The sequence below is a fragment of the Myodes glareolus genome, chromosome 5 (assembly GCF_982192425.1).
Source record: "Myodes glareolus chromosome 5, mMyoGla1.1, whole genome shotgun sequence".
Taxonomy (NCBI): Eukaryota; Metazoa; Chordata; class Mammalia; order Rodentia; family Cricetidae; genus Myodes; species Myodes glareolus.
Window position 1 is genome coordinate 102,324,043 of NC_142030.1, and position 72,089 is coordinate 102,396,131.

General features: G+C 39.4%; 1 pseudogene; it reads left to right on the plus strand.

The window, feature by feature from the left end:
• Positions 1-7,065: 7,065 nt before the first annotated feature.
• Positions 7,066-52,183, plus strand: LOC125406736 (C-1-tetrahydrofolate synthase, cytoplasmic pseudogene; annotated as a pseudogene).
• The last annotated feature ends 19,906 nt before the right edge of the window (positions 52,184-72,089 follow it).

Genomic DNA, 72,089 nt, shown 5'->3' on the forward strand with positions numbered 1-72,089 from the left:
AGCCTTCTGCCCCTTCATCTCTCACTTTCTCATCTTTTTCTCTGTCTCCCTGACTCTCCACATTTGTCCTGATCTTCTCCTCCTTCCCGTCTCCACCTCTTATTTTTCTGTCTCTAAGTTTTCCATAATTCCTAAATGACTAATGCACGCACATTAATATAATCTGAGAAAATTAAAAATAGTGGAAAGAATTACCACAAGATAACATCAGAATTTATGACCATAAAGCATTTAATTTTGGTCAAAACAGATTAACTGCTTACATTTTATTCATGATTTAGTTGGGAACATGCAGTTTTGTTTGTGTGGTTGGTTGATTTTGGTTATGCTAGTGAATTATTATTTTAATAGCAAAAGATAACAGCAGATTCCTGTTATCTGATAAATTATACATCTATCTAATACTATTACATTAATTTTATCTTCCTGTTGAAATGAATTAGAGAAACCACCATACTTAATTCCAAAGGGACTGTATAAGTTTGCATTCCTATCAGCAATGGAGGAGTGTTTGCCTTCCTCCATATCCTCTCCAACATAAGCTGTCATCAGTGATTTTTATTTTAACCATTCTGACAGGTTTAGGATGATATCTCAGAGTTGTTTTTGATTTGCATCTACCTGATAGCTAAGGATATTGAGCAATTGCTTAAGTGTCATTTGACCATCTGAGATTCCTCTGTTGACAAGTCTCTGTTTCGAGCCGTACCCCATTTTTAATTGGATTATTTGGTAATTTAATGTTAAGTTTTTTGAGTTCTTTGTATATTTTGGAGATCAGCCCTCTGTCAGATGTAGGTTGGTGATGATATTTTCCCACTCTGTAGGCTACCCTTTTGTCTTTTTGATTGTGTCCTGTGCATTGCAGAAGCTTCTCAGTTTCAGGAGGTCCCATTTATTAATTGTTGATCTCAGTGTCTGTGCTACTGATGTTATATTCAGGAAGTAGTCTCCTTTGTCAATGCATTCAAGGTTACTTCCCACTTTCTCTTCTATGAGGTTCACTGTGGCTGAATTAATGTTGAGATCTTTGATCCACTTGGACTTGAATTTTGTGCATGGGGATAGAATGCATCTATTTTCTTTCTTCTACATATTGATATCCAGTTATGCCAGCACCATTTATTAAAGGTGCTTTCTTTTTTCCATTGTATAATTTTAGCTTCTTTGTCAAAAATCAGATGTTCATGGGTGTATGGATTAATATCAGGGTCTTCAATTCGGTTCCATTGGTACACCTGTCTGTTTTTGTGCTAATATGAAGCTGTTTTCATTACTATAGCTCTAGAGTAGAGCTTGAAGTCAGGGATGGTGATGCCTCCAGAAGTTCCTTTATTATACAGGATTGTTATAGATATCCATACGAAATTGAGTATTATTCTTTCAAAGTCTGTGAAGAATTGATGACTACCTTAACTGTCATCATAGAACCTTCATCCAATAAATGATGGAAGAAGATGCAGAAATTCACAACTAAGCACTGATTCTGAAATCTTATTTTACTATTTCCCACTTTGGTATTTTGAATGAAGATGTTCCCCATAGGCTCTCATGTTTGAATACTTGGTACTCATTATTGAAATTGTTTAGGAAGGATTGATAGGTGTGATCTCATTGGAAGGGGTGTGGTCACTGGAGGCAGTCTGAGATTTCAAAAGACTGCACCCATCCCCAGTGGGCTCTCTATCTGCTGCTTGAGGATTAAGATGAGAGGTCTTATCTGCTGTTCCTGTCTTTTTTCTCTCTGCCCTCATAGACTAGTCCTTAGGAACTGGAAGCCCTACTAAACTCTTTCTTATATAAGCTGCCTTAGTCATGGTGTTTGTGACAGCAATAGAAACCTAATTAACAACTCATTAGTACAATAAAAAGTCCCTCATGTGTTGCCATGATATTGTTTACTGACATTTCAACACCTTTAGTAAACTCAGATGTTTTATTTTTAAATCTTCACAGCTCAGTGGTGTGCGACTCGAGTACAGCCTGATCTTTAGGGAATTATAAACAGAGGGGGCTCTGAATATGCTCAGACCCAGGATACTGAGAGTCACCAAACAGCTGAGTGGATGAGAGAAAGTAACTTAGCAGTGAAAGAAAGCAAAGCATTATCTTAGGGCCCTACTCTCTTTCAAAAAGTTGATATTACTCAGATCACAGCTGTGTCTTATTTTGTCTAAAAATGGTCATCCCCAGTAGAGAAAATAAGCATGTTTCAACCTTGTATGGAGGAACAGCTGTTTATGCCTGCCATTTCTTTCTCTGCTGGGGGAGATTCAAGGTGCATGATCCATTAAGCTGGCACTAACGCTCAGCTGTGAACACACCAAAGCAAGCCATGCCCAGGGCCTGGGGCCTCTCGGATTGTTTACAAGGAGTAATAAGTTCTCCTTCCCATGGAGGTTGAAGATCTCCAGCTTCCACCCTGGAGGTACTTGAGCTGACATTGTGATGGTTCTTGAGAGAAAGAGAAGCAGATTTGCCAGCCGAGCAATGCTGGTTCTCTCTCCCCATCCCTGCCAAAGTTAATACACATGCAGGAACCTCCCAAAGCATTGCCCCACACTTCACAAGGGAAAGAAGAGCTTTGCTGACAGTTGATGGAAACTTGAAATGGCCTGCCAGGTACTGTCACCTTTGAACAACCTTTCCAGGCTTCCCAGGTTACATCTCTCCACTGGAAGCCATTCCCACCCATTTCTACCCTCTGTACCAAACAAGCACTAAAATGTGTGCTGGTCTTTTTCCCCTACACCAAAGAAAAATTAAATTCCTGAGTGAACATACCTGAAACAAAGTTGTTAACACATAAGGTGGCTACTCAAGTGAGGACTAACACCAAGGGTAGAGTTGAGTCTTCATGAGAAGTTACTTTTTTGTTTCTGATGGGCCAGAGTGTCTCAGTATGTCCAGATGCCTCACTATAGCAAAGTGTTCTCAAAAGAATCCTAACTTGGGCTGACGAAATAGCTCATGGGTATAGGACTTTGCCAACAATCCTGTCAACTTGAGTTTGATCTCCAGGATCCTGTAAAAGGAGAGAAATGACTCTGAATGCCGCATGCAAATGAGATCACATACAATACAGAAATTAATTAATGTGATTAATTAGAAATGGGTTTGGGTGATAGTAAAGTACTTGCCAAGCAAGTATGAAGCCAAGATTTCCATCCCGAAAACCTACATACAAGGTAGTGGTGACAGATGTTTCTGATCTAAGTCAACTTAGCTGAATTTATGAGTACCAGCCCTGGTAGTAGTGTGTTATTCATTTGTATACACATACACACACACAAACGAACACGGACACACAAATGGAAATACAATAATAACAAGGTGGCCAGTGTGTAGATGTCTCTATGAAAGCCCTTCCACAGAGGCTGATATTTATTTTCAGATACAGTCTCCCTCTCTTAGCATCTCTAGCAGAAATTACAACACAGGCTCTCAATATTCATTGCCTGGATGAATGGTCCCCAGGCGGCAATGTATCAGATTCCAAGATTAGGAAATTTGACAGAAATATGGACTAAATACTGCCAATTTTATTTGTTCCTTACATGCTGTTAGATGCCATTAGTTCTGGGCTGCCAGAACGGGGCCTGGGTGCTTTATGCACTATCCTACTGCTTGACTGCCCTTAGGATCTGACTTTCAGCTTCACACTGACAAGATAGTAGAGTCCTCTCCAGGTACAATTTTCACGTTCTAGTCAAGAAAAAGGGGGAAAAACAGAGGGAAGGAGAATGAAACGTGAGATGGGAGAGTTTGCCCTTTCCTATATGGAATGACCAGTTTCTGCAGGGGCCTTCCACACTCCCAGCACGTGCACACACATCTCACCTTGATTGATGCCAACACACAGTTTGCCCTACTGATGAAAGAGGAAAAAAATCAAGATGTTACACAACACACACACACACACACACACACACACACCTCTGCCAATGGAACTGTATAAAAAAGAAAAGCATGAGGGATGTAGTATGGGAAATTACCAGCAGCTGCTCTAGAAAGAGGTGGGGGGGGCATGTCTGTGTGTACAAATGTGTGAGTATGTGTGTGTGTCTGCGTATATGTGTGTATGTGAATGAGTATGAGTGTGTGAATGCAATGTGCAAGTGCGAGTGTGAAAGTAAGTGACAAATTGATGGCGGAGTAGCTACTTTTAGCATTTCTGTGACAAGATACTTGAGGAACTTAAGAAAGGGTGGGTTTACTTGGGCTCACAATTCATGGTTGAGTCCGTCATGGTGGGGAAGGCGTGGTCGTAGGGGTGTGATGCAGCTCGTCACACGCATCACAGTCAGGAGGTATAAGGCAGAGAGACTAATGCTGGTGCTCAGCCTTCTTTCTCATTTTTATTCAATCTCAAACTCCAGCCCAGGGATAGTGGTGCCACATTCGGGGTAAGACTTCCTCTCTCCATTAAATATTTCTGGATATACCCTCATAGACACATTCAGAGGTGGGTTTCCATAGTGATTATAAACTCATCGAGTAAGCAATAAAGATTAAGCAACACAGCTACTCAGGTACTGTGCTCTGATAAGAGAGAATGGGATGGCTTCCATGACTTGTGCTTCACTGCACCTAGGTGCCACATCTCTCCTATCTAATTAGACTATCGGCCATAAGTACTCAGGGCAAATGTTACCATGTCCAACAGCTGCTTTTTTCTGTTCCATATGACTGTGCTGAGGCTCAGAAAGAACACCTTAAAATCTAAACTCAAAACTAAAAGATCTTGGGAGAACCCAGAAATAGTGTTCTTCTGCCCTTCTTTCTCCCCTTGTTGTTACTCCCCAAAGTAAACCACAGAAGTTTTGTCAGTATCAACCCTGTGTTCTTTTTATTCAACACTTTGACAGGTCTTGTTCTAAATATGACGATTTGAATAGTCCACATGGGATCTTCACTTGAATAACTGGTCCCCAGTTGATGAAACTATTTGGGAAGGATTAGGAGGAATGGCTTTGTAGGAGGAAGTGTGTCACTGGGGGCAGGCCTTGTGGTTTCAAAAGATCAATGTCATCGCCTGTGTGCCTCTGGCTCCTATTTGTGTATCAGGATGTAAGTTCTCATCTGTTCCTGTCACCCTTCCTTTGCTCCACCATCCTGGACTCTAAGCCCTCTGAAAGTATACGCCAGTTAAATGCTGGCTTTTATCAGGTTCACTGGTTGTGGTGTTTTGTCACAACAACAGGAAAGTAACTTATACAGAACTTAAAGAACTCCAAATAAACCTATGTGGTGAGACTGTTACAGCTTTAAGGTTTACGTGATTTCCTTCTGTATCGTTGCAGCCATACTCCCATGACACCCTCCCTAAATGTGGCTATGTCACCCTGACGCCTAATTTTGCACTTACACTTTCTTTTTTTGTCGATCAATGTCACTAAAGCAGAAGTGATAGTAGGTTAAATGTAATACTAGACTTTAAAAAGTTCATGCGTTTTCATTGTATCTGTGATACCTGAAGTATGAAAATGAATAACAACAATAAAAGGCTAACTTGAGATATTAAGGAAAGAACTTCTTTTCCAATTTTAATGAAACTGGCCACATTTTAATAATTACAGAAATCATGAAGCTGGAGACCCATTATAAGAGTTAATAATACTTTCAATAACTTTTGTCTCCTATTGAAAATTTTCAGGATCCTTTTTGTATATGAGACTTATTTTATGACAAGCAAGATATTATGAAAAATAATTTTAAAGACTATCTGAAAAATTAATGAGTTTAATTATTTCTGTATTTTTATCTTAAAAGCACTAAGGTTCTTTAAATACTCTGTATTTTTTCAAGTAAAAGGCTGCTCTCCTGTCTCACACAAAAAATAATTTTTCCCATGGACCACTTTGATTCAGAAATAATTTATGATAGTTTAGAATGAGCACACTGTGAAGGAGAGAAATATAATACATTCCTTAAAGTTACTTTATTAGGTTCTTACCCATAAATAATTGCTGAGAATCAAGACACATTACCTAAAATATGATTATGTGAGACCAGGATATCCAACCTCAAAAGTACATTTTTTTGGCCAGGCGGTGGAAGGGCGCCACCTGTACTTTAATTCCAGTATTCAGGAGGTGGAGGCAGGCTGACCTCTATGAGTTTGAGGTCAGCCAGGTCTACAAGAGGTAGTTCCAGGTCAGGTTCCAAAGCTACAGAGAAACCTTGTCTCTAAAAAACAAACCTTATTCTCATATTTGAGCTAATTATTCTGAGAAACTGCAGACATGGAGGTGGCTATTAAAAGAAATGTACATCTAGCAAGGGAACCTGGAGAGTAAAAGCATCTATGTCAGAAAAGGAACTGCTCAAAGCTGTTCAATTTTTTTTTAAATTAAAATACAATTGCATAATTTTTCCTTTACTTTTTCCTTCCTCCAACCTTACTCTTGCACCTTCCTGCTCTAGTCTCTATTTCTTTCATCATTATAATATGTATTTCTATTAAATTACATTATAATAATATAATTTCTATTACATTATATGAATTATATAATATGTAATATAATATATTTACATATTGAATTATTATGTAACATATTACACTATATAATGTCTATTGTCTAATAATGAACGTATATATACATATGTTTCTACATACAAGCATGCACCAACACACAGGAATTACAGGCATGTGCATTTTTGCATGTGCACATGTAAGTACTAACTGGATTTCTCAACCTCAGAATACCATTTTCTGTGCCTAGACTGGATGCAGATTCAACCATGCCATGCACATCTCTATCCAGCATTATCTGTACCACATTGGTGACTGTGAAGGCAGCAATGCATTTCACTTCAGTCATCTGCATTCCCAGGCTCCAGGCCACCTGCCTCAGATTAAGAAAATCTGTAGAAGAAACAAAATTATGAAAACGACTTCATGAAAATCATTTCAGAAATATGATACAGGACCAACTATCCCAGACTGCTGAGGGAAATGAACTTACTGCATGTGGGATATTTGGAATGCAGACTTTTTCTCCTTATTCGCATGGGTGCATCCCAGCAGCAGATTGGGTTGCATGTCAGCGTGCCACAACAATTATGGAATCTAGCAATACCAAAGTACTTACTGGTGCCTTGGTAGCAATGCTGCCAGAAAGGTCATCTGAGTGGCCCAGTGCAAGAAATAGGAAAGCAGCTGTGCAAATGCTCAATCCAAAGGGTGATCCCCAGAGCACAGGGGCAGCATCCTTTGGAGGTTTTCGAAACTTTGGGAGGGCCTGGAGAGATGTCTCAGTCAACAGAGGGCTTAGCTTTCAAGTATGAAGACCTGAGCTTGACCTCCAGAAGCCACTTAAAAGGAGACTTGGTGACCTAAGCTTGTAGTCTCAAAACCTGCAAGACAGGAGTTAGAGACAGGGTTCCTGGAAGCTCACTGACCAGACAACCTAGTCAACTTGATGGAATTCCAGGTCAATGAGAAACCCTGTCTCAATCCAAAAGTAGAAGGTCACTGATGAACAACATCTAACGTTAGTTTCCTACATTCATGTACAAATGCACATGTTTATACGGTGTAGGAGGGTCCTTCTTTCTATGTGTTGCTTTTATTGGTTGAATAAAGAAAACTGCCTTGGCCATTGATAGGGCAGCCCTTAGATGGGCGGAGAATACAGAACTGAATGCTGGGAGGTAGAAAATAGGGTCAGAGAGCCGCCTGACATGAAGCTGCCAGGTCAGACATGCTGAATCTTTCCCAGTAAGCCATGAACTTGTGGTGATACACAGATTATTAGAAATGAGTTGAAACAAGATGTGAGTGTTAGCCAATAAGAGGCTACAAATAACGGGCCAGGCAATGTTTAAATGAATACAGTATCTGTCTCATTATTTTGGGTAAAGCTAGCCAGTAGGTGGCAGGAAGCAGCCTGCTGTTTCTTTTACAACATATATACAACTGCGCACACAAACATGTTAGGAAATGAAAAATACAATGCAATACGTGAAACATATACAATGTATTATGTTCCTCATAAATATATAGAGAGAAATATATACACATTTGCAAACGTATACTAAGATAAAAAACACTTGAGAAATCATTGAAATACAGGGAAACCCAAGAGTTCATATAATGATACTAAAAGTTTTCTTTAAAATTTATTCTTTCAAATTAGTATGTTAATGATGCAAAACTCTGTTCCTTAAATGTAAATTACATATATATCTGTGTGTATGCTGGCAACACTCAGGTTCTACACTCTTAAAATTTACATATGCTTGACAGCAGATTTTTGTTTTAGTTAATGGTGTATATGTGAGTGAGAGAGAATGAATGAATGAATGAACGAATGAATGAATGAATTTGCATCTGAAAGTAAGTACCTATGAATGACAGAAAGGGGTATCAAATTTCCTGTAACTGGAGTTACAGGCAGTTGTAAGCCACCTGATGTGGGTGCTGGGAACCAGATTTGGACCCTCTGCAAGAGAAGTAGATGCTCTTAACTGCCAAGCCATCTCCTCCGCCCCTAAAAATAAAGGTTTTTAAGTTGGATAAAATTATGGTAAAGTGGACTAATTTCATTCTGTTATTTGTCATAATATTTTAGAATTTGACACCTTTAGTCTTTCTTATTTTAATTTTATAAATCAGATTAAAAGAAATAAGTTTCCATGTGATATTTTTGTGATATGGGAGCTGAGGAATTAACCAAAATGAAAGTTACTTTTTCATCACAAATATTTTTAGCTTTCTTTTTTCCCCTTTTGTTTGTCTATTTTTTGTTTTGTTTCTACATCCCAATCGAACTTGCCCCTCCCTCCCCTCCTTCCAGTTCCTCCTCCCACAAAGCCCCATTCATTCTTCCCTGTTTCTCTTCAGATACAGACAAGCCCCCAATGGATACAGCCAGACATGGCATATCAAGTTGTAGTGAGACTAGGCACCTCCTCTTCTGTTAAGGCTGGACAAGACTATCTAATAGGAATAGGTGCCAAAAGCAGGCAACAGAGTCAGAGACAGCTCCTGCTCTCACTGCTAGGAGTCTCATGTAAAGACCAAGTTATACAACAATAACATATATGCAGATGGCCAAGATCAGTCTCATGCCAGCTCCCTAGTTGTCAGTTCAGTCTCTATGAGCCCCTATGACCCCAGGTTGGTTGGTTCTGTGGATTTTCTTAAGGTGCCCTTGACCCCTCTGGCTCCTATAATCCTTCATTTCCCTCTTCTGCAGGATTCCCTGAGCTCTGCCTAATGTTTGGCTGTGGGTCTCTGCATCTGTGTCTATCAATGGCTGGGTGAAGCCTCTCTGATGACAGTTGAGCTAGGCACCAATCTATGAGGAAAGCAGTATATCATTGGTAATAATTTCACCGACCTTCCTTTGACCTTCCTGTTTGGTCCAATGCTCCTAAGTCTCTGGGTATTGGCCCTGAGGAGTGAGCTCCCTCTTGGAGTATGGATTTCCAGCTGTGCCTGTCATTTGTTGCTTACTTTCACAACTTCTGTGCCATCTTTATCCCAACACATCTTGAAGGCAGGACAAATTGTAGGTCAAAGTGTTTGTGACTGGGTTGGTGTCCCAGTTCCTCCCCTGGAAGGAAATTTTGTCTGGTTACAGGAGATGGCCAACTCACAGTCTGTGTCTCCTATTGCTAGGAGTCCTGGCTAGGGTCAATCTCATAGTCCTTAGAGTTTCCACTGCTCTAGGTCACTGGCTCATCCTTAAATGCCCCTTGTTCCCAGGTGTCTCAACCAGTATTCTCTCCATCTATCCTTCCTGGCCTGATTCATCCTATCATCATCCTCATTCTTCCTTCCAGCCTCTCCCTGCTTCCACTGGTATTTCCCCTTCACAGCATGATCCATGCAACCCCCACCCTTGAGCCCTCCCTGTGTTTTAGCTTCTCTGGGTCTGTGGGATTTAGCACTTTACTTTGATTCTCTGGATTTCTTCAGTGTTATATACCCTTCTTCATTTCTGATTTTGTTAATTTGGATATTCTGTTTCTGCCTTTTAGTTAGTTTGGATAAGGCCTTAACTATCTTGTTGATTTCCTCAAAGAACCAACTCTTAATTTCATTGATTTTTTTTATATTGCTCTTTGTTTCTATTTTATTGATTTCAGCCCTGAGTTGATTACTATTTTCTGCTGTCTATCCTGACTGGGTGTGCCTGTTATTTTTTTGCTCTAGAGCTTGCAGGTGTTCTGTTAAGCCTCTGGTATGGAAATTCTCTAATTTCTTTATGCAGGCACTTAGTGTTATAAATTTCCCTCTTAGCACTGCTTTCATTATATCCCATAAGTTTGAGTATGTTGTGCATTCATTTTCATTGAAGTCTAGTAACTCTTTAATTTCTTTCTTTTTTTCCTTGAACCAGTGGTAATTCAGTATAGAGTTGTCCAGTTTCCATGAGTTATAAGTTTCCATGAGTTCTGTTGTTCCTGTTATGATTGAAATCCAACTTTAATCCATGTCTGATAGGATACCGGGAGTTATTTCAATTTTTCTTGTATCTGCTGAGACTTGCTTTGTCATAGTGCATATGTTCAGTTTTGGAGAAGGTTCCATGAAGTGCTGAGAAGAAGGTGTACTCTTTTGTGCTTTGGTGAAATGTCCTGTACATGTCTGTTAGGTCCATTTGGTTTATAGGTTTATAACATCTGTTAGTTTTTTTATTTCTCTGTTTAATTTTTCTCCGGATGACCTGTACATTGGCAAGAGTGGGGTGCTGAAGTCTCCCACTATTAATATATGGGGTTTGATGTGTAATTTAAGCTTTCATAATATTTAGTCTACAAGTGTTGGTGTCCTTCCATTTGGGACATAAATGTTCAGAATTGAGACATCATCCTAGTGAATTTCTCCATCTCTTTTGATTAACTTTGGGTTGAAGTTTATTTTGTTAGCTATAAGAACAGCTACACCTGCTTGCCTGTTAGTTCCTTTGCTTGGAAAATCTTTTTCCAACCCTTTAAAATCTGAGGTAATGTCTGTACTTGATGTTGAGATTTGTTTCTTGTATGCAGCAGAATGATGGATCCTGTTTTCAGATTAATTTTGTTAGTCTGTGTCTCTTTTGGCAAATTGAATCTATTGATATTGAGAGATAGTAATAACCACTGACTATTTCCAGCTTCTGACTACTACAAATAAAGTTGCTATGAACACAGCTGAACAACTGTCCTTGTGGTATGAATGAGAATCCTTGGTATCTTGGTTTGATACCCAAGAGTGGTATCACTGGGTCTTGAGGTAAGTTGCTTCCCAATTTTCTAAGAAGCACCATCTTGATTGGCAAAGTGGCTATACAAGTTTGTACTCCCACCAGCAATGGAGGAGTGTTCCTCTTATACAACATCCTCTCTAGCATAAGCTGTCGTCAGCATTTTTGAGCTTAACCATTCTGGCAGGTATAAGATGAAATTTCAGAGTCATTTTGATTTGCGTTTTCCCAATGGCCAAGGATGATGAACATTTTTTTTTTACATGTTTCTCTGCCATTTGAGATTCTTCTGTTGAGAACTCTCTGTTTATGTCTATACCTCATTTTTGAATAGGATTATTTGATTTTTTTGAAGTCTAGTTTCTTGAGTTCTTTATATGTTTTAGAAAACAGCCCTCTATTGAATGTGGGATTGGTTAAGATCTTTTCCCATTCTGTAGACTGCCATTTTGTCCAATTGACTGTGTCCTTTGCCTTATAGAAACTTTACAGTTTCATGGGGTCCCATTTATTAATTCTTAATCTTAGTGTTTGTGCTACTGGTGTTCTATTCCAGAAATTGTCTCCTGTGCCAATGCATTCAATGCTGTTCCCCACTGTAATAGCCAGAAGCTAGAAACAACCTAGGTGGTCCTGAACTGAAGAACAGATAAAGAAAATGTAATACATTTACACAATAGAGTATTATTCAGCTGTTAAAAAACAACATTAGGAATTTGAAGGCAAAGGAATGGAACTAGAAAAAAGTCATCCTAAGTGCAGTAACCCACTCCCAGAAATACAAACATAGTATGTACTCACTCATAAGTGGCTATTAACTGTAAAGTAAAACATAACTATGCTACAATCCACAAACCCAAAGAAGGCAGGTAAAAATGTGGACCCAAGGCTGGACGCATAGATCTCCCAAGGAAGGGGAAATAGAGATCTCCTTGTTGGGCTGGGGCCAGTGAAGAAGGAAACATGAGGAACTGGGTTGGGAATGGAAGAAGGATTGTACTGACAGATGACGGGAAAGAGGGGCTGATCTAATTTGTTTGGTGCTTACAAGCTTCTTGTACCTTTATAGGCATGCCATGCCTTAGGTTATGGAAATTTCTTCTATGATTTTGTTAAATACATTTTTAGGGTTTTTGAGATGAGATCCTTCCCCTTCTCTTCCTGTTATCCTTAGATTTTTTCATGGTGTCCCAGATTTCCTGAATGTTTTATGTCAGTAGTTTTCAACATTTTCTTTGATGGATGAATGTATTAGCTCTATCATATCTTCAACACCCAAGATTCTCTCTTCCATCTCTTACATTCTGTTGGTGATGCACTTATCTGTAGGTCCGATTTCTATATCCAAATTTTCCATTTCATTAATTACCTCAGTTTGTGTTTTCTTTGTTTCTATTATTTTTCATGCCATAAATAATTTCCTTCACTTGTTTGTTTTTTCTTGGCTGTCCTGGCATTCTTTAAGGGGTTTGTTGATGTAATGTTCCTGTAATGCTTTTTGGATGTCTTTTCTCAATTTCTTTAAAGGAGCTTTTAATTTCCTCTTTAAGGACATCTATCATCTTCATAAAGTCATTTTCAGGTCATTGTCTTGCACTTGGACTTTGCTGGACTATTCAGGGGTTGCTGTAGTAGGATAGCTGGACTCTAGTGTTGTCATATTTTTTTGAATGTTGATGATCAGATTTTTACATTGTAGACTAAGGACCTGACTTTAGAATGGTTAGGTATAGTACCTGATTTCTGAGTTTGCCTCTGTTGGGTGGGTGTTGTGTTCCTTGGTTTATGTTTCCTCTTTGGTTTCTAGTCTTTGTGGCCTGGATTTCTGGTGGCAGGCATGATCTCTGGTATTGTTTGGAGTCTCCGCACAAGTTGGAAGTTGGCCTTCTAGTGGTTAGTTTGGCTTTTGTTGCAATAAGGGGTCGCTGTTCTTCTGATTGGTGTGGCCTGCACTTGTTCTTCTGACTGGAGTGGTTTGCACCTGAGCAACTAGAGTCTGTCAAGCTAGTGTGGCTTGTTCCTGTTATGACTGGAGTGGCTTAGGGCTAAGTAGTCCAACTTTACTGGGTATGGGGTATGGTCCAACACCAGGACCAGTGAGCTGGGATGTCATTGGCCTTAAGAAGGGCCCCAGGGAACAGACTCCAGGGAAGAGACAGCATCACTAGCAGGCAGGTCACTCATTGTTTCGACTGGTGTGGTCTGGACCCGAGTGGCAGAAGTTCATTATGCTTGGGGCATAGGCCTAGCAACAATGTGGGCTGAGTAAATGGTCCAGGGAACAGAATCTAGGGAGAGGGCAGCTCCTTTGGCAGGTGGGACTCTCACTCGTTCTAGCTGGTGTGGCTTGCACCCGAATGGTGGAAATCCTCTGGCATTGCAGAAAGGGTTCAGCAACATGGCCAGTGATGAGCTGGGTTGTTGTGGGCTTGGGAAACATTGCCAGGGAAAACAATGGGAGGGCTGAAATTTTTCTTGCAGGTGGGTCACTCACCACCTGTTCTGGCTCATATTTTAGATTTCTAACTCTGTGTGTGTGTGTGTGTGTGTGTGTGTGTGTGTGTGTGTGTGTAGAAGAGATCAAGAGAAAAGAAAATGGTTTCTAAGAAGTAGCGGTTGTTTTGTCAAGCCTGCCCTACATCGCCTTGCATCCTTAAAGCTAACTAAGCTGATCCTCACTGAGGTAATTACAGGTACTCACAGACAAAACCCATGTTCTTGACTACTCATGGTGATTCACTCTTACATCTCTAAGTCTCTATACTAAAACAAGTTTTCTTTAATTTCCCCAAGAGCATAAATATGTCTTTAGAATATAGAATAGATACTGTGATGTGGTCCTTAAGAAATCATAATGGAGCCCAACTCATCCTGACCAAAGAGAACAGGGCACCAGGAAAAGCATCACAAACATCACTTGATATTAAATTTGATTTTCAAGATATTGATGGGCAAACCACTTGGCCAAATACTCAATAGCCATACACGATAAAAGTCATAGTTTTTCTATAGTGCCTACATCAGTTACTTCCCCAGGTTACTACAAAATGAAAAACCCCAAGACAATGTAAAGGAGAAAAAAATCATCAAAAATTTATCAAAGGGATAAAGTGGAAAATGATATAGCTATACATTTTAGATCCTACTTTGCTGACTTGAAATTAGAGACAGGCTTTAAATTATCTATAAGGTTATTCTGGGAATTCTGACAATGCCTACACTGCCAGTCTTCTCCGAGCCCTTGTGGCTCATTTGGGAAGTGTGAGGAAGACTTACTGTCACAGTGTTGAGAAGACAAAATCTCGACCAAATATAGTCCAACTCTTAATGTACTATGAAAAAAATTGCTGTTCCAGGCACGTGTACCAACACTATCTCTACATAATTTTAACAGGTCATTGCTTTTTTCAAAAATTGATTATAAAAGATTAAATAGTTTTCAAAAATAATATTAGAGCTGGGGAGAAGGCTCAGCAAAGTTTCCATCCCAGGTCTCACGTGAGGCATCTCATAACCACCCATAACTCCTGCTGCAGAAGCACTTATGATCCTCTTACAAGACTCCCCAACCACTATACTCACACATACCCCCCACACATATATAACTGAAAATAAAATGAATCCTAAAAATTTTAACATAATTGACTTTTGTCTCTTGTGCTTTGAGATCATAATGTCCTCCTTTAATAAAAACAAGCCTACCTCTTAAAAATATGTGTATGTATATGTGTGCAAGCATGTGCATATATGAATATCTGCAGCATGTGTGCATGTGTGTAGATATCCACAGAGTCCATAAGAGAGTGTTAAATTACTTAGAAATCAAGTTACATTCTGTTGTGAGCCACCCAGCTTGTGTGCTGGGAATGAAACATGGGTCCCTTGCAAGAGCAGCAAGCTCTTAACTACTGAGACATCTTGCCAGGCCCAGGGGGACAACTTAACAGTTCCATTTACCACTAATAGCCTATAAAACTGTGCCATCCATGGAAAAAAATAAAACCATGAACTGCCTACACTAAGGCATTCTGTAATATAGCTTAAGAAATGCCTCTGGACTCTCTTGGAATAAGTGTTAAGGGGAATGGATATTGAGTTTCACATATCTCTAGCATCTCTTCCCCTCTCACCATTGCTTCTATGCCTTCTCCAATTCTGAGAGCATTCTATAATACCAGGTATGTGAAATGTTAATCACTAGTCATTACAAGTCAATTAATCATAATACCATGTGAACTATTGAGGTTTTTCCAACAGGCTACACATTCAATCCAGAATCTATTTAATTTACTTATACAAAAAATTCAACTTAGACAGATTCTGCTCCTCCTGCTCTAACTGTTCTTACTCAGCTGACATACTCATTCCCCAGATTTACACTGATGTGATTTTGAAAATGCATGTATTCTTTTGGAGTATGAGTACTGATTTCTTTGTCAGATTTTAAACTGTTGCTCTAGATATATTCTGCTATAGGAGTCCAGTTATGTAAGGGTCCTTAAGGACATCTTTAGAAAAATGGGTATCTCCTGAAGACAATTGCTAAAGAAAGTTTCCATCTTTTACTTCAAGCTAAGATGTGTTGTTCTCTCAGATACAGAAAGGAAGGGCTGACTGCACTGGCCAAATCTTCCCACAGTGACTTACTTCAAGTCTCAGCTTTGTTAAGTTCTAGTTTCAAAATTCTCATTCTCCCCAAAGTCTACTCTACTTTTCTCTTGTTTTCTCTTGAGAAATATGTGTGAAAGTTACGGATGAACTCACATTGCAAGTCTGTTGCCTATGCAATTAAATGTTGTGTCTTAAAAAAAAAAAAAAAACAAAATAAAACAAAAACTAGAAAAAATTCTGGTCCTATAGCTATACCAAACCAGAGATTCTTCAGGGACACTAAAAAGGCTCTTGCATCTTCTGTATATTTACATAAAAAATTAAAACCCTAAATTTGCCATTCCCTTTCTATGATTGTGCTAGCACCATTGATCATAGTCATCTTACCTCAGAGAGTCCATGGGCATCATTGTTAAACTAATGACTAAATGTTACAGTCAATTGTTTTCCAAGATACTTACATCAGAGGCACTTTATTACGAGGGCTGGGAAGATAACTCAGTTAATAACACACTTGCTGTGCAAGCATACAGACAACTCCCAAAGCATACATTTCAAATCCCTACAGCCTACATAAAAAGCTAGGCACTATGCCACACACCTGTATTCCTCACATGAAGGTACAGATACAGAAGGATCCGTGAGTCTCACTGGCCAACCAGGGTAGCTGAATCTATGATCTTCAGGTTCAATAACAAGTCCCTGTCGCAAAACAGAAGATGGTGAGCAGTATAAACCTCTGCTTCCACACTCATGTATACATAAATGTATGGTCACTCATACACTCATCTGCTTACACACATACACATGCATGCGCACACACACACACACACACACGATCAAATAATTCATTACTAACAACCATAGATTTAATTTGGATTAATTTGTAAGTTTTGATGTTATAGCCTGCCATGGATTCCTAGGCTCTGTCACTCATCCACACTGTAGAATAGCCTAGTGAAGACCTTGGTTACCATAAATGGGAAAGGAAAACAATGGAGTGCTGTTGTGTGGAATGCAAAAGTGAATGTGAGTGTACCAAATCCTATATATAGAATGTGTTTCCACAGAACAGATGCGCCTAGAAACCTAATAGAGAATATGGAAGTTTCTCTTTTCTCTCTAATAACTGTCAACCCAGGTATAGAAATATTGCTTCCTGTTCCTAGAACACTAAGTACTATTGGTTTGTAGGTCTTGGTTAACTTAGGAAGACTCCTTGGGAAGACCCAGGGAAATCATTAAATTGGAAGTTAGATTGATTGTCAAGTGCATATCATCAGGGTATGATATTGACTCTGTGGGCAAAGAGAATGATGATAATTGATCGAGATTCTGTTTCGCAGGGGCTGGGCATCCTGCTCGTAATACAGGGATCAGCTAGCATGCAAAAAGCCCTGTGTCTCATTCCCAACATCACACACACCTGATGTAGTGATTCGTGTAATCTCAGCACTCAGGAGTTAAAAACAGGTGTATGAGAAAGTCAAGGTCATCCTCAGCTACATAAAGAGTTAGAGGCCAGCCTGTACTACATGAGTCCCAGTTTCAAAATCCAGATGATCTTTTAGAAAATTTGATGAGTTTCCTAGGAGTCTCTTAGTGCTTCCTTAGCTCATAGTAGATGCTAATAGAACCTAAGAGCAAAGACAAGAAAAGGCAGAGTTACTGAGAAGTCATGCCCTATAGCAATGGTAATCTAGGTCACTCCATTAGATAAAAAGAACCTCAAGCACATGAAGTACTAATGTAGTTATAGTAGTCATGAAATAGGGAGTGAAAGAAGGCACAGATGTGACCAATTACAGAAACAGCAAATGTCAAGACAATTGCATACATTTCTGAATATTGAATAGTTTCTTATTCTCCCTTTCCTCATTGTCATTAATATTTTATATAAAGAAAATGAGTTGTCATTAGTTTACAATTTAGTTTTAAGTGTTGAACTGTTCAAACAGAACTCTAACTTCCAGAAATGAGTAAAAGCTATAGGAATGTGAACCTTCTCATTTTAAAAGAGGTAGTGTATCTTTCTTCAATTTCTTTTCTTCCTTTCTTCATTTCTTTCTCTTTCTTTCTTTCTTTCTTTCTTTCTTTCCTTCTTTCTTTCTTTCTTTCTTTCTTTCTTTCTTTCATTCTTACCTTGGGAAAAAATTTTACTGTGTAGCCCAGGCTGCCCTGGAACTGACAGTTTTGCTATGGACTCCTAAGTACTGAGATTCAATAATATATTCCTTTGTAAAGAACCATGGTGCATCTTTGGGTCAGAAGAGGGCTCAGTCAGTAAAGCACTTGCTGCACAAGAACTAGGGTATGAATTTGTTACCCAGAACTTGTACAACATGACAAAGTACAGGGCCGTATTTCTGTAATCCCAGCACTGGGGGTGGCCACAGGAGAATTCCTAGGGCTTGCTGACTGGTTAATCTAGCTGAATTAGTAGCAGTTTCAGTGAGAGACTCTGTTTCAAAAAGTAAAGTAGGGATCAATTGAGGAAGACACCGACTTCCACATGTGTGCACACATTTATGTACACCTCACTCATGCATGCAAGCACACATAATTAAATTCTATATATTGAAACTAGGCTAGAGATTTAAAGGTAAATTTCATAAGTAAGAATGGTCAATTGGTTATGTCCTTTTAAACAGCTTCACTGTTCTCTGTTTTAAGACAAATCACTTAGCCCAGGTTGTGTGTGTATGTGTAAGTGTGTTGCCTTTGTCAGATATGTGTGCTCTTTGTTTCATAGTCATTAAATCAGATATTCTTAGAATCACGAGTGTTGATCATTTAGTTTCAAACCCAAACTACCTGCATTTAAACCACTGTGGCTACTCCACTTACCAGTGGTGTAACTCTGGAAAAGCAAATGCCTCTCTATGCCTGTCTGTAAAGTGAGTAGAACAGATTCACAAGGATGTCAGGAGTATTAGATCATGCCATTGATAAGAATCACTGATAATTGGACCTGGGCACACAGTAATCACTCCATATATTTCATCATCATTTGCTGTGCCAGTCTATGAATCTGGAAACCACAAAGTTTAGCAGTGTAATAGTAAAGTGAGGGTTTGTGCATCTCTCATTAGAGCTTCAGTGGTTCCATCTACTCTCTTAGCTGTGTCCTGGAAAATCAACTTTCCCTGTTGAACGTCATTCACATGTGCCTGTGTTAATATGTGCTATGCTGTGGGTCGTAATTAGTGTGGTCAGCTGACCTGTGATCTGTGAGAAGAAAGGGACTTTTATTCTCAGGGCATGAACCCTCTGTTTTCATTGATTTTGCATATGGACCATTAGTGATACAACAAGAATCGCATATGAGAACCATGAAATAATTTCAGGTTAGAGTGTCACATTGGATTAGTGACAAGAACCTCAAAGCATGACCTTAGTCTGCTGCTGTCAAATTGCTTGTTGGAAACTAAAACCAATCTAACAGGATCAGAGCACCAGGCCAAAAGTTCAGTCCAGAAAGAGGTTTGTCTTGTGTCCAGCTGGTTGGTCCTCTGTAATACTGTAGAATGGAGTATTTCCCCAGGGTGAGCCCAATGACATCTCTGTCCTCTATGTAATCTCTCTCTACTTATCTCCCAAAGCTCAAAAATGAATACGAGCAGTAGTATTGCTGCAAAGGCCTTATTTCTTGTGCTTACTGTATTTATAATACACCTCTGGGTAATCTATCTGAGAAATTTTTACTGCAAATTTTATAATATTTTAAGAACAAGTCCAAACAAAAGCAACATGCTATTTACAATAATTATATTTGAAACTTGAAAGCAAATAGTTGCTGCCAGTCAGAGTTGGCCAAATGAGCTTCTTGTAGACTGACAATGGGTGTGCAGTTAAGTACCAATTTCTGTTTCTCTTGCTGCAATTAAAGGCCCTCACCAAAAACAACTTAGCAAGGCAAGGGCTCATTTATATTATGGGTCTAGGTCACAATCCATCATTGAGAGAAAGTTAAAGCAGGAACTGAAAGCAGATAGTCTTATATCAACAATGAAGAACAGGAAAAAAGGGATAGATTCTTGCTTGCTCACTTTCATCTAGTTTCCTTGTATAGTTCAGGAACTACTGCCCAAGGGATGGTATCACCCATAAAGGTCCAGGTCTTCTCACACCAAAAAGCAATTACGGCAGCCCTCTAGACCTGCCCACGGGCCAGCCTCCTCTGCACAGTTCCTCCACTATAGCTAATTTAGTCACCTGTCCAACTGCACAGGCAAGTGATAGTGGAAGGTAGAGAAGGAGATTTATTCAATCTGGCTACCTTGGGAAAAGCAACGAGGAGATTCAGAGACCCGCTACTACTCACGCATGGCCATCTTCAGGGTCCTGACAGGAAGTTTAAGCGTTTGGGTTTAAATAGAGATCAAAGAATGCATATCATTAAACAGTTTTGGTTAAGAGGTACCTACACTCATCATCGTCTCAGCCCCAGGCTCTACTGCAAAGTAGTATTGGCCATGGCTGTCTGTCTCTCGGGCTGGGGTTCATTTCACCATATGGTAAGAAAGCAGCAAAATCCACAAAGACTAGTGCTAGTCTTTAGCCAACCTGGCAGGGATGGAGATGTTTGAAAGAAGCATTCGTGTCTCATCTGCTAGCTATCAGACCACTAAAACAATGGGCTCCCAAGGAAAAGACAATGATGGATCAATAATGTGTAGGACCATACCTTGACCGGGATGCTTAGCCACACATAACCCTGGATTTCTACTTAAACATCGACCTTACTACAGGACCATAACAATAAACTTGGGAGTGTCTCTTATCAATGTGGCCACACTGAGTAAATGTTTTATCCCTTTGTCTTTCACTATAAATTTGACTATTTTAATTGATTTATCAAGGACAGGTGGCTGAACCTGGCTTCTTAGGCTGTGACTCCAAACCCAGTAACAGTCTCTTTCTGAAATATTTAACTATGAGTAGGCACTTCCAATGTAAAGTCATTGTTGGGGAAGGTGCAGAAAGTCACAGGCCAGCACTGCTGAGTTAGGAAAAGGGAAGATACTACTTTCTACATTATGCTTTGTTTTCAAAGTCAAGGCTCCCTTATCTGGAAGGACATGGGTTTGTACAGTGGTTTTGGATGCTGAGCAATGAGCTTAGGTGAATAAAATACACAACTTTCATCCAAAAGCACAAACATTCCCTCACCAATTTCCAGATATGGTGGCAAAAAGGCTGGTGACTGGTAAGGAAGGTCTTGTTTATGCCCACCTCTGCTTGACCTATTTCAAAGGTTTTCAACTTGATATGCGTATGTGTGAGGGTACATGAGTGCAGTATATGTCGAGGTCAGAAGACAGTGTTGAATACCCTGGAACTGGAGTCACAAGAAGCTGTGAGCCATGTTATGTGGGTGCTGGAAACCAAACTCTGGGTTTCTCTGCAAGAGCTGTGCTCTTAACACCTGAACCATCTATACAGCCTCACCACCTGCCATGATTTATGCAAATGCTGTCCCATGACGAAACAGAGGAAGCCAGGGCAGAATTCCTAAGTAGCTTTAGACACTGTCATGAAAAACAATGAACCTCTGTGGGAAATCCTGCATGGTAACATCCCTCCGGGGGGCTCATCTTAGGAGCATTACTATGCAATATGGATTAAATCTTCTGTACGGAGCAGCTGTCTGGTGCTTCAGAGTCATTTGGTTCTCTGCATCATCGACCTGGTATTGCATGATGCACCTGTGGGAGCTATGGGTCTCGAGTAAGCTCGATGCTCATGGAGGTTGGTGTGTTCTGTGGGTGATGGGTGAATTCTAGCACCAGGGAGTCCCTGGACCATGACAGAACAACATTGATTTGTATTGACCAGAGAGCATCAGGGAGTATGAAGACACAATGAAAGGGTGTTATTGTACAAAGTATTTTTAAAACCCACACCATCTAAATATCACTGCAGGGATATTTAGTGCAGGGCAAGGGAAACAGCCATCTTTAATTAAGTGTTCTTGAAGTCAAGTCAAAAACATGCAAGAAGAGTACAATGCCAGTCAATGGCACACAAAATCTTCCAGGCCAGCCAAAGCTATATAGTAGCACTCTAAAAAAATAATAATAAAATATAGGAAGGACCATAAGGTTGACTGTGCAAACAGGTGCAACAAAGACTCAAAGAAAGAAATTGAAGGCAAAGTGGGAGCTGAGTGATGGTTTTCTTAATAAAGTGCTTGTTGCATAAGCATGAACCCTAGGTAGACATCCATGTAGGCAAACCAGGTGCAGTAGCAAATAGCTGTAATTCTAGCATCAGGGAGGGAGAAGAAGGGCTGATTCTGAGTTTTACTGGCTGGTCACCCACCTTAGTAAGCTCAAATTGTACAGTGAGAGACCCTGCCTTTGAAAAAATGCAAAGTATTTGGTTCCTGAGGAAAGACAACTGAAGCTGATTTCTGACTTTCTCATGCATGTGCAAAGGAACACATACGCACGAACAGGTGGATGCAAGCACATAAGTGTGGGAGCATGTGCCCACTCACACACAAGAAAGAGGTCTAATGAAGCCATCAGGGCTGAAGACTTACAAGCCAAAAGTCAAGATGACAGAGAAAGAATTTGAGGGGCTCTATTCCTCTAATCAATCTGATTCTTTTCCCCTTGTATCATCATTGTACAAATTTATGTAGATAGTGTATTGAAAGAGGCTTAGGACAGAAGGAAAGAAATGAAATTCATCACACACACACACACACACACACACACACATACACACACACACACACACGTTTTCACTGTTTTATTTCTCCAATCCCAGAATTAGTTCTTGTCATTAGAAAGTGAAATTACTAGAAAAGAGGAAAATAGAAAACTGTGGTGATTATGTAGCAAGTTTAGTGAAAAGTTGTTCAGAGTCTCTGCTCCTGTCCTCAGGATGAAGCTCCAACTGTCAAGAAACATGCATTACTGTCAGAAAGTGAAGTATTGGGTAACCTTCTAAGTCCATATGCCGTCAGTGTCTGTGACTGTGGAGAGCTGCCGACAGTCATCTTCAAAACGCTTTTAATCCCCCCAGCTACTTCCTGCTCTTGAAGATCTTAACCTTTTATTATATTATTATTTTTGAAAGTAGCTTACAACGTATTTCTTAACTGAATTCTGAATATTTATTTTTATCCCCGCAGATAAGTGCAGCTCTCAATCCTCAATGAAGAAACATATATTTACAACAGATAGAGACTCCTACAAAAGACCATAACTGAGCATAACGCAGAGAACAAGTGATCGCGTGGTTCCCAGCCCCAACTGATCCATCTGCAGCACAGCTTTTTCAACAAAGGCTCAGAGATCATTGGAGAAGAGAGGTTGGAAAGGTTGTAAGAGCCAGAGAATAGAATACCACCTGTAAGATTATTTCCTTGGAAGTGTCAGGGAAGCTGCATCTGAAAGACCCTAATTTCTAGGGTCCATGAAAGGATCCCCCAGACTCAATAAGCCATGCCAATGGATGCAAACAGCAAGAAGATTCTTTATTGTCAAAGGTGCCAATGGGAGACTCAGTACTCCAGTGAGACTGAACCCCCCTTGTATTTTTCCAGCAAGTATTTATAGGGTCTCAGGGGTTACATAACGGGGAAGCATAGCAACAACAACATCATTGGTCAACTCAAATTAAATTAACATATGGGGTAGATCAACATCAGGACAAAGACAAGTCTAAATTAAGCTAGTTTCAGCCAGTTTCTGCTCCCTTGGGTTTCGATACACAAAGAACTGGGTGTTTTTCCCAAGACTGCTTCTGCTGCCCACAGATATCCTGTTTTTATCCTCTAGGTAGGTGCAGCCAGTCTTAAGACTACTTCTGCCGCCCACAGATATCCTGTTTTGTCCTGACCTAGTTGATCAAAACATCTTAACATGGAGACTAGGTTTGGGGTCTTTCAATTTTAAGATGGAGACTAGGGTTAGAGTCTTTCAGCATCCTTGGCTCCACCAGCATGGATGTGTAAACAAGACCTGAACAAGGACAACACCAATAGGCATGATAACATGGAAGGAAAAGATCCACTAGAAAAATAACTGAAGGCACATACGGACTGTTGAGAAAACAGTTTTATATATTGGTTATCCAACACTGAATAGTAATCAGCCCTAAATTTCAGTTTTAATGGGCTCTCTCTCTCTCTCTCTCTCTCTCTCTCTTTTTCATACACACACACACACACACACACACACACACACACACATATATATATATATATGCATATATATCACAACAATTAAACAAAAAGGCCAGACATCAGAAATTTGAGAGATGATAGGGAGGAAGAATACATAGGAAGAGTCAAAGGCATGAAAGTGAAAGAAAGAATGAAGTAGTTACATTTTAATTTTAAAAATATCTTTTAAATTAGCTTATGAATAAACAGGTTTTACTTGGGAACAGTTTTTATTCTTTGATAATTTCATAGATGACTATACTATATGTCATATTCATTTCATACTTCTCCCTTCAATGACCTCCACCTAATTTATGTCTGTTTTTTTCTGAACTCACTGGGACTAAAACTACATACACATGGGTATGGAGCCATCCACTGGAGCATGGGTTGCTTACCAGAGACCACAGACCTAAAGGAATATGACTCCCTGTCCTCGATGGCCATCAAGAGCCAATAGCTTCTCAGCTAGCTGTGGTTTCATGATCCTTGTCCCCATTTGTGCTGAATGACTTGGTCATGAGTAGATCTTCTTCTGACAGGCTTAGCTGCTGTGAGTTCATAAGTTTAGCCATCCTACATGTCCACAGAATGTCATTTGGCATCATTGCTCTTAAACCGCTGGCCCCTCTTCCAGATAGTCCTTGCACCTTGCTGAGGAAGTATGCAATGCAGATTTCTGTTTAAGACTGAGTACCTCACACCAGCTTATTCCCTGCTCCTGGAACAATAAAGAGGCTCACAACTGGTTAAAGGACAGACAACACATTTCTACACAGACTTTCCATAAACATTTCACTTTGGCGGATTCTTTCCCACCTCCCCTTTTATCTCACTCCCCCCTCTTTTTTTACTGGACCTCTCATATGATCTGTTTTCTTCCTTACTTCTTCCTCAAATCTCTTTTTTTCCCACTCTCATTTTCTCCCTGTTGGTTTCTGAGCCTTAAGTCATATCTACTCCCACCTGAATACACACATTTCTCTCTTAGAGGCTGGCTTCCACAGGGAGTAGGAAACATAGTATATTTGTCCTTCCAAGCCTGAATTACCTTGTGTCTTGTTTTGTTTTAATTTGACTATATACTTCTCACTTCCCTCCCCACTTCCTAGTAAAGAAAACAGCAGGAGACAAAAGCTTCTCCCCAATCCTAGCCTGCCCACACTCCTTTTGTGAGGGCCACAGATTTGTCTCAGTCCACACAAATGAATAATGGAAGTCATGGAAAGGGGATTTATTGCCTCCTCTAATCATTTCAAGTGAGTTCTGTTTGCCTTGCCCTGTCCACCTGCAGCTCTTCAATGCATGTTCTTGGAGTTACTGAAATGTGGTGCTCAATGCCAAATCGGTAGAGAATGCTGAGGTGGCCTAAGGGCTTGAGCAAGTATTGCAGGAAATCAAACACACTATGAAACCACATGTGGGTTGCAGTTTGGGAAATGAAAGGAAGCACATGCTAGAGTGGATTTTCCTCTTGAGGGCCATTCATTCTGTAGCCCAGAGGAAGACACTTCTAAGACAATGTGAGCTAGGGATAAGAAGAGGAGACAAAAAACAAACCAATTGGTCAATACTGTAGCTCTATAGCAGAGCTTCAAGTCAGGGATTGTGATGCCTCTGGAAGTTCCTTTATTGTAAAGGATTGTTTTGACTATCCTGGGTTGTTGTTTTTTTCATATGAAATTGACTATTGTTCTTTTAATGTTCTGTAAAGAATTGTGCTTGGATTTTGATGGGGATTGCATTAAATCTGTAGATTGCTTTTGGTAAGACTATCATTTTTACTATATTGATCCTACCTATCCAAGAGCAGGGGAGAGCTTTTCATTTTCTGATATCTTCAATTTCTTTAAAGACTTAAAATTCTTGTCATACAGGTTTTTCACTTGTTTGGTTAGAGTTACATCAAAATATTTTACAAAATGTTTGTGTTATTTTTTTTGAAGGGTGATGTCAATTTTTTGATTTTTTTGATTGGGAAGGTTGATTTGGGTGAAGGTCAGAGAGGGAGAGCAAGGAAAGAGGGAACCATTATGAGGTTAGTGAGAAACCAGGCACTAGGGAAATTATTAGAAATCCAGAAAGATGACCTCAGCTAAGACTCTAAACAATAGTGGAGAGGGTACTTAAAATGTCCTTCCCCTGTAATCAAATTGATGACTACCTTAATTGGCATCATAGAACCTTATCCAGTAACTGATGGAAGCAGATGCAGAGATCCACAGCTAAGCACTGGGTCAAACTCCTGGAGCCCAAACATAGACAGGGAGGAATGGCATTATGAGCAAAAGGGCCAAGACCATCTTGGGGTAACCCACAGAAGCAATTGACCCAACTAGTTGGAGCTCACTGTGACCCCAGACAGACAGCTAGGGAACCTACATAAGACTGAACTAGGCCCTCTGAATGTGGGTGAAAGTTTGTGTGGCTCTTGAATTGGCTCTTTGGAGCCCATTTCCTATGGAGGGATGCCTTCCTCAGCCTAGATACATGGTGGAGGGCCTTGGTCCTGTCTCAATAGGATGTGATAGACTTTGGTGGCTCCCCATTGAAGGCCTCGTCCTCTCTGACAAATGGATGAGGATAGGGTGAGGAGAAGATAGGAGGAGCAGAAGAACAGGAGATAGAGGAAACTGGGGTTGGTAAATGAAATAAGATTGTTTTAAAAATAAAAATTAAAAATAAATGGTCAATAAGGGCTGGTACCTTGAGCAGCAAGTCCATCAATACCCTTGCTGGAAGCCACTAATGCTGGAAGAGTTCACGCTGCTGATTTCTTCTCTCATCCTTACCTAAAAGGGTGTGTAAGGACCAAGAGGAAGCCGACACCTGGAATTATTGCGCTGGGCCAACTGGACTAGCAGCTCACACCCTTTCCCACTTCCTCACCCCAGTTTCTGCTATAATTTTTTTTAAAGCCCCAGACTAGAAATCTATAATAGACTGCTCTCTAAAACTCACCCTCTGTGGTTCAAGAATTTCATTCCTGGAATTTTGGAAGTAAGAACTCAAACTGCTGGCTTGTGGTGACTTTAGTGGTCATTAATTTTTTTTTCTGAGATCCTAGACCCAAAGCTGAGCCAAACTGATGTGAGAAAAAGACCTCCATCAAATTCAAAGACACACCCCCAACACACACACACACACACACACACACACACACACACACACACAATGTCTCCATTCCACTAAGAAGAGAACAGTGTTCTCCGAGGAGCAAGCCCACAAGTTCTTCTTGCTGTGTCTGTTTCTGATGCAAATAGCAAGATTATCTGTCTATGTCATACCATCTCCACCCGCTGTCGGACTCCCTGCCTGGGCAGGATCAGTAACTCTGAAGGACCCTGCATGCTGCTTCCACCATGCAAGAGCAGAAGCATGAAGACCAGCAAGGACCAGCCTGATGAGTGGTCTTTTGTTTCTGAAATTCTCTTTCTGTCATAGTCAAACTCTAGGGTAAAAATGTAAAAGAAATAAAAAAAAAACTTCTATAGAAGGAATCATGGTCTATCTGCATCTGCTGACTCCTTAATTAAATAACAAAACTTTACATATCTCTTTGTGATTCAATTAGTCAGGGCTGTGCCATTTTTTAGACACATCCCCTCAACTCAGTTTCCTAGATTTGTGTTGTCTCCAGTCTCAAAGCTGATTCTACACAAATCCCAGGCCAGCAGACTACTCACTCCAATCAGGAATCAGACATCCTGACAGAAAGCACATGTAATAGGCTACAGTCAGTCATGTAACATAGACCCTCCGAACCATTTCAGAAGAAAATGTACAAGAAGGACCCCCCCACTGTGCCACATCAGCCTAATCTCTCTTAAGCTACCCTGCACATTGTTGCCTATCTGCCTGTTCATGGCATTAATAACTCTTACAATATTTTTTTTTGCTCTCAAAGGTAATTAACATCAGAGTTTTTCTTAAACCTAAAATCAGAAACATTTCAAGTACTAATTATGCATTTCTTAGTTGAGAGAATATACAATGCTCAAATACCTGCAAAACCTCAATATTTAAAAAGTAGTGTGTATGAAAATCCAGCCCCAAGAGCCAACCCAGTCCTGGGACACTGGTGGATCAGGATTAAGCCAGCAGACAGATCCAGAGTCAGCGATCTCCACTGGAACAGGTACAGCAGAGTAAGCGCCGAGAAAGTGAGCCAAAGCCAGAGACCTCTGAGGGTCTGGACATGAATCTGAGACCTTCAAGGGACTACGCCTATGCCAGGACCCTGGTAGGCATGAGTCTAGTACCTCCCAGGACCTAGGCCTGAACCAAGACCTCTTATAGTGTACCTGGCATGAGTGTACCTGGGACCTCTGAGGAAATAGGCAGGAATCAGAGATCTCAGCAGGGCCAGACATGAGTCTGCGACCGGAGAGGGAGTAGGCCTGAGCCAGGACCTCTGTGGGTCCAGGCATTGGTCTGGGACATCAAAAGGAATAGGTAAGAACCTGGAACTTCTGTGGGTATGAGCCTGAGTCTGGGACCTCTGAGGGAGTAAGCAGGTCCTCTACAGCTCCAGGAACATCCCCCCCGGGACATCCGAGGCAGTAGACTGGAGCCAGAAACCTTGCCAGGTCCAACTTCAACCCAGGGAATTCTACAAGAGGGGATCCAAACCAAAATTTATAGAAACAGGGCAAACCAGCAAACCAGGCCAAAGTGGGCCTGAGACAGCATACTCCAAGGGAGCAGAGCAAAGCACAAGAGCACTTAGTTATCTCCAGGAACATGGAGTAACCAACAGGGTAACTAGAACTGTGACACTGACTATACCACAAGGAACAAACATCTGAGCTCTGCATTCACTGGCACCTAGAAGACTATTCAACACAATCTCATACAGCACCAAACACATCTATTAGAGGAAAAGATGAGTAGAAATGGTAAGAACACATACAACACTGCAAAGAACAACACAACACCAGTAAAACCTAGAGACCCTACAACAACAAGACCTGAAAAACAAATTATGGATGGAACAGAAGAAAATGACCTAAAAAATAACCTCAAGAGAATGTATGAAACTTTAAAAGAGGAAATGAGAAATTCGCTTAAAGAAATTGGGGAAAAGACAAACAAAAATTTGGAATATATCAGCAAATCATTAAAAAAACAAGAAAAAGAAATCAAAAATATGAAAAAAAAAAGATTGAGGAATTGAAAACTGAAATAGAGACAATAAAGAAAACACAAGCCAAGGGAATTATAGAAACAGAAATCATGAGAAAACAATTAGGAACCACAAACACAAGCATAAACAGCAGAATGCAAGAGATGGAAGAAAGATTCTCAAGCACTGAAGATACAATAGAGGAAATAGATTCATCAGTTAAAGAAAACATTAAATCTAACAAAAGCTTAACCCAAAATATCCAGGAAATATGGGACACCACGAAAGGGCAAAATCTTAGAATAATAGGTTAGAAGAAGGAGAAGAAGTTCATATCAAAGGAACAGAAAATATATTTAACAAAATCATAGAAAAAAACTTTTCTATACAGAGTAAAGAAGTAATATTAATAGCAGCAAAGAAAAAAGGCTAAGTAATATATAAAGGTAGATCTATCAGAATTACACCTGACTTCTTATTGGAAACAATGAAAGCCAGAAGGTCATGGTCAAGCATAATGCAGACATTAAGAGACCATGGATGCCAGCCCAGACTATTATACCCAATAAAACTTTCAATCAACATAGAAAGACAAATCTAGATTTCACCAATACACAAAATACTAGAAGGAAAACTCCAACCCAAGGAAGTTGGCTACACCTACAAAAATACAGACAGTTGATGATCTCATAGCAGCAAATCCCAAAGAAGGGAAAAAAGCAAAAATTGACATCACCAACAATGAAAACAAAATTAACAGGAGACAACAATTACTGGTAATTAATATCCCTTAATGTAAATGGACTCAACTCACCTATAAAAAGGCACAGGCTAACAGACTGAATATGAAAATAGAATCCATTCTTCTTCTACATACAAAAAACACATCTCAACCTCAAAGACAGGCATTGCCTTAGAGTAAAGGGTTGGGAAAAATATGGCAATCAAATGGACCTAAGAAACAATCGGATGTGGCTATCCTAATATCTAACAAAACAGACCTCAAGTTAACATCAGTCAAAAGAGACAAATCAGGACATTTCGTATCAGTCACAAAAAAAAAGTCCATCAAGAAGAAATTTCAATACTGAACACTATGCCCCAAATACAAGGGCATCCTCATATGTAAAAGAAATACTTCTAAAGCTTAAATCATACATTAAACCCCACACAAAAACAGTGGGAGACTTCAACATTCCTTTCTCACCACTGAACAGGTCAGTCAGACAAAAAATGAACAGAGAAATAAGAAAACTAACAGATGTTGTGACTCAAATGAACTTAACAAACATCTATAGAATACTCCATCCAAATAGAAAAAAAATATACTTTCTTCTCAGCACCTCATGGAACCTTCTCAAAAATTGACCACATACTCAGTAACCAAACAAACCTCAACAAATACAAAAAAAAAATGGAATAACCCAATGTACCTTATCAGATCACCATGGTTTAAAACTAGAAGTCAAAAGCAATAATAATTCCACAAAACCCAAAAACACATGGAAATTAAATAATGATCACCTGGATCATCAATAGGTAAAGGAAGAAAAAGAGAAATTAAAGACTTCCTAAAATTCAATGAAAATGAACATACAACATACCCAAATTTATGGGACAAAATGAAAGCAGTGTTAAGAGGAAAGTTCATAGCACTAAATGCCTACATAAAGAATCTGAAAAAATCCCACACTACTGAATTAAAAGAACATTTGAAAACTTAGAACAAAAAGAAGCAAACTCATCTAAGAGAACTAAAAGGCAGGAAATAAATTGAGAGCTGAAATCAACAAAATAGAAACAAAGAAAACAACACAAAGAATCAATGAGACAAAGAGTTAGTTCTTTGAGAAAATCAACAAAATAGACAAACCTTTATCCAAACGAATCAAAAGGCAGAGAGAGAATATCCAAATTAACAAAATCAGAATGAAACATGGAGGAAATACAGAGAATCATCAGGTCATATTTTGAAAACCTGTACCCCACAAAATTGGAAAACTTAAAGGACATGGACAACTTTCTGGATAAATGCCACTTACCAAAATTACATCAAGACCAGATAAGCAAATTAAACAGACCTATAACTGCTGAAGAAATAGAAACAGTCATCAAAAGTCTCTGTCAACATAATTCACTATATAAACAAGCTGAAAAATAAAAACCACATGATCATCTCATTGGATGTAAAAAAAAAGCATTTGACAAAATACAACATCCCTTCATGATAAAAATCTTGGAGAGTACAGAGAACATATGTGAACATAATAAAAGCAATATACAGCAAGCCAACAGCCAACATCAAACTAAAATGAGAGAAACTCCCAGCAATCCCACTGAAATTAGGAACAAGACAAGGTTGTCCACTCTCTATATATTTATTCAATATAATTTTTGAGGTCTTAGCTAGAGAAATAAAACACCGAAAGAAGATCAAGAGGATACAAATCAGAAAAGAAGTCAAATACTCACTGTTTGTTTATAATATAATAGTTTACATAATCAATCTCAAAAATTCTACCAAGGAACTTCTACAACTCATTAACACTTTCAGCAATGTAGCAGGATACAAAATTAACTCAGAAAACTCAATACCCCTCCTGTACACAGATGATAAAAGGGCTTGGGTAGATATCAGAGAATCAACACCTTTCACAATAGCCACAAATAGCATAAAATCAAACAAGTGGAAGACTTGTATGAGAAGAATGTTAAATCTTTGAAGAAAGAAATTGAAGAAGATACCAGGAAGTGAACAGATCTCCCATGCTCTTAGGTAGGCAGAATTAACATAGTAAAAATGGCATCTTACCAAAAGCAATCTACAGATTTAATGCAATGCCCAGCAAAATTCCAGCAAAATTCTTCACAGACTTTTAAAGAACTGTACTCAACTCCATATGGAAAAGCAAAAATCCCAGGATAGCCAAAAAATTCCTGTACAATAAAAGAACTTCCAGAGGTATCACAGTTACTGACTTCAAATGCTACTACAGAGCTATAGAATTGAAAACAGCTTGGTATTGGCATAAGAACAGACAGGAAGACCAATGGAACCAAATAGAAGACCCAGATATCAATCTATGGTGTAGGAGTTCGTTCTGTTTATGTGTTGCTTTCATTGGTTGAATAAAGAAACTGTCTTGGCCTTTTGATAGGGCAGAATTAAGGTAGGCAGAGTAGACAGAACTGAATACTGGGAGGAAGAAGGGCAGAGTGAGAGAAATGCCATGGAGACGCCAGATCAGACATGCCAAATCTTTGCCGGTAAGCCACGACTTAGTGGTGAACAGAGATTTAAAAGAAATGGGTTAAATCAAGATGTGAGAGTTAGCCAATAAGAGGCTAGATATAACGGGCCAGGAAGTAATGTAATTAATACAGTTTCTGTGTGATTATTTTGGGTGCAAGCTAGCCAAGCTAGCTGGGACAAACAAAGGGCCCCTCTCTCCATCAACAAATCCACATATCTTTGAACACCTGATTCTTGACAAGGAAGCAAAAAAAATATCCAATGGAAAAAAAGAGAGCATATTTAACAAGTGGTGTTGGCATAACTGGATATCAACATGTAGAAGAATGAAAATAGACCCATATCTGTCACCATGCACAAAACTCAAGTACAAATGGATCAAAGACTTCAAACATAAAGTCAGCCACACTGAACCTTATAAAAGAGAAAGCAGGAAGTACAATTGAAAGCATTGGCATAGGAGACCGCTTCCTAAATACAACCCCAGCAGCACAGACACTGAAAGAAATAATTAATAAATGGGACCTCCTGAAACTGAAAAGCTTCTGTAAAGCAAAGGACACAGTCAACAAGACAAAACAGCAGCCTACAGAATGAGAAAAGATCTTCACTAACCCCACATCAAACAGAGGTCTGATCTCCAAAATATACAAAGAACTCAAGAAATTGTTCACGAAAAGAACACATAATCCAATAAAAAAATGGAGTATAGACTGAAATAGAGAACTCTCAACAGTCCTCCACAAGATTAGCAAGTGCTCTTACCCACAAAACCAGCTTTCTAAGTGCTTATTATGTTTAATTTTTATCTATCTATCCATCTATCTATCTCATCTATCATCTTTTTGTCTGTTTTGTGAAGTTTCATGTATACCACACTAACCTTAGACTTGCTATTTCTCCAAGGATAATAATCTTAAATATCTGATATGCCTGTGTCCACCTCACAAAAGTGTGATTCTTTGGGATTGCAGGTGTGTAATACTACACCCAATTTTTATGCAATACCGGGACTGAAGCACAGCTCTTTGGCATTTTAGAAATATATTGTATCAAGTGAGTCACATTCCCAGCCCTAGAATTCCTTTAACAGCTGTTTCTCAAGAAAGTTTTATTTATTGCTTGTTTGTATAAATACATCATCATTCCTATACATAACCAAATTAATATTAATTCCTTAGTGTTTCCTAATACACATTTAAATTCAATTTTATTTGGCTTTGTAAAAGAAATTTTTCATGTTGGTGTGTGTAACTCTGACAAGGAACTCAGACAAGGCTTTCATACCACAGCTGTTATTTAGTAATCTCAAAATCTAGCAATCTTTCTTCCCCTTTATGCTGCATATTTGCTGCAGAAAAACTGGGCCAGTTGCCTTGGAGCATTAATCATGGTCTGCATGTGGCTGATTGCTCTTTTGTGGGACTTGAACTTGTTCCTCTTTCTAAAGTGACTTTCGTGAACTGGTAATAGTTGATCTAGAAGCTTGAATACATCGGGTTCGAATTTTTATGCAAGCACAGGTGTACTCTATTTATATCACACCAGGAAACAAGTATATATAGCAGATCCTTTTTTGGCATGTTAAGATTCTGCCTGGGATTTCAGAAGGTAAACAAGAATGATGACGAAGGGTTTTCACAGAAATGGATGCCCTGGTGACAGTTGCCCTATTGGAGAAGGAAATGTGGTTTTGGAGGAAGCTACTATTTGATACACTGCTTCAGTTTGGTCTCATCCGCCCTGAAACTGACCTGGCAGGAGCAAAGATCTTCTAAATGTCTGTATGTGCTGCCACTCCTTGTACTTATCCGAATATTGAGACAGTATATCCCAATAAATTGGAACTTCCCAGGTATGTCCTGCTGGAAGAAGGAAAAGGCTAAAGACTGATGCCAGCCAGAGGTGAAATGTTTCTTCTGGAAAGAGATTTCCATCTTTCTGACAATTTGCTAGATCACATTGGAACATAGACTGGAGCTGAGACGATAATGTGTCAGTGATGGACAGGACCACTTCTTGGCCAAGACTGCTTAATTATGTACATCTTTTGTCCTCTTATTTAAACATAAACTTCGTGTCTGGATGACATACATTGACTTGAGGGACACTAGACCTCTTTGTTCCTTTCATTGTGATGAAACTGAATAAATCTCCTTCCTCTGATTCTATCACGTCTTTGTGTAATTGGCCTCTGGAGGATGAGCTGCTGCCAGGGCCTTAGCTCTCTCTGACCCTGACCACTCCAGTAGCACTGCTCACAGGCTTAAGTCAGAATAGCATTGCAGAGCCAAGTCCCATACATGTGAAGAAGGCTGACATTTTACTTTCTTCTATGGAGTCTAAAAAGTCCTACGGTCTCTCAGGCAGCTTCCATCACAGTAACCGCCATGACCCAGTAGCAACTCTGCAAAGTGGTTTTGGGTTCAGCCAATCGTACTGGACAAGCTAACAAAGAAATTGCGGACCATGAAGGTAGTGTCTAATGTCTGCAAAATCAATGTCAGGACTAAGACCTAGAGACCAAAGCAAAGACCTCAGCTATGCACATGAAGAAGTACTTACAGTGGAGTCACAGTAATCTATTCTAAGTTTTCAGAAAGTTCTCAACTCCTGAGAAACATCACATTTACTCAAGGGTAAGGTTTTAAAATGTATCCTTGTCATTCAAATATACCAGTTAAAACCTATGGGGATATGGATGAAATCATCAAGTATCACTGGTACTAGTACTTAATTCCTTAATTATATATTATACACATTTACAGTCAAATTAACCTTTTACATAAATGGTGAAGTTCCAGGACTCACAACAACCTTTTTAGGCTTTTAACATCCTGTTCCAATACACCTGTGTCTAAACCCTTTAAATTGTACTGGATCTAGGATAGGCAACATTGTATCAAGAGATTGTGTCAAGAATCCTTTTTGAAAAATTTTAGAATAGATACACTTTTCTTACTCTGCTGTTACCCTAAAAAGTGACTTTTTCAGCTTTTTCAATTTTCTTTTTTATTTTCAAAACTATTTTTGATTTATTATAATCATTGACTTGTAACCATAAGAATACATGCAAAAAATAAAATAAAAAAGTATCAAATTTATTTATCTATTTTTACTTTTTATTTAGTTTTTAACAGCTTGATTGGGCGACAAGCATATAGCCCCAAAATTGTTCCTTTTAAACATATGTGTCTTCAGGTGAGGACTATGCTATTTAATACAAAAATGCACAGCGGGCATCTTCATCATACAAAAGAATTTATGAGAAATGCAAAGTTATTCTCTCTCTCTCTCTCTGAGTAATATTCCATTGTGTAAATAAAGGTACCATATCTTCTTTATCCATTTTTCCATTAAGGGACATATAGGTTGTTTCCAGTTCTGGTTACTATGAATAAAGTCATTGTGAGCATAGTTGAGCATGTGTCTTTGTGATAGGATGAAACATTTTGGGGGGTATACGCCCCAAAATAGCATAGGTGGGTCTTAAAGTAGATCAGTTCCCTGATTTCTGAGGAACTGCCATATTGATTTTCCTAGTGACTGAATGTGTTTGTACTCCCACCTGGAATGGAGGAGTGTTCACCTTGCTCCTTATGAAACAGTTCAGAATCCCTGGTGTAGTGAGTAGTGGTACCCACGCTGGGCTAGATCTTCTCATAACAATTAACTTAATCAAAAGAATCTCCCACAGACATGGCCATAAGCCAACCCAATGTGGGCAACCCTTCACTGAGCCTCTCTTCCTGGGCAATTCTAAATTGTATCAAGTTAACAATTAAAGCTAACCATCACACCCAGCATATTAGTTTCCTGTTGTAGCGGCAAATACCTCAGGGTGAAAGGCTGTATTTTGGCTCATGGTTTCCGAGTTTTGAGTAGATGATTTGAAGCCTGTGGTGAGCCAGAAGAAAACCACAGTGGAATGGTGTGGTGACACAGAGAAAGATAGAAGGAAGATAGAAACAGAGGGAGGTAACCCAAACAACACCAGACCCCCAAACAAGCCCCTAGGGAACCTCTTTATCCAACTTGTCCCCAACTCCAAATAATGTCAATGTGTTATGACTCCTTCAAGGGTTTAATATATTGAATCGGTTACATTCCTCAGGAGCAAATATTCTTCAAAATTAGATTCATGCTGGTTCTAAATTCTAAGAAAAAAGCTTGCATATTTCTTAAGCCTTTTTTAGAACGCATTTTATCTTAACCATACAAATAAAGAAAGAGAAAATAATAAATGCATATAATTTTTAAGTTTGAAATAACCGAAGTATATTAATTTCTTTTGAAAATAATTGATAAATGTTTGTAATCAGCAAGATTCATGTTGAAAACAGAAATTAAGGTGCTGTAGAAAAACAAATTACATTTTTACATGTGTGTATATTATTAAAAATCTATAAATATAGCGAGAGGATGTCATGATAGAAAAGTCCATAAAATGTGAGATAATAAAACATTCTTTTTTATTGATGCAGGCATGGGCAGCCCATATGTGGTGGTTTTGTTGAACTTGTCCATATTGGGTTTCATGGTCTAAGTTGATGAGGACGACTAACCAGGTCTTTTTCCCAAGAGGACACCAGATCTCATTACAGATGGTTGTGAGCCACCACTAAGCTAATGGTAATTGAACTCAGGACCTTTGGAAGAGCAGGCAGTGCTCTTAACTGCTGAACCATCTCTCCAGCCCATAGTGAGTTCTTAAACCCTGGTACTAGATTAGGCCTTAAACATAGAAATATAGTGTCTTGGTTTTCTTTCCTTTTGCTGTGATAAAATAATTTTATAAAAGCAATCTAGGGGTGAAAGGATAGCTCACAGATCAAGGGTACAGTCCTTCATGATGGGGAAGTCAAGGCAGGAGGAACATGAAACAGCTGATCACATTGTGTCCAAAATTCAGAAACAAGGAGAAATGAATGTATGATGCTATTCAACTCCTTTGTCTATTTATATAGTCTAGGATTACAGTCAGGGAATGACGCCACCCACAGTAGATGGGTCTTCTCATCTCTATTAAAGTAATCAGGCTGATTCTCTGCAGGCCATCCTAGATGCTCATCTCCCCGGTGTCAATATGAAAATGAACACTAGCCATCACAGTCAGTATTGTAAATTTTGTTTTTAAAAATTATCCATATTAGCATTTTCAGTTTTCTTATAATATCCAATCTTTCCCAACAACACCACAGGAATATTTTCAAATCTTTCAATGTCTGATTGGGAAGAAAGTAATTAAACTATGCTTAAATAATAGATGTTAAAGTCAAATAATGATAAGTTAAATCATTAGTTCATTGCCTCATGTTTTTGGAAGATTTATTACTGTCTACAGAGGATGAAAATGGAATGCAGGTGGAAGTGTTTCTAAAATAATAGATAATGCATTTGCTAGGAACTGGTATGCCTTTCATTCATTCAAGTAGTAATAGGCAATAATGAACCTAGAGAAATGTGTCCCAACAGTCACAAAATAGTCTTAAAAGTGCTGCAATCTGGGGTGAACTATGGGGAGAGTTGTTATTGCTATTACTAAGGCTATGAGGCAGAAGCACATAAGAAACAAATTTTTACCCTGGAACCTTATTTTGTTTTGGTTGTTCACCAGCTAACCCCCTTGTGATAAGACACTGGCTGTCTAGCTCTTTTGCCTGGGTACACTGTACACATACCCCTTTCCAAACAATGAAACTACCAACCTTAGAGTTCTGTTGATACTCCAATATGCATCAGGATACATATCTTCCCATCTTTGAACAATGGATACAGAATTGTAGAGCACTTAAGAACAAGCCAGGCTTTTTCTTGAAACTCATAAAAGGAAGCCCCATACAATAATGGGCCTCTTGAGTGCTCACACTCCTGTGGCCTGCTCTCAGTCTTGATACTGCATCCCTCTATACAGTCTGCACTGTTCATTCATTCTGTATAAAGGTACCATGCTTCTTTTGCAACTCGACTTGAGCCCTTGTTTTCAACTCTTTAGATACAAAGCCAAGAACCTGGAAACACCTGGCTAAGATCCCAACCACTGGTAACAGTTGTAACTATGTTATCTACAGATGTTTCCATGAAGTTGGACCCAAACACATAATGCTCACACTGAGATCAGCTTGGTTTCTCAACGTGCTTTGGATCAGCTATTCAAACCACATAATTTCTGTCTGCTGACTCAACCAGAATAGGGGATATATGTTTGAAGCTTAATTAATAAATGTGCTGCATCTCTAGTAAAAAGAAGTAGACATGTCATTGCACTTATTTCTGGGATATAGAATCAATATTTTGATTGTTATTATATATAAAATTGGTAATTAGTTTTAAAGATTATACATAGGAAGGCATCATGGATTCTGATAATTCTTATATTTAAGGGCAATAATGAATATAAAATTTGATATCACATAAACGTGGATTAAAATAGAGAAATGAAGCAAATTTTAGTTAAGTTCTTTAAATTTCCATTAAGTGTCAGCCACTAAGCTGAGCACTTGTAGTACAAATATAAATTTTTCCTTCAAGTGAAGGAAAAATGTTCGCTTACCACATTGTCCCATCACAATGCTCATTGTATTAAGAATTTTTAAAATGTTTTAAATTATGTGTATATTGTTTGTAGTTTTGGCAGTATATCAGAAGGGTACTGATATCCTAAAGGTAGGGAGTGGTGAGTTGTTCAATGTGGGTGCTAGGAACTTAATTCAGATCCTCTGTGAGAACAGCAAATCCTCTAATTGACTTCATGATCTCATCAGGACCTAGAGTATTCATTTTTAATGACGAATTATTCTCTTGTCTCAAACTTGAGACCACATTTGCTTTTCCTGTACCCCCTGAAGCATGCAGGTATGAAAACACTTCATTTAGTATTGCTTTCAGAAATGTAATTATGCTTTGATTTTTCATGGTCCAGTTCTGTTTTTTATTTAGTCCTTCTTGAATCATAGATTCACTAGAAATACATTAATATGTTTAAATAACTTATCTAGAAGCTTATTCATGCATATTTTCTGGAGATAATACTTGTCAAGAAGATAAACTCTCAGGCTAAATTAAGTTTTACAATTAAGAGTTTTTGAGAGCCATTTTGGGACTATGATATTGTTACAAAAACATTAAGTTGGAAGTAAAATGACTTAAAGAAAAAATAACACCAGACAACAGAACATTCAGAGGAATAAATATCCTTAAAGAGATGCTCTTGTATGAAAGAAAGAGGAACCAAGAAGCAAAGTACTATTTTTCTGAAACTTGTTTCCATCTTTGTTGAGTTTTAACCTGTTATTACTCCCACAAAAACATCATGGTACAGAAGGGGAAGTTGAGGCTCAGGACATGTACTTGATTTAACCAAAGTCATAATTAATGCATGGTAAGACCAAAGTTTGACCCACATTTACCTGCTTCTAAGACATAATCCCTTTGAACCACAATATGATCATATAAGGTCAAGTATTTGGTAGAATATTATGTTATAGTAAACTTTTCTTAGATCACTTATGTGCTTATATTTTTCTGAGAAGTTATTTCTAGTGTCTGGGTTTATATATATGTTTTGTGCTCATGCATGTTTGTAGGTGTATGCACAAGTGTGTACACATGTCCATAGAGGCGAAGGGTCAATGTAGAGTGTCTTGCTCAGTCATTTTCTCTTATTCTTTGAAACAGGGTCTCTTATTAAAGCTGGGCCTCACTGAGTGTCCAGACTGACAAGCCAGTGAGTCCTACTAATTCTCCTATCTCTTTCTCCCCACCCTAGGATTAAAGACACACACCACCTTGTCTGAATTTTTCACATGGGCATTCTGATCTCAGGTCTGCAGCTTGAACAAGAAGCACTTTGTCACCTGAGTCACTTCTCTATCCCCTGCGCTTATGTTTTCATTTATCTCTTCAACCATCCTTTATTGAGTACTCCCTGATGCAAAAGGTATAGAATGACGATCTTCTTCAAAGTTACGAATCAAGCAAACTGGGGCAAAAACTGCTCCAGATCATATATCCTTAGGGGAATGTAGACGATTATCTACTCACCAGACCATTCATTGTTTACTCCCAAGTACAAGAGAGTCTATAAAGGAGAATTGGGTCCTAGGGGAAAATGTAGCAGTGTGGCCTGATCCTTTCCAGAAAAGATGGACTTGCTGAAACAACCATAGGAGCTATGAACTGGGAAAAACACAGAGCATTCCGTGCTGGTATCTCACATGTTGATGTCACCCGAAGAGCAAAATCATCAGAGTACACACAGAGGGAAGCAGAGAAGGGCTACAAGAGTGAGATGAAGCAATTAGCATGCATTCTCCTGAGACACAGGGGAAGCTTGGCATTTGCACCACCAGCTGTGGCCAGTGTGCTAGGCCAACTTATGACAAGCACATGAGTATTTGTTCTCATAATTGTTAGGAATTTTCATAACGTGAGCTCTGCTGACACAAAAATCCCAATCAAGCCAAATCACAACAAGCCAAATTAAAAAAATATCCAGGCTTAATGGGATTCCTGAGCTCTCTGGTGGCCACTAGTGGGAGCTGGGAGGTTGAGATTGTGACTACTGGGGAGGAGAGGAAAGAGACCACCCAGGAGACTTTCCAGGGGAGCAGTTTAAATAGATTGGAGGAGTGGTCAAGATTTTGGCGGGCTGTCTTGCCCCTCCTCAGAGGAGGGGTCAAGATTTGGCGGGCAGAGGTACGGCGCCTCCAAAGATGGAGGCCAGAGACATGGACTTACATTTCCAGACTGTTTGTATAAGGGGTAACAGGAAGCTGAGGTGATATTTTGACTAACATTTAGGCTCTCTTAAGAAAAAGAGGCATTGACTCAAGTCTGGCTACTTCCTGCAGGGCCATGGGATGATGTGGGGAAGGAGAGAGCTGGGTGTTGGTGGGTTCATGCTCAGCAAGAGGTGTGGCTGGAAAGGCATTCTGTTTACTGTCATCCCAGAGATGCTGGGCATTTGTTTCTTGAGGGAGGTAAGAAGGCAGGTGTCTAAGAGGAAAAAAGTACTGTTATTACTGGATCTATGAAGTGGGGCTAGTCTTGGGATGAGACACAATAGCAGAAGAATCCGGATTGTAGTTGGCAGGTGTCTGTGACCCACAAGAGCTGGTGTCAAGGGTGAGGTCCCAGGAACTGGTCCAGGTGCTTTTGGTGTTGTCCCAGAAGTGTTTTGTAGGTTGGTCTTGGATTTTACCAGACCTGATTTTGGTGTAGTGATAGAACTTTTTCAGGAACCTGTAAGAACTTGTAGAAGGCTATTGGAGTAAATTGAGAACTCTGAACCTCTGAAGGTTGAAACCTGTTAATCCTGGACTTTGAAACCTGTTAAAAAGTATCTTGAGTTGTCAAATGCCCTTAGACAGATCTGGGAGGAATAGATGAGCAAAAAATGAGACAGCTTTTGGCCAGCAGGCAATCCTAAGTCCTCTCCTTGTCCTTGGAGAACATCAGGCTTAGAAGTAGCATTTGCCATTAGCTGTTGAGTGTGAGAGGCCCAAAGATTTTTTTTTCTGTAAGGGGAAGAACACCTTACCTGGCTTTGTTGGGTCCCTAGAGGACAGGCCTTTGCACTCCCACTTGATCTGTTTTGTACTCTTACGGTTGGTTGAAAACAGGAACAAAACGGGAACAATCTGTTGTTTTCAGCAATGTTTCTAAGGATATTTACCCCTAAGTCACTGAGTAATGGTGTTGAGCTTCCTGCTCTTGTTGGTTTGGCCTCCCCTACTGAGGGCTATATATACTGTGTGAAATAGTAGAATAAAGGCTTGTCTGCAGAACCTGAAGTTGTGTTGTGTGTTAATCCCAATGTCCCTCGCTCAGAAGAACACGCTAGCGCGGCAGACATGGCAGATAAAGCAGATCAAGTCCCTGAGAAAAAGGTCTCTTTTGCTTGTGTGTGGGTGCTTTGCAAACCCAGATGAAGCCTGGAGCTGCAGATCTTCTGTCTTCTTGGACAACACACATAGGATGCTGCACAAGCTGACTGTCTCTTTGTTAGAAACTCTTTGTTGTTTAAAATGCTATGATCTCAGAACTGTAAAGGCACTTGAGAAACAAAAATCTTTGCCTGGTATTTTAAACTGGGCATATAAGCTAAATTTTAAAGCTGTTATAATCTGGATGCACGTATATACACAAAACTCAAATTTACATTACAAAAACACAGTTACGTACTTATATAAACACATATTGTGGCCACATTATTTTAGCAGAAACAGGACAGACTTAGACCTAGGAAAGCTTACTTGGCGTTGCAAGAGAGAACAGAAACACAGAGACAAAGCATCTCTGCATGGAAAGAGGAAACCAGGGAAATAGCTAAGTGGAAAACTTAAGGCTGAGCAGATAGGAACCTGTGTTGAAGGTAAGTTCAATCCATGAACTCGGCCACTGTGTCTCTGTAATTGATGGGGAAGTGCCACTCTACAAACTGGCTGCCATGTCAGGGCAAGTGCACTCCAGGAACCAGCATGGCGAGTCTCTGTAACTGATGGGGAAGTGCTGCGCTACAAACCGCTGGTGCATCTCTGTTGTTGTAGAAATTAGAACAGGAAGGCAGAAGTACGCAGCATTGGAGTACTTTGGCAGCTGCTTTTTGGGCACAGGGCAGCACAGAAGTGAGCATGTGCACAAGCATTGATGAGGCAGAAGTCAGGGGCGGGACAAAGAGCGGTTGGCGAATGAAAACAGAGCGATGGAAGTAGGGGCTGGACAAAGAGTAGGAGCGTCAATGAACAAAAAAAGAACAGTGGAAGGGGAGTACAGAAGTACCAAACTTGAAAACATAGGCTTGGAGTGTAATTTGCTTTAAGTCATTGTTGCAATTTAAAAAGATTTTTTAAACGCCCGCTTAAGGGCATTTGAAATTGGCTAGGAATCACAAGAAAGCCACTTTAAATGCATGCCTTTGACACAGGCCTATCCAAATGCGTCCACCAGAGCGACACCACTGAGTCAGTAGCAATATACATTTATTCTATACAGGGTACATGAGAAATTGACTGGGAACGTCTTCCGACACCCAAATCCCATCTCAGCAGGAGGCCCAGACTCTGCTGCTGGTCAGACTTTTCGCATGTCTTATGACACCAACAAAAGCCTGAAAAAATGAATAGGTCACCCCAAGACTATACCCACATGGAGCTTAAAAGGGAAACTCACCAAGTGAAGCCAAACTTACCTGGCCTGGCTGAGTGTCTGTGCAGGAAGGCCTGTTGTTCAGCATGGCCTTGGACCCTGGGCCCTGGGCCCTGGGGCCTGGACTCCACAGGAAAAAACTAAGGCCCCACAGTGGGACACTCCATATGTTAAGTAAAAAATAATAAGAAAAGGGCAGCTTCGCTGGCACAAGAAATCCAATTAGGTCAAATCAAATAAATCAAAATGTCCATCGTTTTATTAAGAAAGATGCTTTCTGGTGACCAAGCGCATGGTGGGCAGACAGGACACTAGGGAGCCCATGCAGACCTGAAAATCACGTTTTTCTCCTCTAGGAGCCCACCAAAATACCCTGTGGGAGTGGTCCTGACCCTGGCATTCTGGGATTTGGAGTCCAGAGCAAAGCAACTCCAAGGCCAAGAAGGCTGGGATGGATGTCAGAGGCTGGGGACTATACTCCCAACTTAACAATAATAAGGATTATATGAAGCCATGGTAAAGAAGGACTGACATGGATGAAGTGTTTATAATTGAGGATTTAATCTCTGTTACTTCATCATCACAATAGCTGTCTTTCCCTTGTATAAGCAGGAAATCAAAGCTCAGTATCTTAGTAACACCACAACTTCCACATTGCAAACGACATGGGATGTAGCTGGGTCTTCACTACTTTTCACATTGCTCTGACAAACTGCCTGACAAAAGTAACTTAAAGGAGAAAGGTTTGGCTTCTTTGGTTGGCTTTGGTTTGGGGTTTTTGAGACAGGGTTTCTCTGTGTAGCCCTGGCTGCCCTGGAACTAGTTCTGTAGACCAGGATGGCCTTAGTCAAACTCAGCTATCCTCCTGCCTCTGCTTCCTGAGTACTCTAGGATTAAAGGCTTACACCACCACAGTTGGTAGTTTTCTTTTAGTTCATGGCTTAAGAGGATCCACTTAATAGCCATGGCAACAGGAGCATTGTTAGGCATCTTATCACATGGTATCCACAGATAGAAAACAGAGAGAAACAAATGCTAGTACTCAGCTCATTTTCTACTTTTTAATCACCCTAAACCACAACAGGCAGAATGGTGACACCTACACTCAGAGTGGGTCATCCCAACTCAATTAACTCAGCCTAGAAACTCCCCCCAGACACACCCAGATGCCTGCCTCCTTAGGATTTGTCAAGATGATAATCAATATAAAAGCTCATGAGCAGCTGTCCCTTTCTTTGACTGTCACTCTTTAATCATTCTGTCTTTGGAAGGCCATCTTCTTATATGTTTCTCCATATCTCCTTCTGAATTAATCAGCTGGTCCCCCTCCCAACATCGGCCCACATTCCATTGATCCATCGACCACATTCCTTGCAAAAAAAAGACACTCAGCCTATTCTCTTCACTTTGTTGATTTCCTGATACATGTGCAAGTTGGATAAATATTTGCTGGATTAATTCCAAAGTTGTTCCCTCCACCATCTGCTTTTCTCTGAGTCCCTCGTGTTATCTGGTACTTCCCTGCTAGTGATTTACAAGCACACACTGTCAGTCCTAGCTTCTAACTCAAGTTCTACATCGGTACCTCTGGACAGTCTAATGATGCGTCAGTGCTCCAAACTTGTCTATTCTAGCTCTTCACTGCTTTCTAGTCAATCCTAATGTATTGGAAACAGAATAGTGTCTTTCCTAGAAACTGACTCCCAAGCCTCAGTCATATTATCACTTCTGTTCCTTAATTTCTAATTCAAATAATTTAGGAATCAAACAGGTATTCCCTTCCACTGGTATATGACATTCAGTATAAGTCACACTAAAAAACCCACTGTTTTTGAGACAGGTTCTCACTGTGTGTACCAGTCTAGCCTCAAACTCAAGGACCCTCCTACTTCTGACTAAAGAGTTCTGGGATTAAAGATATACATTATCTGTCCCAGCATAAGCTGCATTTTTCTTGAGAAATTTACATATTTAAATGTTTTCCAGCTCCTTGTTCTAATTACAGAGCACATCTGTTTCCTATATTTCCTAGGTCATCTTTGTTTTATTTCATACTAGGTACCCACAACCACCCCACAATACCTGTTTAGATGAGAAATTTTGTAAATATATCCTTTGTAAGAACTGAAGCATATTACATTTGAAAGACCAAGTGCCACTCAGCTTTCTCATTGCCATAATGCATACCTGGGTGTTATGATTTGGATATAGAACTTGACCTGTGTTCAATGCCCAGTAGCCAGCTGGTGGTATCATGAAGAAAGGCTGCCATAAATTGTTTTCTGTTATTAGAATGTAGGGCTTTTCTAGAAGAACTAAGACATGGGATGAATCCTTGAAAAATATATCTTGTGCTAGGCATCTTCCTCCACCTCTCTGTGCTTCCTGACACCACGAAGTGGGCAGCCTCCTCTTCACTGTCACATGGCATTCTGCTTCACTTCTGCCTTGCCCAAAACAAAAGGATGCAGTTGTAACCTCAGAACTAACAACCTGAATTAAATTTTTCCTTGTTCTAGTAGATTTCCTCAGGTACTCTGTCACACTGATGGAAAAGAACTAGCCAAACAATATGCCAAACTCACATAAAAGTGTTTACTTTGACCCAGAGGTTTTGGGGTACAGTCAAATGACCAATGGGACCACTGGTTGGAGAGTCAGGTGAAGTAACAAGTTGTGGAAGGAACACAAGATAAACATATCTGGTCACTGTGAACAAAAAGTGAAAGTGAGGCAGTAGAAGAGACATTTGCCTTTGAGGGCAATCTTCAGTGACCTGGAGCATCTCCAGGAGGCTCTTCTGTACCAGGATTTCGGTTTTGGGACTACCAACCAGCTCCCAAATCTTGACATGGAGACTTACTATTAGTTGTAAATGCTCAGCCTTATCTTAGCTCTTATTTTTCTGTTTCTCTTTATCTGTTTTGCTTTGGAGCTTCATACCTTTCTTCCTTTCTGTATGTTCTGCTTTCACTGCTTCTCACAGTTGCCTGAATTCTGGGGCAAGCATTTCCCTCTACTTCTCCCTCATTTTCCTTTCTTTCTTCTCTCTTGTCCTCTCCTATTTATTCTCTCTGCCCACCAGTCCACCCTATCCATCTCCTGCTGAGCTATTGTCCATAAAGCTTTTTATTAGACCAATCGAGTGCCTTAGGCAGGCAAGGTGAAACAAATGTAACACATGTTTACATCATTAACAAAGGCAGCATAAACAAAAGTAACACCTTTGCCCAGTTAAAATAATATTTCACAACACTCTTCCTCTTTACTGTTCCTCTACTTTCCAATAGGGCTTGTCTAGTGACGAGGCTTTTACCCCACAAACCATGGTGTACCATTGAAATTCCAATGGTAACAGACCACATCTATCACCAACTAGTTTCCATACCCTGTTGATAGCCTTCCTAGACAGCCATTTATAGAACTTATACTCTCTTTCATAAAATCAATGAAAAAGGGTATCCTACCTTATACCCCAGTTATACTTCTCAGCAGGACCTTGTTGCAGTGATACTTCATTTGTATTTTAATAGATAAAGCTTGCCTGAAGGTCAGTGAAAAGCATCCACACCTGTCAGCCACACAGGCCAGACAGGGGTTGCACATCTTTAATCTCAACAGCCACACTAGTTAGACATAGAGGCTGGGATGTGGTGATGCACACCTTTAATCCCAGAAGTAGAGAGACGTATGAGGCAAGATGAGACAGGAACTCATCTGAAGATTTCAAAGAGGTAAGAACTCTCTAGAGGCTTGGTTTCTTCGTGCTATACCTTGTAATAAATCTAGCAAAGTATTTTTCTGATCTGCCTTAAAATACAACAAAGATTCTGAATTTACATGTTCCCCACTACATTTTAATATCTACAAGGCTGCTGCTTGTTTGTCCTGGCTGCCCAGAACTGAAATAACCACACAGAAACTGTATTAATTAAATCACTGCTTGGCCCATTAGCTCTAACTTCTTATTGGCTAATTCTTATATTAATTTAACCCATTTCTATTAATCTTTGTATCGCCATGTGACAGTGGCTTACCGGGGAAAATTCTCAGTGTTTATCTCCGATGGATCCATGGAGTCTCTCCCGATCTGCTTTCTTCCTCCCAGAATTCAGTTCTATCTTCTCTACCAACCTAAATTTTGCCCTATCAAAAGGCCAATTCAGTTTCTTTATTCATTAACCAACAAAAGAAAGAAACACATAAACAGATGAACCTTCTACTCCAAGTTGGGAAGGGTATTTTTCTTGCTTTTAAAAGTCCCTATAATATACACCAGGATCTTCAGGATCATAATACTTAATATAAAAGACAAAATCTACGGATATAAGAACAGTTCTATGGATCTTCTGGCTCAATTACTTATTTTTAGGAACAGAACTGTTCTCAGGGAAACCAACTACAATGGTTAATTCAGTGTAATTTTTTTTTTTGTTTTCTCATCTGTCTTTCTATAACTGAAGGGGAGCAGAAGTTGAGAAGTAGTATAGTTTCAGTGAGAAATGCACCCCATGGACTTATGCATTTGCACTCTTGGATCCCAGGTGGTGCTGCTGGGAAGTTACAGAACCTTTAAGATGTTCTTGTCAGAATAAGTATAACTCTGCAGGACAGGATTAGAGTGTTTACCATCTTTCCTCATTTCCTGTTCTCCTTCTGGTTCCTGTCTAAAGATCCAATGTGACCAGCTGCCTTTCTACTACTGCCACCATTCCATGCCTTTCTTGCCATGGAGGACTCTGTCTCCTGAAACTGAAAACCCAAATAAGCCCTTTCCTCTATAAGTTGCCTTTGATCATGGTACTTTATCATGGCAACAAAAAAGAAATTAATACAAGAAATTGCCAAGGCAGCAACGCTTTGCAATGTAGTGACCATGAAAATATCATATAGTCTCTCCTTGCTGAAAAAAATTCTATGGGGATAATTAGTCTGTAGTTCAGACAATAATCTGCAAATATGAGGATGGCTGATCATAAAGGTGCAACTTTATGTACAAACTATAAATTGGAACACTTCAGGAACAGGCGACAATTTCCACCTGTTTTCATTCATGGGACGCTACATTCCTACGTGATAAGATCATAGTCATTGTGTCCAGTTTACTCCTGGTCCCCCACTAGCAAGCATATCATGTATATTGTTTGCTGCTCAATGAATCCATTAACTTCTCAGTTTCCTCTAAAACCTCATTTACAGCCTACACTTAGAACCAATTGAATATATTTTTCTAGAATTCCTCTGTTTCCTGTGGTGTTCCGATTTTATATTCAGTGTGGGTTACATGCATACTAATCAGATTTGAGAAACTTTGATTTGAGCTTTGCAAAATTGTCCCAGGCCTTGCCTAGAGAATTTCTGGTTTGCAGGTATGAAAAAAAAAAAAAAGCAAATTAAACATTTGCAGTTACTTACCATTTTTCCTGCCTACTAGAATGTTTCCATAATCCTAGGATAATTTTTAATGTAGTTTGGACGGCTGCATCTGAAATGATGACTTACAGTCTTATATTTCTTCATCCTCTGACCTTTTTTGGTTCTGAGACACAGCATCAATTCCCAAGGGAGACACTATTCATTTGGGTTGAATTAACTATTTTGTCAATCTCCTCTCATGGTAAAAAGGGAACACTATAGATTTCCCCGGGAGGCACCTCTGACCACGTGGGACTTGCCATCCGGCGCGTGCCCGCAGAGGGACTGGGATCTGTTCATCGTGGGTGGCAGACTAGTAAAGGCCATGGCACTGGCGGGAATCCTGAATGGGAAGGTGGTCTCCACGTTGGCGACAGAGATGACTCCAAACTTTATATAAATGTGAAGCTGAAATCTGCTGAGGAGATTGGAATCAAAGCCACTCACCTTAAATTACCGAGAACGTCCACAGAGTCCGAGGTGTTAAAGTATGTCATCTCCTTGAACGAGGACTCCAGTGTGCATGGATTCATAGTGCTGGTGCCTTTGGATTCAGAGAATTCCATTAACACTGAAGCCGTCATCAGCGCTATCACGCCCGACAAAGACGTGGATGGGTTGACTACCATCAGCGCTGGGAGACTTGCCAGAGGTGATCTGAATGACTGCTTCATTCCGTGCACACCCAAAGGCTGCTTGGAGCTCATCAAAGAGACAGGGGTGCAGATTGCTGGAAGACACGCCGTGGTGGCTGGGCGAAGTAAAATAGTTGGTGCCCCCATGCATGACCTGCTCCTGTGGAACAATGCCACAGTGACCAGCTGCCACTCCAAGACTGCCAATCTGGACAAAGAGGTAAACAAAGGAGACATTCTGGTGGTTGCAACAGGACAGCCTGAGATGCTGAAAGGGGAATGGGTCAAGCCCGGGGCTGTCCTCATAGATTGTGGGATCAACTATGTTCCAGATGATACAAAGCCCAATGGAAGGAAAGTTGTGGGTGATGTGGTGTATAACGAGGCCAAGGGGAAGGCGAGCTTTATCACGCCTGTCCCAGGTGGCGTGGGGCCCATGACCGTGGCGATGCTGGTACACATCTGCATTTCTTGCAGAAATTTAAGCCAGGAAAGTGGACAATTCAGTTTAACAAGCTGAGTCTCAAGACACCTGTTCCGAGTGACATTGATATATCACGATCATGCAAGCCAAAGCCCATCTGTAGCCTGGCCTGAGAAATTGGGCTGCTCACAGAAGAGGTGGAGCTATATGGGGACACAAAGGCCAAAGTCTTGCTGTCGACCCTAGAGCATCTAAAGAACCAGCCCGATGGGAAATACGTGGTCGTGACTGGTATAACGCCAACACCTCTGGGAGAAGGGAAAAGTACAACCACAATCGGACTGGTGCCAGCCCTCGGCGCACACCTGAATCAGAATGTTTTTGCCTGTGTGCAACAGCCTTCTCAGGGACCCATCTTTGGGATAAAAGGTGGTGCCGCAGGAGGTGGCTATTCCCAGGTCATTCCTATGGAAAACTTCAATCTCCACCCCACTGGTGACATGAACACCATCACTGCAGCTAATAACCTCGTGGCTGCTGCCATCGATGCTCAGGTATTTCATGAGCTGACCCAGACAGACAACGCTCTCTTTAACCGCTTGGTGCCTTCAGTAAACGGAGTAAGAAAATTCTCTGATATCCAGATTCGAAGGTTACAGGGTTAGGCATTGAAAAGACTGACCCTACCACACTGACTGATGATGAGATAAACAGATTTGCAAGACTGGATATTGATCCTGAAACCATAACGTGGCAAAGAGTGCTGGACACCAACGATAGATTCCTGAGGAAGATCACAACTGGACAGGCTCCAGCAGAGAGAGGCCACACACGCACGGCCCAGTTTGATATCTCTGTAGCCAGTGAAATCATGGCCATTCTGGCCCTGACTAGTTCCCTGGAAGACATGAGAGAGAGACTGGGCAAAATGGTGGTGGCATCCAGTAAGAAAGGCGAGCCCATCAGTGCCGAGGATCTGGACGTAAGTGGAGCGCTGACGGTGCTGATGAAGGACGCAATCAAGCCCAATCTCATGCAGACCTTGGAGGACACACCAGTGTTTGTCCATGCTGGGCCTTTTGCCAACATCGCACATGGGAACTCCTCCATCATTGCAGACCGGATTGCACTCAAGCTTGTTGGCCCTGAAGGCTTTGTAGTGACTGAAGCAGGATTCGGAGCAGACATAGGCATGGAAAAGTTCTTCAACCTCAAGTGCCGGTATTCTGATCTCCAGCCACACTTGGTGGTTCTTGTTGCCACTGTCAGGGTTCTTAAGATGCACGGGGGTGGCCCCACGGTCACTGCTGGACTGCCCCTTCCCAAGGCTTACACGGAAGAGGACATGGACCTGGTTGAAAAGGGCTTCAGTAACTTGAGGAAACAAATAGAAAATGCTAGGATGTTTGGAGTGCCTATGGTCGTGGCCATGAACGCATTCAAGACAGATACAGATGCTGAACTGGACCTCATCTGCCGCCTCTCCAGAGAACATGGGGCTTTCGATGCTGTCAAATGCACCCACTGGGCAGAAGGAAGCCGGGGGGCCTTAGCCCTGGCTCAGGCAGTCTAGTGAGCATCACAGGCCCCCAGCAACTTCCGGCTCCTCTATGAACTCAAGCTTCCAATTGAGGATAAAATTAAGATCATTGCACAGAAGATCTACGGGGCAGACGACATCGAATTGCTCCCGGAAGCGCAGAACAAAGCAGAGGTCTACACAAAACAGGGCTTTGGGAATCTACCCATCTGCATGGCCAAAACACACTTGTCTTTGTCTCACAACCCAGCACTGTGCCTACTGGCTTCGTTCTGCCCATCCGTGACATCCGTGCCAGCCTTGGTGCTGGTTTTCTGTACCCGTTAGTGGGAATGATGAGCACAATGCCTGGACTCCCTACCCGGCCCTGTTTTACGATATTAATTTGGACCCTGAAACCGAACAAGTGAATGGATTGTTTTAAACAGATCTTCTGTCCGCAAGAGGCCACTTTGTCTGGCCAGTGTCTGTGCAGGCCCACTGAGGAAGTGTGCAGAAGTCCAGGAAGTCAGCCCCGCCCCAACGAGCTTCAGAAATAGTGGGAGTTTCCCTAAAGCCTTTTACAGCCTTAATTCACATCATCGTGTATAAATTAACATAAATCGTGTCTATTTACTTAGGGAAAATCCACAGAATAAATGGAATAATTTTGCTACCCAAAAAAAAAAGAAACACTATAGCTAGAGAGATGGCTTAGCAGTTAAGACTTTGCATTGCTCTTCCAGAGAACTACTGTCTCATTCACAGCATCCACCTTGTACAGCTCACTCCTAACTGTAACCCCAGCTCCAGGTGATCTAGTGCCCTCTGCTGGCCTGGATGAGAAACTGAAATCGCTAGTGCACATATCCCCCCCCCACATACACACATATACACATAATTAAGAAAAATAAAATGGGTACTACATCATATTTTATAGCTAGAACCATTCAAATAATACATATAATTATCATTTCTGGTTAAGAAGACTTAATTTAAAAAATATAAAATCCAAAATGTTTTCAACCCACGCCTCTTTGTATATTGATGCTTCTGAAAGTCTTGATAGCTCTATGTACTCAAAGTTTGTTACATATACATAGTTTTTTGAGTTGATGTGTAAAGCTGTCCTATCTTTGTACTATAAGTGTACAATATTTGAATCATAAATTAAGCTTGTGTTTCAATTTTGGTCTTTATTAGCTACTTTTCTCATTGTCACAATCAAGTTAACAATGGCAACGTGAGAAAAGGCTTATTTTGGCTTACAGCTTGCATGTATAACCCATCATGACTTAGAAGGCCTACTCATAGTTTGAGTGTATAAACCATCATGACGTGGAAGGCCAGCTCACAGCTTGCGTGTATAACACATCATGATGCAGAAGTCCTGCAGGCAGGAACATGAGGCAGCTAGTCACATTTCATGTTTAGTCAGGAAGCAGAGACTGAAGAATACCGGTGCTCAGCTCATTTTTCCTTTTAATTAAATCCAAAGCCCCAGGCTGTGCAACAGTGCTGCCCATATTTAGAGTGAATCTTCCTATTTTGATTGATGCAATCTAGAAATTCCTCCCTGACAAACCCAAAGTGTTGTCTTCTAGGTGAGTCTAGTTCCTAGCAAGTAAGCAATCAATATCAACCATCTCAGGACCCATTGCTAAACTGTCTCATTATATATTTTCAAATATTCTCAATTCCAGAAATAATGCAAAACCCAAAATACTTGATCTCCACTTATTTTGAGCTAGAGATTTTCAATATATAGCACTGTTCTTTAGTGATTTCCTCTCTTATTTATTTATTTTTTACCCTTTTGTATACACTTATTTATTCATGTATGTGTGCTTCTGTATGTGGGTCTCTGTAGTGTGTCACTGCACACGTGGAGCACAGAGCACAACTTTTCAGAGTTTTTTTCTCCTTCCTTTATGTGTGGGCCAGAGGCTGAACTCAGTTTCAGCTGTGGCAGCAAGTGTCCTTATCCACTGGGCCGCCTTACTGACCCATGTCTCTCTTCTGAAGGAAACAACTGGCAACAGCAAAGAAGGGCTGTTGAGTTCCTGTCTCTCTTAGCTGTCTACATGAACATGTGTGATTCCCACACTGCTCTATGGAGATAAAACGTTCCAGAATAGCATTTTGAACAACAGCCAAATCTCCCCACGCTAATGGAAAAACAGCTTTAGACAGACAATCTGGTTTTTAAGGATACACTGTAAGAAAAGAAGAACATTTGTAAAACATTTGTGTTGTGTGTGGTGTATTGTTCCTTCCAAGTTTTCTGTTTGAAATATAAGTGGTTTTGATATGGAAGTGGAAAAAAAAGGGAAAAAAGAAAGAAATATACAGCTGTCATAGTTTTAAATGGTTAGTTATCCCTTCCCACAAGGCTCAATATTCATTATGCAACTGACTTTTTCACACCAATAATCAAAACCTAGAAAAAGATAGTTTCTGAGTGGCAGGGAGATAAGGAATGGCTTTATCATTATTTTCCATAAGTGGCAAGCACCATGGATTCTTAAGCTTGGACTTGCAGAGACAGATGAATTTGAACTCTCTCTCTCTCTTACACACACACACATACACAAACACACACACGCACACACACTCACACATTTTCAGTTAACCTCTGCATCACTCTCTCCCTTTTCTATTTTTTTCAATTTTTTCCTTTTTTCCATGCCCCTTTCTATGTATATTGGCTGTAGTTCTTAAAATAATGTCCCTTTAACATCTGACACGCACACACACATACACGGACACACACACAGGTGCAATAACTCATATTACTAAAGATCAGTTTATGTTTGTATGGTTCAGGATCAACTTGAGATTTATCTTAGAATCTTTAGAGGATGTAAATTTCTTATTTGTACATTACATATTGTTTTGGACTCTTTTGTTCTCTTAATATGAGATGCCCTGCTTGGAATGTGTTAGTCATTTCTTGATTACTGAATAATACATAAAAGAAGTTGTGTCTCTGTTAAACTAGCTGATCAAATTTTAACAGGTTAAGAACCATATTGTGAACTTGCTGCAGACTTTAATTGCCACAAATTCATTATATCTTGCATTCTCGCTCCAAATTACATTAGTTCATTATTGCAACATTTACAAAAGGTTAATATCTATTTTTTTATAATTCTTCTCACCTCTGTTGCAAATATCTTTTTCCTGCAGCAGGAGACTATTTTTTATAAGTCTATTTACTAGTCTGCGGTCTCCTCTGTGGAGAAGAGCAAGTGGAGGTAGGGAAAACTTACCTGACATGAGAGGTCTTTGAATTTCACTGTTAGTCAAGACAGAAACTGTGGAAATGGAAGCTGGAGTTCATGCCACTGACCCCCTACTCACTTCAGTTAGACAGATATTTCTTTAAAGGTATCTCCTCTGGGTCTAATATTTAAGTTGAAAGGGAAGCTACAGAAAAGATTCATAAACTAAACCAGGAAGATTTTGGTGCTATTTGTCAGATTGCTCAGTAGAAAATATTTTTACAAGAACTATAAAAAGAACTAGGTCAGGCATATTTATAACATTTATACCTATTTCTGGTTTTTTTGAGAATCCACATAATTATTTGGGGAATTAAACACATGCTCACCTCACCATATCTGAGTGTCTTACAGAAAAATAAATAAATAAATCATTAAATTAGTTACCAGCAAGTACAAAAGGTAAAACAAAAGTCAGACAGATACCCAAGAGTTTTAGAGAGATAGTTTCAACTTCCAGAGCAAAATAATGTAGGCATAGACCACAGACATTTTATAAATAAGCTATCCATAGTCAAGTAGAGCTTCACCAAAGGACTCTCCTTCAGGAAGTTCCATCATTGGCAGCCCCAGGAGGGAAGGGAAGCCCTGTGGGGGGGCTTTGAAAAGGAAATGCACTAGGAGATGCAATAGTTTGAAAGGTGAGTCAGAACACAGAGAGCTTTGGCAGTCATTCTGCTAGCAAGTCGTGAATCCTCTGACTACTTCTAACCACAGAGAGCTTGGAAGCTGCTGGAAACTCCAACCCCTGCTTCCCATCCTAAGACATAAAAAAACTGATGTTTCTGGAAACAATAACTAGACTCTAAGTAAAACAGCAGTCATGTTACAAGAGTAGAAGTAGAGGAGTCACGGTGGAGACACCCTCCAGAGCAAATGCTTTGTGTTCTGGCTTACAATGAATAATCAGGATGACAAATTTTCAAAGCACATCAAAACATACAGTTAAGATTTGTGCATTTCTAAAATGATTGTTACAGGAGGTGGTCATGAGGATAACTTTCAAAAATGGGTTCTTTCCTTTCACTGCTTGGCTCTCAGGAATGAAACTGAGGTCTCAGGCTTGGCAGCTAGGACCCCTTGCAATATTTTGAAAAACTGCAAAATACTTATGTAAAATTAATTCCTAGAAAAATCTGAATTATTAATGAGAATAGAGACGTCTAGGGGCTTTCCTATAGTGGAATTAGAGTCTAACATAATTACACTTACCCATGCTGTCCCATAACAAAAAATAGATAATTTTGAATATTTTTATCCAAAAAATGGATAAATTTTACTACAAAAACAATAAGAAATATAAATCTTCAGATAATTTTGTGAGTCTAATTTATTTTTTGCAACAAAATCAAAGACATGAGAAATGAATGTGATTGGCCGGGATCATTTTTTTTAACACAGATACAAAAGTTACAGACTGATGACAACAGCAGAGATGTCCCAGCAGTTAAGAGCAGCCAGTGTTCTCCCTAAAGATTCAAGCCGAACACAAAAAGAAGAAAACTACAGAATCATCTAAATACAGAAACTGAAGACTAGAAGGTCACTTTTATAAAAGTGCTATGACAGAATGCTAGGGACTTTTTAAAATTCTGGTTTCCCCTTACCCAGTCACAGAACTGCATGGCCTATTGGGACTCAATTGCAGCTAGACATGGCCAAGAGATGGAATTAGAATGCAAGAGATGTGCAGTATTTCCATATTTTGACCATAAAACTCTGTCTTGTGATTAATGTACTCTGTCCGCCATCTGCAGCTCAATTGACTGGACTCTGAGGAGTTAGTCCCACCAGGTGGAAGCTACTGGGGGATTGTGTGCAAGATAATATCATCAACACCAGCGCCAAGACAGCCTGCCAGAGAGCAAGAGATCAATTCCGAAGCACAAAAGTTTGATGTTGCTTCAGCACCTAAGGGGATCTTAACTGATACCCTTGATGAAGGATAACGACCTCCCAGGTCACATTGATCATCTTACTCTTCTGAATGAAAATAGTACAGTTCTTGTCATCACAATGAAACTGGAAGAAAAAAATAAGAGGAGCAGGCCTCAGGAAGTAACACAAATTGCTATTAGTCGCAGAATTTACTTAGAACTAATAAACCCAATAAAGATCATCAAGAAATATATAGAACACAAGGAAGACACCAAAATGGTGGACAAGTTTATCAAAAAAAAAGATACTCAAGCAAAAAAAAAAGATACTCAGCAAGAATAAGGGAAATAGAGCTCAAAACCACAGTGAGCTGGCACTTCTCACTAGAAAAAAATAGTATTATTTATTAAAATATTTTATTTTTATTAATTATGTATGCATTTGTGCCTGCAGAGGACAGGCCTCTGTGAGTGGCCCTACCTGGGAGCTTGGACTAGAAACCAACTGACAAAAAAGCAACAAGCCATTTTAACTAATAGCTGAGCCAGAATTCCAGCTGCTGGTTTGTTTATTTCAAACAAAATCCAGTTATGGAGAAGAAGGAAATCCAAAACAGTGGGAGGGTCATGCAAATGAAGACAGTGTGGGAGATGAATATGATTACAATGCACTGGATTCTGAGGGAGAGTTGTTTAAAGAGAGAGAGAGAGAGATTTCTTTTCTTAAGTAAACCAAGCGTTAATTGTTGTTCTTGAGTTATTTTTTTTGTTTTGTATCATTTTGTTTTGTTTTTGATATATTTGAAACCCTTATAATGAACTGGTAGGACTGCAAAATGCTGCCCCACTGCTAAAGAAAATACTGAGAATGCACTACACTAGCCTTGTAAAGAACACCTACCTCATGACCCAGCAGCCAGCTCTGAGTACTGAAACTCAAAGAAATGTCAATATTGTTGCTATTAAAAGAGTCAAAATAGCCACGTGGTGGAAGCAACCCAAGTTTTCAAGAAGAACACTTCATAGATGTAACAATGGATTATTATCAATCTTTAGGAAAGAAAAAAATTCTATAATACGTGTCAGAGATTATGCCAAGCAAGACACAGAGGGAGACATGCTGAACTGTTCTATACATGTGAGGTTATCTGAAGTATAGAAGTCCATTCCATTAGAAAATCATGGTTTTCAGTGTCAATGGAAGAAATGTGGAGGGGCTATTAGGGTAAACATGAAATGTGCCTTTCCAGGCTTGTGTTTTAAATGTTTAGTTCCTAGATGGTGGTGCAAATTTTGGAGATGGGGAAGCTTTAGGAGTTGGGGCACTTTAAAGAAAGTAGGTTTCTGTAGGCAAGTGTTGAGGTGTATGTTATCCTAGATTATTTTCCTCTCTCTCTCTCTCTCTCTCTCTCTCTCTCTCTCTCTCTCTGTCTCTCTCTGTGCCTCCTGTGGATTATGAGTTAGAAAGATTTTGCCAGTCAAATTTCCCTTCTACCATGATGCTTTGCCCACCTACATGGGGCTATTGACCGGGAATTGCATGTATGAGGTAAAGTACTGATTAGTTCCTTAAGGAGTTTTTCTTGATTATTTGGCCACAACAACAAAAAGTTAACTAATACAATTGTTGGCTAATAAGCACAAATTTTTGGTTAAACAACATAGATACACTCCAGAGAGCAATTATAAAATGCTGAACTTATGCCTAATGATATATTATTTTGCACTTCAAAAGTTAAGAGGGTAACTAACATAGTAAGCATTCTTATTACTATAAAATACATAGGCAGAATAAATATGAGTAGTTTAAGAAATTTATTGCATTTAATAGCAATACAGGAAAATCTATTTCATTTGTATACTATAATAATAAATTCCCCAGAATTAAATAAAAAACAAACCACTTCATACACTAGCAAAAAAATTTGAGGAATCCAAGAATAAATGTCCAAGTGGTATGTATATTCCAAAATTACAAAATCTCACTTAAGATAGTTTAACACTTAGAGTTAGATAGCTGGATCCATAGTTAAGAGAATTGTTCTTACAGAGAACCTGAGTTTGATTCCTAGCAGCCATGTTACACAGCTCACAATTACCTGTAACTCCAGTTCCAGGGAATCTGATGATCTGATGCCATTTTCTGGCCTCTATGGGTTTCAATTCATGTGCACATGTAACAGAGACCAACATACATCATACATACACATGATTCAAAAATAATAAAAATAAATTTCTTAAAGATATTTTAGACTTAATAATTATAGTCAGAGTTGTAGAAGCATACATTGTAAAATATCCACTTTCCTCAATTATTTGTAGATGTAGAACAATTCTCAACAATGTTTTAGTCTTCTTTGGATGGAATTTGAAAAAGCCAAATTCTAAAGTCTAAAACTGGAAGTGTATGTGGAAGTTAAAGGGGTTATAATAGAGTCTAATAAATAGGAAATACGTTCCTGAAAGACTAGGCAGCCACAAGAATTGCTGTGGACAATATCACTTCATTTCACAACCATGCTGATTCTTCCAGGTAGTAATGACAGACAGATAGAGTAAAGGATAATGGAAAAAAACGACTCAAGGGTCAGACCATGTCGTGAAAACTGAGTCCAAGTTTGGAGAACACTGGGTGAAAAAAAATTAAGTTATCAAAATTAAACTATGCAATAGGTACTTTACATACATACACACACACAACATAAGGAAGACTTAAAATTAAAATAAAAAATACAAAAATCAAAGTCTTTATAAGAAAATCATGAAAAGGAGGTGTTATATGTCATTAGATATAAAATTTTGAGATATTCTGCTTGTCTTAGTTAGGGTTTCTATTGCCGTGAAGTGACACCATGACCATGGCAACTCTTATAAAGAAAAAACATTTAATTGGGGTGGCTTGCATCTTCAGAGGTTTAGTCCATTACCGCCATTGTGCAACATGGTCGCATGCAAGCAGATATGATGCAGAAGTAGCTGAGAGTCCCACATCTTGACTCACAGGCAACAGGAAGTAGTATGAGATACCGGACATATCTTGAACATAGGAAACCGCAAAGTCTACACTTTTACAAAAACGTAAAAGGCTAGTTTTCAAAAGATACTGAGGAATGTGTATATATAAAGGAGAATACAACTGAGAGAAGATTTTTGTGCACATAGACTAAGAAGAAACTAATTTCTAAGCATTATGCAAATCCTACGTATCAATAAAATTGATCTAATTAAAATGGGCAGATATGAGCAATGATTTTAATAGAAAAGAACATTTGAATAAAGATATAAGCTTAAATGGACTACTCATTATTCATCAGGGAAATGTTAGTTTAAAAATATGATTTTACATTTATCCACTTAGGCAAAAATTTAAAAGTTTGCCCAAGGACATAATAAAAGGGAGTGCTGTCTTTCACTTTTGGAGAAAAGTGTAGCCAGTGAGTTTAAACATTAGCATTGTTGAACATAGCTAAGCATTCTGCTATAAGACATCAAGGCCCTGCTTCTCATGAAAGCCACACACACACAACTGGAAAGCAACGACCTTCTTTATAGGCAGTTGAACTGACAGTAAGTAATTGTATGTGTTCTGAGATACTCTACAGCCATGGGAAGAAATGCCTCTACATAGCTAGTCTCAGTAGCATTTTGTAAAGTTAAAGGAGCAAGAGATCTAAGAAAAATATTACAGCAATTCTGGGGATCTGCACAAGACACATACAAGATCAATCCAGCAACATTCCAGCAGGGATGGGGTGGCGACAGCTAGCAAGGCCCAGTCTTTAACTGAAGAGATATAGGAAACTCATTTCTGCTGAAAGAGAGGAAGTCAGTTTTCATGAGGGATGTGATCCCTGGTAGATTAACCATGTCCTAGTGGATGACTCTACACCATCAGGTATATGGGCAGCATAACTGGACTCAGTGGGTTAGTAGAACAAAAAGGAAGAGGAAGTGGGAATGAAGTTGGGAGAGGGATGTGGGGGTGAATATGTTCTAAAGACATTGTATGCATGTGTAAGATTTCCAAAGGATAAAAAAGCAATGGCCCATTCGTTTACAATTTCTAAAAGCAAAACTATAAAATATTTATTAGGTGTATGTGCACATGTGTTCATGTGTGCATGTGCAGTAAAGAACACAATTAATACATAAATTATACTAGTAGTTGTCACTGAAAGGAAGAATGGAGGAGGACATGTCTAGATACATATAAGTCAGATGCCTCAGAACATCTGAGAATTTCCTAAAGCAAGATGATTTATCACTTCATATCATTGATATTGATTAAATTATGCATTCTTCTTGTTCATACTTCTGTATGATACATTTTATTATTAAAATATTTTTAAAATAATTGAAGTCACAACTCTATTGATACCACTAGGATTTTTTCTTTATATATAAATGGAACCTCCAATTTTGCTTCTAAATGCTTCTTAATTGCACAGTTTTAAGACAAAAAAGGAATTGAAACTATTTTTGAACTAGATTTTGGTTTATATTAATTACTATTTATTTGTGGATCTTGGCAAACAATAGCAGTAGCTCACAGTAACAGGCAATAAAGCCGGCTTCTTGAATTCCACCCAAAAAGCATTTTTAAACCTCTGTTTGACAGGCACTGTGCAGAATATTGTTGTGTTCTCACATCATTTTCACAAACCCTGTAATTTTTGCACATTCCAGTTTTCCCAGCCTGCTTAAAACATTCTTACAAACCCTCACCTTTCAGAAATACATTAAATAAGGCCAGCCTCTGAATGGCCCAGGAGGGAAGGACTTACAGAGAATTCTTGGCATCCATATGATTCTTTTCAGCTTGTGCAGATGGGAAATGTTACAGCCGTCACCCCAGCACCAGATGCCAGAGCAGAAAAAGGCCAGCAGCTTTCTTGATTTATTTAATTTTTCTTATGTTCAGACTCCCTTGCCTTGTCTTCTTCTCTGAACTCTGTAGAAACCCTGATGTGCAGAGCATCACTCTGCACCTCTGTTTCTGTGGTCTCATTCCTTGACATCCCCTCCCTTGATATTTTGCCTGGCTGGCTCTCTGTGTGTTTAGACCTGATAGGGCAGCATTTCTTCTAGAATACTGCCTTGAGTAGCCCTAGGGAGATGACTATTGATCTTAAAGGTGGCTTGTCTGCAACAGCAGCAATGGTTTGCTCTGAGGGATTATTAGAAATATAAAAAGGCCTGGGAGATGGCTCCCTGGAGAAAGGACTTGGTGTACAAGCATGAGGATATGGATTCAGACACCCCAGCACCCACATTAAGCAGTCAATACAGAGTTGTTGGTTCATAACCCCAGTGTTTGAGACATAGAAACTGTAGGTACCTGGGATTCACTAGTCAACCAGCCTAGCTGAGTTGGCAAGTTCTAGGTTCAGTGAGAGACTGTATCTTAAAAATAAGATCAATAGCAACTGACAAAGACGCTTTGTGTGGGAAGTCCTTCTGTCTATGTTTGTTTTGCTTTTATTTGTTAATGAATAAAGCATTTTCGGCCAGTGGCTTAGCAGAATAGAGCAGGGCAGGAGTTCCAAGCAGAAGAGAGAGTAGGTAGAGTCAGTGAGAAGCCATGTAGCTGCTGCCGCTGGAGACCTCTGAAACTTTGCAGATAGGCCATGACCTCGTGGTGATGTACAGATTAATGGAGATGGGTTAGTTTAGGATATAAGAGCTAGCAAGTAATACGCTTAAGCTATTGGCTAAACAGTATTGTAAATAATAGTTTCTGTGTGATTATTTTGAGTCTGGGCAGGCAGAAACAAACAGCCTCCAAATACAGACACATAGTATCAACCTCAGGCTTTCTCTCTCTCTCTCTCTCTCTCTCTCTCTCTCTCTCTCTCTCTCTCTCTCACACACACACACACACACACACACACACACACAGAGAGAGAGAGAGAGAGAGAGAGAGAGAGAGAGAGAGAACACTAAACACAAGCTTCAGTTGATTGTCAGGGGTACTAAATTGGGCATTTATTAAAGGCCAGTCAACACTCAGCCCAGAGTTAGCACTTAATAAACTGCACCCCTGCCCAGGATGGTCTATCAATGTCTATTGCAAAGATAATTCCCAAACAATCTTGGTGATGCAAAGCTCAGAATCACAAAAGAAATAGACATATTATGGTCATCTTTCAGCCAGAGTGAACAACCAACAATGTGTTCCTACATAAAATCCATTCCAGGTTCCAGTTAAACCACAACAACCAAAAAAAAAACACCCTTGTTTCTCTTCTGTTACCTTTACTTTCTTCATCTTATTTATTCTTTTATTTATACATTTATTTGTGTGTGTGTGAGAGAGAGAGAGAGAGACAGAGAAAGTGTGTGTGTTTGAGAGAGACAGAGAGAGACATAGGGGCACATGAGTGCCACTGTGTGTATGCAAACATTAGTCTTATTTCTCTCCTTCCATCATGTAGGTCCTAGGGATTAAAATCCTTAGGCTCCTCAGGCACTTCCACCCACTGAGCCCTTTCAGTGGCCCAGGCACTCCTTTAGATGTTGACTTTCCATCAATCTACCAAGCTATTTCCATTCTCCTACAGACAGAATTCAGCCATAAAAGCTAAGCTGAAGATGTGTGTGTGTGTGTGTGTGTGTGTGTGTGTGTGTCTGCTGATGTTGTGCATTTTGTATTTTTGTGCTCATGTGGAGGCCAGAGGGGGACACTGTTGTCTTCCTCTATCACTTTCCACCTTAATTTTTGAGATAAAGTGCTAGGACGTGAATAAGAAATATCCCCCAGGCTTCTGTGTTTGAACACATGGTCTCCAGTGGGTGGTCCTGCTTGAGGGGTGAGACCTTCAAAAAGTGGATAAAGTGTTACTGTCAAGCCCTGTTTCTTGTTCTTTCTCTACTTCCTGTGAGTACACTAACCCTCATCAGCCACCTTCCTGATTCTGTAGACCTTCAAAAAGTGGATAAAGTGTTACTGTCAAGCCCTGTTTCTTGTTCTTTCTCTACTTCCTGTGAGTACACTAACCCTCATCAGCCACCTTCCTGATTCTGTTACCATGTTTTCCCCACCTTAATGGACCATTTTTCTCCAGAACTGTAGTGAAAGTAAACTCTTTCTTCACTAAGTTGACTTTCAACAGAAAGAAACTGAACCCAGGGCTCACAGATTCAGGGACACTGGCTGAAGTCCAAGGTGCTCTGTCTACACAGAACTGGGATGGATGAGGCACCATTCCAGGCTTTGTCACATGGGTTCTGTGGGAAGGACCTCAAGGCCTCTTGATTGCACAGACTGTATTGTCTCCCAGCCTTAAGTTGAGAGGGTTTTAACTTTACAGTGCATACTTCAACTTCTTACCTGCGGGGATACAAGGATGGAGGATGCACTTGCTCATTTCCTTTGCAAAGAAAGATGTGAGACAGAAGATACAATGCCTTGTCTGGCAATAGCAGTAAATATCCCCCTGCTAGTTTCTCCTTGAAGATGTCAACCGCAAATGGATTTAAAAGATTTATTTTCTTTTAGTTTTATTGATTCTCTGATTTGATTTCAACAGTAAAAGATAACAAGGGCAGAGGCTGTATCTTCGTTGACTTTAATCAATGGTCTAGTAAAATAAAATGATTCCTCAAAGAGATAAAATGTCTGACAAGCCTGTTTTACCAAAACACTACCTCACAGGCCTGGATCTGCAGGCGAGTTAGCTCACTGAGCCCTTCTGGGAAACAGTAGATGGTCTCCCAGCATGCTTTGCTCTGCCAGACAGGATTTGTGCTGAGTCTTTTATTCCAAAAGTAAGGACACAAATTTAAGGTGTAGCTTGCAAGAATGATAATAACTATTATTAGACAATGATTACACTGAAATTTAATTCTTGTGGCCTGTTTGTGAAGTTTATATCATTTTGCATTTATTGTTCAGTGGCTAGGTAAGCAGAAAAAACATGAAGTTCTGAGTTCAAGTCCCCAGTATCCATATAAGAAGTCAAGTTGCCTTGTAACCCTGTGGAGAGTGGAAACCTAAGTGGCACAGCCATATCTGATGGGAATGGTAGAAGTCATAAAGCCAGCACAGCTATTTGAAAAAGATTCAGCAGAGCTGAGCCACATGATGATCAGCATGCCACCTTCTGAAGCACAATTAATAAAAGCTCAGGGTCAGAAATTGGAGGTCAACCTGAAGATCTGAAAAGCAAAACAGTCAGCCACTGGGTCTTACCTCAACTTCAGACTGAAATGGCGATTTCACCTGGAATCTCAGAATGAGACTATGTCTCTTAGAGCTGTTATCTCTCATTTTATAATCCTCACTAAGATTGGGATTAAAGATGGGCACCACTGTCATTAAGGCATTCATTGCTCAGTTTCGACGGCAATTAGTGTGGCTACTGAGATTAAAGGTGTGTGTTAACATAATCTGGTCTATAAGGCTAACCAATGGGACTGTTTTACTCTCAGATCTTCAGGTAGTCTTTATTTAACAAAATATAATTGAAATGCCACTCCATTTCTCCTTTTTGTCTAAAAACATATAAAAATGTTATAACTAATATAAGAAAACTATATATAATAAGTACAATGACTATATACAATATATACAGGCAATAACTACATCCGCAATGTCTAGTCCATTTTCATTGACAAATTCAGAGAAAATATTTCATATCTATCTTATCTTGGTGAGTCCAAAGTATTATACCTAATCTACTTTCTTTCATAACTTGTTTTCTGAATCTGGTAAACCATACCTATAGCTATCTAATCTTCAACTCTCTCAGAGACCCAAGAAAAAAATAATATTAACTGAGTAAGCAGAAAGTGCAAGCAAGCAAAATACAAAAAAAAAAAATGTGAGTAATGACAGAAACAGCTAGCTGCCTGGACAGTCACCCAAAGGTCCTCTGCAACGTTGGGGCATTCATCTTCAGCCTACAAGCATAGCATATATATCAGACATTTCTGTAAAGCAGGATATCTTGTATGCTGCTTGTCTAATTAGGATAGATAGCATAATGTCAGGAGTTGAGGCAGGGACATTTTCTTGTTCAATTGCTTATTTTGCCACAAAGAAAGTAAACTCCATGTGGAGTTTCTTTCGATGTCCATTATTTTCTCTGAAGTGGATTGGTGCTGCCAGGAGCAGACATATCACATTGTCATTAAAAAAAAGGAGAACCTATGTTATTAAAACATCTTAAATGCTATATTCTGTAGATCTCTAAAGTGTTTGAAGATGACCTATCTATCTAATATCTATTTAAATTATATTTTTGATTGACCTTAAAAACATACCTAATGTGACTACTAGTTCCATTATAATAGGTGCTTAACTACTAACCTATATTTTTATTATCCTAAACAGTAGATAATAATAATTATCACGCACTAGAAATTTGCATTACATTCTTAAATAAACTTTATAGATACAATGCCTTGAACAAGATTAGAAATGTATGTACAATAGGTTTCAACAAATTTCATCACAAATTTGTATAGAAAATTTGCATACAATATATAAAAGTAAAACTAATGTAAAACATTTAAAACTAATAGTTGCCCTTAAAAAGTAGATTCAATAATCTACCTTTTTAATCTTATCATATCTATATCCTCCCTTTTTCTTTTCAGAGTAGATTCAATAATCTACCCTTCTGTCTTATCATATTTATATCCCCTTTTTATTTTCCTTCTTTTTTTCTTTTCTTTCTCTCTTTCTTCCTTCCTTTATTTCTCTCTCTCTCTCTCTCTCTCTCTCTCTCTCTCTCTCTCTCTCTCTTGGTCTTTTGAGACAGAGTTTCTCAGTAGCTATGGAGTCCATCCTGGAACTTACTTTGCAGACCAAAACAGGAAAATTCTGGGAATAGGAGAAGGGAGATAATATTATTTGAGTTAAGCAATATATGACAGAGACAATTGGCTATCTGAGCAATCACACAAAGTCTCATTTGCAACATTGAAGTAACCAGATTTGACTAAGGCCTAGCATAACTGATAGACCATTTTAGAGACAGCGAATTTTTCAGAACTGTCTTAACTCAAATAATATTATCTCCCTTTGATGGGGTTGAAGATCAGATAGTCATAGTTACTTTCCTCTTATGATTTAGCCAAACCTATTTCTGATGCAAAACTTAGACTCTTTGAAATAGAATGTTGATTAAAACATTTATTATGTGTCCCTTGCTTGATATTGTTTATGATGCTTGTAATTTTATGTTTGATATCTGTTCCTATTGAATATACTTTGGTATTGGGTTTGGATCACTCTTGTTTAGACAAAGGGGGGTGACAGGGAAGCTTTGTTAACCAATTATCTTTAAGAGGTTGGACCAAGTTAGGGTGTGGCTTTCTGGGACCTGGAGAAAAACGGGTATGTGACCCAGGTGGTCTCTCTCTCTGTGGTTCCGTTGCAGCACAGCTGAGCTTGGACTTCCCATTACTGTTTTGTGGGTTTTCCCCTTATAATGAATAGAAAATATAATTCCTCTATCTTTTAGCTGGCCTGGTTATTTCCAAAATCAAGCTAACTTCTACAAGAAAATGGTCTTGTACTCTATAAACATTTATCACTTGTATTGGTTTAATAAAATGCTCATTGGTCAGTAGTCAGAAAGGAAGTATAGGCAGGGCAACCAGAACATAGGAATTCTAAGAAGAGGAAAGGTTCAGTCTGCAATCGTCACCCAGATGCAAAGGAAGCAAGATAATAAAAGGTACCAAAATATGTGACTAACATAGACAAGAATTATGGGTTAATGTAAGATATAAGAGTTAGTTATTAATAAGTCTGATCCAATAGGCCAACCAGTTTATAATTACTGTAGGCATCTGTGTGTTTCTTTGGGACTGAATGGCTAAGGAACCGGGCAGGACAGAAACCTCTGTCAAGAACCTTTGATTTTCATGTCAACCTGTTGCATACTTCTGAAACTTTCAATATTGTGCAATTTGGGAATATTGGACTGATGGAAATTTTTTTATGAATCATTTATGCCTTCTCCCAGGAATGCTATTTATAAGTTACCCTAGGGCAGTCCTGTGCATACTATTCCCCCTGCTCTAGAGAAATATCCTTATCTACTTAGAGGTCTTTGTTATACTTTGGAGGTCATGATACATATAAAAAAAAAGCCAGAGGTCTATTTATGAGGCTATGAGACATTTTGGAACATCTAACTCTGTAGTTACTCAGGAACAAGATAATCAAAACAGAGTAAAGTTTAAAAGGTCAACAAGATTTGGTAGGCTAGAGGAGGTGGTCACGGTTCAGATTGTAAGCATCTTCCAGCTCTAAACTCAGGCAGTTACATGGCGTATACAGCTACAAAGTTAGATTAATTGAAGTTACCTCTGTCCTACACAAAGACTTATACTGATCAGCAAAGAATGATGAAGAAAGATGATAAAAACAGTAAAAGATAATAAGACTGTGTTTTCTATATTATATAAAGATATAAACATTGTATTATGCCAGAATTTGAATAATAACTGCAGCAGCTTTAATCTGAGTATATTTCTTGAGCACTCTGACCGTTAAAAGTTAACAATACACTGCTTGGGCATGGTGATATACCTAGGATGGCTTTAAGATTGTTTTAGCAAAAAGTCCTTGTAGCCACAAAAGCAACCAACCTGAGATAAGCTTGTCATATTCTTGACATAAATTTGTCATAAGCCTCTAGATTTTTAAAAATTAAGTTATGAAGTTAATGAGTAAAAATGATTACTCTGTTTATCAATTATGCCAAAACTTGTGGGAAATGATTAAAAATGATGATTCTGTTCTGTCATAGTTTATTAATGATGACTAAAAGAAGAACAAAAGGAAGTGAAACACATGTAAAAAAACAAAAATAATATAATCTATGTTTTGGAAAAGCGTTAATGCATCTCTTCTTGCTACATTCTTTATAAATAAAGAAATACTCTGGCTCCCAGTCAGTCAGGCTGCAAGATTCTCGCAGCCATTATGGGCTGGCTCCCTCCTTTCCTCAACAACTTGTTACATTCTCTGCTGGGACCCGTCCACCATTGAAGATGACTTCTGGCTCACAAGGAGCTTACTGGCTGCCAGTTTAGCTGAATATTTGGTGAGAGAACTTGTATCAAGAGAATAAGGAATGGAGTATAGAACAGAACACATGATATTCTCTTGTCTCCATATGTACACAGGTGACTGCACACACACACACACACACACACTTGTGCATATGCCATATATGGACACATACACATACACACACACACACAATATTTCCATTGATTATGATCTCACATATTCTTTACTAACAGCAGCTTTTAAATTGATTCTTTTCTCTTCTTATTTATCTTTTAATAATAATACAGTTGAAGTCATATATTATTTAATTGAAAATTATAGCATATGTTCAAAGTATACAGTGTGATGATTTGATAAACATTATTCTATATGAGTTGTCATGATCAAATTAATATATTCACCACTACCATCTATTTTAGACATCCAATCCCTAGTTTGCTGATTTTACAAGAAGGTGTGTTCTTTTAGATCAATTTCTTCCCCCACACTCTAATTCCTGGAAACCGTCTCTCAATTACTAGAATGATTTTAAATCATACACAATGTATTCTTTATATCTGCTTATCTTGCATAGCATTGTGGCCTTCAAGGTGAGCTCTGTTGTTACCAAAGATACGCTTCCCTTTTTAATGTTATTTACTTGCATTTAATACTTAAGCCTATTTTATTGAATATATCAATCATCATTTCTCTATCCATTCATCTATTGATGAACACATTTTTTTCAACAGCTTTTCTATTGTAAATGGTGTTTTAAACTATGAAGAGATATCAGTAAGATAACAAAGTGTCCCACGCTACCGTCTCGCTAGCAAGAACAAGCGGGACACTTAGGATCCTTCTGCAGAAAAGCTTTAATGCGTCTTGAGAGAGAGAGCATAAGCTTCCAAAGCAGAGACCCAGAATGAGGGAACCCATCCCTTATATAGGAAACAGTCCTCGCTTCGGACATGTCACTCTTGGATTGGTCCCCTGCCCATCAACCCAGATGACACCTCGGGAGTAGGCAGGGACGCAGTAGTGGAAAGTTACCAAGCACATGCGCATTATAGTCCCACTGTCTCTGCTTCCCCAATGCTGGGATTAAAAGCTTGTGCTAAAACACCTTGAACTCACAGAGATCTGCCTGTCTCTGCCTCCCAGGCATTGGGACCAAAGGCGTGTACTACCACACCTTGAGGTCACAGAGGTCAATCTGCCTCTGCCTCCCAGGCATTGGGACTAAAGGTGTGTACCACCACACCTTGAGGTCACAGAGGTCAATCTCTACCTCTGTCCCTTGAAGCAATGGAGAATGTGGTTGCGGCCCTCCACAGCAAAGGTATCTAATGATCTGAGTTTAATCCATGGAACCCACATGATACAAGGAAAGAACCAACTCCATTAAGTTGTCCTTTGATTACCACATCAATCTTGTAGCATAAAAATTCCATAAATATGCATAGTCACACAAAATATTAATGAATGTAAATAAACATGAGAATCTCTCTGAGGTACTAATTTTAGTATATTCATTTAAGTACCTACCTAATAGCTATAAATTTGAAAATAAGATTGTGACATTATATAGTAACTTCTTTTTTTAACATTTTAAGGAATGTTGTTTCCATATTATCTGAACCAATTTACTTTCCTCCCAACTATGACAGGTCTCCTGTATTCTTCTTGGTGTTCCCCTTTCCCTTTATCTGTGAGCTCCATCTGCCATGCTTGCAATGACAAATACCTCGCTCCATAAGTTTGTGTGTTTGATTACTTGATACCCAGGTGTTGGAACTCTTTTGGAAGGATTAGGAGGTGTGGCCTTGTTGGAGGGGATATGCCACTGGGGGCAGGGTTTGAGTATTCAAAACATGTGTGTCATTCCTAGTGTGCTCTTTCTGCCTCTTGTTTGTGGATTAAGACATGTGCTCTCAGCTGTTCCTACTTCCAGGTATTTGCTCTACTGTCACAGACTAATCCCCTGAAACTATACTGACATAAATGTTTTTTTTTAATTATTATTGCCTTGGTCGTGATATGTTGTTGTAGCAACAGGAAAGGAACTAATACAATCTTCTTGGGAAAATTTTCCTTTTCATGAACCTCTTTTCAGTCTGGTTGTCTTTCTATTATTGAGTTGTGTGAATACCTTGTGGATTTCGGATAGTCATGTCTCATTATAGGTGGAATTTGCAAATAATTTCCCCTAATTTGTAAGTTTCATTTTCTTCCTTTCTTCCTTTCAATTTTTAGAATAGTGAAATATAATTAATTAAGTTTATAAGTTAGAGTTAAGGTGAATTTCATTAAAAATTCAAAGATATAGAGCATGGTGGCATTCATCTGTAATCTCACACTGTTCATGAAATTAGAGAGAAAATTAAAGTATGCTACAATTTAGCATTGGAGACCCAAGAGACTGTATACCACACTTAGCATTATTCTTTAATAACTTTGCAGCTTGCAGTAGAAGCAATGATTCAATGGTTAAGAATGTGCACTGCTCTCCTAGAGGGCTCAAGTTCAGTTCCCAGGTCCCACATCAGGCACCTTACAAGCACCTGTGATTCCAGCTCCAGGGGATACATCACATGCTTCTGACCTCTAAGGGATTTGAACTCAGATAAATATAGGCACAGACACAGACAGACTCACATATACATAATTGAACATTGATAAGCTTGAGTTTGATATCTTTCTGAATTTTCTGCCAGGATTTTTAATACTATAAAGACTTTCTTTTGTTGGTGTTTCCCTTTCTGTGAAAAATGTGAACTCTGAAACATTAAAAATGATGAAACTAAACACTAATATTGAACTGGGTAGAAGTAACTTCATCAATCAACTAATGACCAAAAATTATCAGGGAGAAATGCCTTGACTTTGATCCTGATTATAAAAATTTTATATATGACCTAAAAAGCTCAAGCAATAAAAAATGAAAATAAATAATAAAGTCCCTTTTCAAACCTCTAACGTGAACCTAAACAAATAAAATCTTTAATCAAACATCTTCACTGTTTTAATCAAGTCTTTGCTCTCACAGAATTTGCATTCTAAAATATAAAGAAGATATAGTGTTCGATGAATAAGCAGTGAACATATTTCAATTAATTCCAAGGGGAAAAGAAATCAGAGGAACAGTGCATACATCAAGGAATAATGCTATTTCAAGTGTCCTATCTGTTTTATATGCCAGTGGCAAAACGTTGACCAAAAGTAACCTGAGAAAGAAAGGGTTTATTTGGCTTATACATTCTGACCACAGTCTAGTACCAGTAGGATTTCAAGCAGGGCAGGATCCAGGAAGCAGAAATGCTGAAGCAGAGATCATTAAGGAACATGCTTATTGACTTGCTCCTACTTTCACATTCATCTGCCTTTTTTATACAGCTCAGGCCCACTTAC